This window comes from Medicago truncatula, chromosome 8 (assembly GCF_003473485.1).
Source record: "Medicago truncatula cultivar Jemalong A17 chromosome 8, MtrunA17r5.0-ANR, whole genome shotgun sequence".
In the NCBI taxonomy this organism is placed as follows: Eukaryota; Viridiplantae; Streptophyta; class Magnoliopsida; order Fabales; family Fabaceae; genus Medicago; species Medicago truncatula.
The window spans coordinates 21,700,459-21,772,547 of NC_053049.1; the positions used below are offsets into that span (position 1 = coordinate 21,700,459).

Consider the following 72,089-nt stretch of genomic DNA (forward strand, 5'->3'; position numbering starts at 1 on the left):
TGAGATTTATCTTTGGGATATGATTTATTTGTTCATGGCATGTATATATTTGATCACTCTGATTTATATTCCGCTGTAACTGTTGAGGTTTACATACATGTCTATCGATTTTTGAATTTTGAATAAGACGTAATCTCTATTTCTTGAATAAATGTATTATTCGCATGTTTAATTGCTTTAATAGAAATAGGAGCGTTACATGAGCCCTCCCGGATTTGAATGGTTAAAGCATTCATCAGGGCATAAGCCCTCACCGCTTTGAACAACAAGGTGTTCCGGGACATGAGTCCTCCCGCTTTGAACGACAAGGCGTTCCAGGGCATGAGCCCTCACCGCATTGGACAACAAGGTGTTCCAGGACATGAGTCCTCCCGCTTTAAACGACAAGGTGTTCCATTCCAGGGCATGAGCCCTCACCGCTTTATGTTTATGCAATGAACTCCACATTTGTGTATATCAACATACAACTCAACGACAACAACAACTGCTACAAAGTAATGCATATATGAATATGACTTATCATCACCAAGGTCAACTATGACACAACAACCTTTGACAATGAATTCCAACCACTTGTATAATTTGTTTGAGTGAAATTATACATAAATCAACAATCATAATCAATCATGCTCTTGGTAAGGTAATATAATCATTAGTACAACCCAAAGAATCAATCTAACAACATGGGTTAATACTCTTAAACACCTTAATTGAACTCATAGTACTTCTAGTTTTGAGGGTTGGAATTATCCCATAAGTTTTGGATTAACTTAGAAACGGTTATGTTGAATTTTCATAAAATTTCACTAAGACCTACTTGGAGTATTTTCATCATATCTCAAAAACCAAATATCATTTTCAAGTCAAATCAAAGCCATTGAAAAGCTAACAAAATTATCTACAACTTTTATGTTTACACCAAAGGCCAATTCAAAACAGAAACGTGTGTAAAAGACGCAAGAACACGAAACAGGGCAGTCTGCCACTGAACATTTCGCCAGGTGGACTAATGGCGAGCTCAAGGCGAGTGGCTACTGTGATGTTTCGCCAGGCGAACTACTGGCGAGGAAATGGCGAAAATATCCGCCAGGAGAAATATCTCTCCGCCATGGCGAATCGCGACAGACCAGACTACGTGAATTCTGCAGTTTTTCACCAAAAGTCCTAATTTTCCCCAATTCAATCCCCAAAACTGATTACAGCATTTCTATATGATTATACTATTGATCTGTACGAAATCTCTCATCATTTTCATGGTTTCTACACTTTCAATTCAACAATCTATAATCAAAACCTAAACCCAAAATCCCAATTTAACCAACACCCTTATGTTAAATCAAAATCAGAAGTTATATAATTTATAATTATTGAGAGTTAGTCTCACCCTTACCTTTGATTGAAGAACAAAACTCTACAGAAAATCTGATTCTCCTCACTTGGCTCTTCTCCTAGCTTTCTCTTGGTTTTCTCCCAAAAACTGTTTGTACGTGAAACTGTAATGCCCTATTTTAATATTTAATTATTTTATTGAGTTTAGAGTCTATTTTTATGACTTATGTGATTTATATGATTTTTGTGAGGTGTTGTTAATTTATTAAGAGGCTTATTTTATTATTTAATAGAATAAGATTTGAAAATAAAATAAGATTAAGTTGTGGGGGCTGTTTTGGAAACTAGAAGAGTTTAGTGGAATAAGTAGAAATATATGTTATTTGGTGAAGAAATATTATGTTATTTGTTGTAGAAATATATGTTATTTGGTGTAGAAATATATATATATGTTATAGAAATATATTTGTTATAGATATATAATTGTTATTTGTTATAGAAATATTATATATATATATATATATATATATTAGAATAGAATATTGAGATTTTTGGGGGTAGATTTGGATATAAGAGAAAAATAAGTAGGTTAAGGATTTTTATAAAAGGGGAGAGCTAGAATGTTTTGCAACACAATCTGAAATATTTTGGTAGGCAATCTAATATATTTTAGTGCATGCTTAGAAATATATTTTGATACTCAATAATATATTTCTGTACTGAATAATATATTTTTGTATTTAATATAATATATTTTGGTACTCAATTGAGATATTTAAGTGCTAGATCTAATAGGTGCATTACTTGTTTCCAAAGTTTCTTACTTATTAGTTGTAAACTATCTCTATAAATAGAGAACTCACACAGTGCATTCTACAAACCGAAATTCACAGTTGATGCTTCCTGTGCTTTTCTTCTCTTCTCCCTCTTTTGACTTGTGTTGATGAGTCTTTCTTCTTTTTCTACTCCCTTTTGTCCCTTCGGAATTAAGAGTGTTCTTAAGACCATAATCCCTCTTCGGTTTAATATCCTTTTAGAGAAGAGAAAACGGTAGAGTCCTTCGTCGATCAATCCAAGGTAAGGGTGGGACTAATATTCAATAACCTTAAGTCATTGATTCTGAAAATTGGATTTAACATGTTGTAGGTTTTAGTTTTTGAGAATTTGGGAATTAGGGTTAAAAGTGATTATTTGATGATTTTCTAAAATAATGTTTCGGGTCAAGTTTTATATGGTTTTGAGTCTCTTTTGATGTATATAAATGTTTAGACAAACTTTGGGATCAAATTTGGGCATAGGGAAGTTAAAATTGGAATTTTGGGGTGAAAAATGGGTTTTTCCCGAGTTGCTATCTGACAGCATGTCCTGTTTCATGTTCTTGCGTATTTTTCACACGTTTTTGTTTTGAATTAGCCTTTGGTGTAAACATGAAAGTTGTAGATAATTGTGTTAGCTTTCCACTGGCGTCGGTTTGACTTGAAAATGATTTTTGGTTTAGGAGTTATGATGAAAATAATCCAAGGAGGTCTTAGTGAAATTTTATGAAAATTCAGCATAACCGTTTCTAAGTTAATCCAAAACTTAGGGAATAATTCCAAATCTCAAAACTAGAAGTACTAGGAGTTTAATTAAGGGGTTTAACAGTATTTAACATGTGTTGTGATGGATCTAATTTGGTTGGACGTGAATATCTTTGTTGAATAATTTGAGATACATATATTATGTGAATATTGTATGATATAGAAATAATGTTGTTCATGATTGATGATTTATTATATGAATGTATATGTTGATGAATATGATTTGATGTTGATGGTAATGTAATATATTTGTATATGCATTATGTGAATTATATAAGATATTTAAGTTGTTGTGAATTATATAAGATATTTAAGTTGTTGTTGATTATCATTGTTGTTATATATGAAAAGAGAAAAAGGCCAATACTATTAAAACTCTAGATTTTATTTAGCTCTGCCGACATGATTTTTTTTCTTTCATTATTGTAGATGCAGCAAATATTAAAAGTGTGTAACCTATAAGTGACAATAAAATTTTATAGTATGAAACCTATTTAAGAATGGAATATTAATTAATTCTGAGACAACTACTAGGCAGTTTAGGAAATCATTTGTAGGAAAGTAGCATGCGTGACTAAATAAATACTATCTTTTGTTGCATACATGTGAGAGTTATATGTCTCACATCAAATACAAAAGTAAAGGTTAAATATGTTGTAATTTTTGTATATTTTAAAAGTTTTATAATATTTAGTTAATAGAAAATTATTATTATTTTAATTGTGATTAATACTGATATTTGACTTGGTCTAATTCTTTTGGCTGCATCTTTTTAACTTGATTAAGTCTAAGCCTTTATACTCATTTGAAACGGTAATTTAGTCACATGACCTTTTATTTTGCAACGGAAACAAAGTTAAGAAGGAGTTAATGCCTAGTTTTTCTCTACCAACATTTTCTTCTATTTTTTCTTTGACGATGTGTTAATTACTTCCTCATTATAAGGAAACTAACAAGCCTGCACACAAGAAGAAAAAACTCACGGTCCTTTATTTTGTACACTAGGAAAAAGCATACTTGAAAAATATATAGATGAACCTGCACATAGTATACATTCGTATAATCTCTCACTTCATATTTTTCTGTATACAATTATTTTCTCTCATCCAAAGTATTGAGTTTGTGGGTTACATCTCCGGTTGTCTTTGAGATTATTTTCAGTTGTTCCGTCACCTTCATTTATGATTCATAACGTGAAAGAACAGTTGTATCTTGGGAGGATATGTGCTTATGAGGCGGATAAAATCAGTGACTATATCACGCCTCAGGTTACTTAACAGTTTGCAGTTTTGCAGGTTTCCTTTAATTTGATTTGTGAAGATTTTGATAGAGCTGTGTCGACAACCAAATTTGATAAATTTCTTGTGTTTGATTTTACTTTATTAATCATATTTATTTGTTACCATAATTATCTTTAATTTGTTTTTCCATGTCTAAATATACAACAATATTTTATAAGTGAGAGGCAGGGCCCCCGATCCTAACATTTTTGGTACCATGGGCCAAACAATAAAATTGTGGTCTTTTAATTATTTCGATTTTTTTTTTTGTATTTTTGATTGCACAAGATTCATTTATAATCAAATTTATTTAAAAATATATTTTCAATAGAATTAATCAAAGGAAATATATATATATATATATATATATATAGGGGCATATCACATGAGAATAGGTATCTTATGTGAGAATGGTGAGAATAAATTACAGCCGTCAGATTAAAAATAATGGGTGAGATTAAAGCATCACTTAAATGACTCATGTAGCATGTGACCAATTCTCTCCATCTTTTCAATCGTTCACGCACGCGCATTTCATATCCTCATACCGCTTGAACTTTCTTTTTCCTTCATCAGTACTGCTTCACGTTTTTTCTTTTTCCTTTCCTCAAACATTGATAACATGTAACAATTGTTTGTTTGTTTTTGACAAGGTTATTATTATTTATTCCTTCTTCAAAAGTTTTAAATTGTTAATTTCTTTCTGTCTTTCTTCCGGTCTTCAAATGGTGATAGGGTTATTATAATTGGTCATAGGGTTATTGTCTACTTGCAACAGAACCATCAAAATCAAAATCGAGATTGCGGCAGATTGATTGCAGATGAAATTGAAACACAGGACATATTGAAATTGAAATAGAAAAAAAATCCAATCCCTAAATTCTAAAAAGTAAAATTAGAAGAAATTAGATGGAAACTATCAAAAGGAGATGAAAGATGGTATACGAAGGATCGGTGGAAGATGGAACCACAAACCCAGAAGAGGGAGAAGAAAACCAGTGACACACATGAATGAAGCTTGAATGATGGAAAAGAGGGAGAGAACTGGTCACATGCTTGGCACATGAGTCATTCAGGTGATGCTTTAATCTCACCCATTATTTTTAATCTGACGGCTGTAATTTATTCTCACCATTCTCACATAAGATACCCATTCTCATGTGATATGCCCCCATATATATATATATATATATATATATATATATATATATATATATATAATACTAACTACTAAGTAAAAATAAGAATTTCTTTGTCAAAAAAAAAAAAAAGAAGTAAAAATAAGAATTTTAGTGCCCCTACAAAAATGGTGCCCTGGGCTGCCGCCCCTTCCACACACCCTCAAGGTCACCTATAGTGAGAGGACCCATAAACACATTGCCTTAAAGATTTTTGGGTGAGTCTGATATCTCTTGCCATTGCGTGGGCCTCGATGTGGACAGTCCTCCAAACTCCTTGTGACCCAACATCTTTGTCCTTAATTGTGAAACCATAGCTTTTTTTTTAGGAAGCTTTTTTCCATAATTGACATATCATTTCACTTATGAACTTGTCTAGGCAAATGAAATTGTGGAATCCCTCGTTAAAATAAAGTATGAAAGTTTTGACATTAGGCGCTATGAGATACAAATAACAATATGGAAAAAACCTTCGTTTCAGTGTCACATTAAAGAATCAAAATACAAGATGTATAATTATTTAATTTCAAAATTTCAAAATTGAGATCTCGAATTTCAAAATTGCTTTGTACCTACTTCTTCATCTCCGTCGGAATCCGTCATGATTTTTGTTTTCTTTCCCAACAGTTTTTTGTAATTGTTGTTAGTTTTTTTTTCCGATCACAAATCGGCGGAGGGTGGTTTCCGCCCGCAAACAGGTACAAATAGGTGGAGACGGAGGGATTCCGATCACAAACCGGCGGAGGGTGGTGGTGGCGGCGACGGCGTGCTGCACGCTGGGAGTGTTCGGGTTGCCGGAATAGATCAGTGGGGAAGAAGAAACATCAGTTGTTGATGGAAGAAGAAGAACATTTAACAGAGAGAAGGTATTGGGTGAGATTGGTTGACGCATGTGGTTAAATGACGCTTTTTAATCTTAGCCAATCAATTTTAATCTAAGGGCTCATAATGTATTCTCACATTCTCACATAAAGAAATCATTCTCATTAGATATGTCCAGACGTACACTCCCGTGCCCGTCTGTCCGCTCTTTCTACTGCGCTAATGCACGTATTTAAATAAAAGTGATAGATTCAAAAAGAAAATGTTACTTTCAAATGGTAGCTATTAAATGAATAAAAATATACAAATAGATACTAAGAGAATAAGAAAGGATTAGAATGCAACTTGATTGCTATTTATAATACAAATAGTTTTGAACATAAGATAATAGACATTTCTCACTTAACACACTTCGTATCATCTAAAGACGCTCACAATAAAATAGAAATATAGGTGAAACATAAGAAATTTATAATATCAACCCGTTATATCTTAAACATTTCGCTGTGATTTCAAATACACCATTAATCTATTTAGCCCTTTGCCCTTGAAAAAATAATTTCTTTAAAACTTTGCATTTAAGAAGTCTAAAATAAAATTTGTTACATAGTCACTTCATCAAAATATATATTCCAGAACATGTATATTTACCTCAGCTTTCTCCCACTCCTTATGGTTCTTTGAGGTTGGAATTAGTTTAGCGGTTGAACTTGGGTAACACAAAGCAAATAGTTAATAAGTCCAAAAGTAGAAAGCACAAATCCAAATTGGGTCTTTACTTATTTATATTTGAAAATATAACCAAAACCAAATTATTTTCTTTGAAATCAAAATATAAGACATGTACATCATCTCTATTTACATCACACTCTCATTGTCAACAAAAGAAATGGAAAGAATATAATTAATTTTAGAAACAAAATAAGAAAATAAAACCTCTCTCTCTTCCTCTCTCCCTCCCTCCCTCCCTCCAAAAACCTTATGCCCCCTTCCTCTATCATTTTGTGCGAGTGCTATGAAGATTTGCATTTAGGCTATAGTCAAAGGGTGACCTCGATGGCACCCTATTTCCCTTACGTGTTAAAAATTGTTTCATATATACTTTGATCAAATGGAAGTTCAATACTAATCTAATTGAAGTTGTAGTCGAATATGAGAAGTCTTGATCTTGCTTATATTGTGTTCTCATTTTTGTCTAACTTCACACATTTTCCTCTCTGCTATCACTACTAAAAAAACAAAAATTAGTGAGGGAAATTTAGTGAGGAAAAACGTAAAATCCATCTCTAATTCCGTCACTAAATTTTGCGACCAAGGAATTTGTGAGGAATTTCATTTTTTCCGTCACTAATTTCCCTTGCTTATTTTGCTTTTTCTAGTAGTGTATACTCACATAATTGATTGTTACAATAAAGGAATAATATTTACCTTTTAAAAAAAAATCATAATACAAATATCTTCCTTAAAAAAAAGAAGTAATTTACACTTGCGATGGAATAAGGATCAGATGTTCTTTTGATGGTAAACTGATATGCATAGGAAAAAAATTCCATAAAGAACTTGAAGGCAATATGAAAAACAGGTTGGAACTAATCTCAAGATCACATAGAAAATAATAATATAATATATGTATGATTTAAAAAATAACAACTAACTTATTAACAAAGATTTTGTTACATGACAATCACGACTAAATTTATATTTGGCAGGAAATGGAGCGGCGTTCTTGCATAATGGTCGTGTTACATCTAGAAGCATATAAAATGCATATATCAGACATGAGTATATTTCTTTCTCATCCTCATGACAATGTTGTGCAACATACTGAAATTAGAGACACTTTAAATTATATTCTACGTAAAACGTTGTGATCGTGATCCATACTTGTCATTGGCACATAAGAATAAACAAATACAGATAATAAAAGTTAATAAAGTTATAAAAATAGAATTCATTACTGGAAAATGAATAGTGTAGAAAACTCCTCCTATGAATGTTATGCTTCCTCTCTGAATCAAGTTTCCACATTTGTCCTGTTAAGTAAATAAAGTACAAAGTTCGTGAAAACAGAGTTAGACACTACAATCAGGGGTGGTTGCTATAAGTATCATGCCGTGGAAAAGAACCTAAGAAATGAAAATTATTTATAAAGAAAAGGACATTTGAAAAATTATGTTACCAATTAGCAGTTGATAATTGGGATTTTGGGAAGCACTTTTTCTTGATTTAAACTTGAGAAATTATGTTACCAATTAGCAGTTGATAATTGAAATTATGTTACCAATTAGCATTGCATTTCAGACATTGATTTCCATGTCCTAACCAATAACAAAGCAAAGCATAGATTGTCATGAAGAGACTTTATAAAACCAAATAGATCTCTAGTAGCCTGTTGTTGGATCATAAATAAATGAATAAAAAAGAGAGAGATCCGTTAAAAATAAAACATGTATGAAAGAAAGAGAGAAGATTGATTCAAAGAGAAATCCTGCAGTTATGTTTTATTAGTGGGTAAGGCAGATTTTTTCTACATTGTGTGTGATTATTAGTGGTTAAGGTTGATTTTTTTTTGTTAATAACTACCATTAAGTAAGGGCATTTTGGAATTAAAAAAAAAAAGGCTACACCAAAAATTAGTATTGCCTTTATTATTAATAGGTATATATATATATCGGAGTGTTTTAGCAAGCTACACTTTAACTCTTTGACAACATGAAAAAACCAAAACCTCTGTCCCCATCCCTTGAATAGCTAGGAAGGGCAGAGGCCTTTGGTGTCCTCTTCAGTCAAGAATTAGGACCTGACATTGACTAGTTAATATGCTTTTATCTCATGCCTTTACTTCGTTCATGGTTCGATATTCTGGTGTCCTAGGCGTAGAGGAACCACACCAATCCATCCCGAACTTGGTGGTTAAACTCTACTGCGGTGACGATACTGTAGGGGAGGTCCTACGAGAAAATAGCTCGGCGCCGAGATCATAAAAAGCTTAACACTTTTCATTCTTATTCCCTTTTTCAATGTGTGTACTTAACTATTTTTTAATTATCATTTGTTAAAATACCCCTTCTAAAAAATAAGTGGGTGTATTATAGCATATGCTTACAGAAGTTGCTAACGTATACCCACTTTTTTTTATTTTTTGAAGGAACTCGCTTTTTTTTTTAGAATGTGTGTTATAACAACATACACCTTAATGTGTATTTATCGAATTTTTAGTTATAACTTGTTAAAACACTCATATACAAAAATTAGTGAGTGTGTTATAGAAAATCCATATATATATATATATATATATAAAACTTGTTAAAACATATATATAAAAATTTTAAAAATTCATTTGTCATGAAATAATCGAGTTTAAATAATTAAGATGAGATTAATTCAGCAAGCCAATCAACAAGTGCCACATGGCAGCTCTTATCCACCACCACATTCTCTCTCTGCGTCTGAAAAAAGATCAGTCGCGCCTGTCAGACGTGTGTAGTGCACTCTCCCTACAAACCACTTGTTTTGCGCAACATCATCTTCAGCTTGGTCCACCATTCTCCCATTCAACATATTGAATGCATTCAACATCTCTCTCCTCCACATCATCATTCAATACACTATTGGAGCACTTTCACCTCTTGAAGGTTGCTTTCAACATCATTGAACATGGTCTAAGCTCATATTACTTTGGCAACATATATAAGCTTACAGAATTTTTGTTTTCATCCACAAGTTGTATCACGGACTATAACTATGACGCACACGTGAATAAAAACGACATTATTGGTAACATGTAAAAAACAAAAAAAGAGATGATTTTATCTATAACACGAGCCGGTCGTCCTGCCAGAACTTTTGCCACCAATTTATACAAAATTCACTCAATTGTGCATGTGAATTTTCAAATTGCTGTCCATTAAAAAAAAAATAGAAAAATGTTAACGTGTGTCCTAAATTGTGTTAATATACTAAAAATGAAAAATTTATATCGAAAATTGCGTCAATTTATTTTCCAAAATGTTTAATACTTCATATAAATTAATTGTTCTCAATAAATATTTGCTATTTTATAAAATTTATACTCCTAGGACACATATAAGCAAGACCAAAAAATTATTCAATACAATCAAGTTGGATTAGAGAGATTGAATTCTTACTTGATATTACTATTAAAAAATTATAGAAAAGTGATGTGTAGACGTGATACTCATTTAAGAACTTAAAAATAGATCTCTTTATTATGGATGCTCTAAGAAATGAATTATTTTTTTTATTAACCAGGGAATGAATATTTATTTATCTTCACTTTTTTTTTTGAGAGATTTATTTATCTTCACTAAACACGTGATCTTTGCTTCTCAATATTAATATAATTATTTTTGCATCGTGGCAAGCATTATTGTCGTTACTACCATGATACCTCTACATACTGTTGCATCCAAGAATGAAGTAAAGTAACTCAGAGCTATTCTTTCGTAGCAATGGCTTATGTTAAGCTTGCATTGGCTGTCGTCTTTCTTGCCACAATCTGTGTGTATTTTACAATTTTTCTCACCTTACCATAAATTTATTTTTATATTTAAGCTTGCTTTTTATGTCATCTTTCTTGCCACAATCTCTGTGTAGTTTATTATTTGTCTCACCAATATATACCACGCATTTCTTTTTATGTTAGAAATTATGAGAAATCAATCAGCATCAACTCCCAATTATTGGAGTAAACTTTAGTGATAAATTATTAAGTACCTACTAATTAACCACTGTTTTAAATTTACTATTACTACTACTGTTAATAATGTCACTAACGTGTCTGTCTTTTCATTGTTATTAATAAATAACGATAGATTGGTAAAAAAATAATTAAATAAGTGGTGAAATTGTAATAATATACTGTTATATATTATTATTATTATTATTATGAAGCCATATCTCATGTGTTTATGCGACTGTATTTATTGGAATTTTAACTCGGTTGGTATGGACAATGTATGTTATATGCAAAGTCCTGGGTTCAAACTCCGGCAAAAAAAAAATTATTATTATGAAGCCATATCTGTCATGTGTTAATGTGGCTGTATTTGTTTTTCGATTTTCAGTAATGTTCCCGATGAAGAAGGCAGAAGCATTGCCAGAATGTGACAAAAAAGAGTGTAACAGATGGAAAGAACATTGTAGCAAAGAGTGTCTTTGTATCGAGCTATTTATGGGTATTGGTTATTGCTATCCCATACCAACTGCGATGAAGAAGTTGAAAGAACATCCTAACTTATGTCAATCTCACATGGACTGCATCAACAAGGGAAGTGGGAGCTTCTGCAGTTATTATCCTAATTCTGAAATCCAACATGGCTTGTGTTTTACATCTAAGGTTGAAGCAGAACGCCGCTACTTTGAGTTCGAGGTTCTCGCCAACGCAACGGCAAAGGATATGCCTATGGTGGTTGCCGCCGCTTAATCTTCTTGATATGTTCAAGAAACAAATTATAATCAACCATGCATGCATGCATGCATTATATATTACTAATTTTAATAAACGATATCTTTCTTTTCAACTAATCAGTTGGCTTTTAGATATGGGTGTTCCACTTGGGTTGGCTTCAATCTGAATTTCAATAAATGTAGCATGTATGTGCATGGGTGTATCACTTTTTTTTTTTTTTTTTAAGAAAAATTTTAAGGTGAGGGGTGCCCCAGTCCAAGGCAGGGAAGACCTTCGGGTTCAAAGAGCACTTACAAAGGTAATTACATTTACCTCCCTCCAAAGGCACGGGTGTATCACTTCAATATAAAGTAATGTTTTGATTCTCATTTCTCTTTTTATAATTCTTCTTGTGTATATTTAGTGGCCAATTAAAGTAATGTTTTAATTCTTCTTTCTCATATTGTGTGTGTTGTATTGTATGTAAGGTAGGAATCAATTAGAAGGAACCAATTAGAGTATGTGAACAATTAGTGTATATAGGGTACCATTCATTTGCAATTTACATAAGGTTCACACAACAGTAGATGATTGATGGGGCATTTATTTTCCTTGCTTAGTAGTGTAGCCTCTTTGTTATATTCGTTTATCACCTATTTATCATACCATTATATTATTTTATCATAAAAAAAATTATTAAAAATATGTTGCAAGAACCTCTCATAAAAAATATGTTGTAAGAAATTAAAAAAAAGTTTACTCTAATAAAAATTATCACTAAGCCGTGTAATTTACTGTTAATTCATTTGAGATCCACATATGTTCGATTTTTTTAATACGGAAATTATACAATGACATTGTTGGTCCCATTTTATCAAATTTTATCAGTTCTAATTTTATAGTTTTAAACAAGAATTAAAAGAAAACAATTCATGACAAATCATGAATTATACAAGAATGCGATTGATATTTGATTGATATTTGATAATGTACTTCCTTGTATTTTTGTTCTACTTCCGGATTAAGGATCAATACTTTAAAGTCCAAAGCTACGTGTTCCAGGATGATTCAAGGGAAAAGAAAGAGTGAGATACAAGATATTTCAACTATTAAATTTGTGACGGATTTAGGACATCACCTTGATTTTCTTCTTGTCAAGGGTCGCGTTTCTCGAAATGTATATAATAATGTCGTTGACAAAGTATCAAAAAGACTAACTTCTTGAAAAGAACATCACGAGTTTGCTCAGTGAAGTCTAATACTCTCTAACACATACTCCGTCCGGTCTCAAATGTAAGAAACAAAAAAATAAAATTGATGGTCTCAAATATAAGAAAAAGTATAGTAAAATAAATCTATTAAATGCCACAATTTCAAATTTACCCTCATTAAACTCACCTCAATAATGTCTTTACTACTCCAAGACAAGGGTAAATTTAGAAAAATTTCACATTTTATAATGACTTAAATATGGTCAATCCACTTTCTTAATATGTGTGCATTTTTTTTTCCTTACATTTGAGATCAAAAGGAATAACTATTTACTTTTCGTCCAAAACTTGGTTTGATTTTAAGAGATAATCCAATTAGCTTTGCATTACTTTGAAAATGTTTACACTGAACTTTACATCAAACATAAACCAATTCAATTAAAGGTAAGTTCCAAATTAATAAACTTTACAAATCCAAATCATTTTAAACCACGTTTGACAAATGTTCACCATGGCAGACACTGAAAGACCCTTTCAATATCCTTGGTTAGATTCATGTTATTTCTCCTCTTTTGGTTTTTAAGACTAGAAAACTAGAATATAACTAAAATGAGTATTATCAAAAACAACTTACAAACTTATATTAAACTGGAAGGTCAAATGCATCTAAAGGTCCAAAAACAACTTACAAACTTATATTAAACTGAAACGATTCAAAAACTGAAAGAACTTGTTTGAGACTTTTTAAACTTAAAGGACCACTTTGGGAAAAACGAAAAAACTTAAAAACCTTTAGATACATTTGACCAAACCGGAACCAATGGTAAGTTCGTAATGCTACGCAAATACTTAAAACTTCATTATATAGGGTATTGTACAGTAATCAACAAGTTTTCACATTTTATAAAAATTTGGATACACTATCAGGACGGGACAGTTTCTTTCTTCAAGTAAAGAAAAACAGAAAAAAGTATACGATATACTGATCCATTTACAAATTTTTCAGTTACCATTTGAATATTAAACCATCTACATTTGAGTGACAAGTATTTGATCATCTTACTTCCTTGGTTTGAGTTTAAGGGAAGCACTGCAGAAATTCCAAAACAAACATAAACTTCTAGACAAATGTGAGCTTATACAGGTGCTAAGGAAACCCAATTCAACGAGTGATTATTTACCTGTTGATACAGTAACGCTTTCCTGTGGGTGGAGGGCCATCATCAAAAATGTGTCCGAGATGAGCATCACAAACAGCACAGAGAACTTCTTGGCGAGGCATGAATATAATTGACAAATCTAGCTTTGATTTCACATTTTTACCAATTGGCTGGTAATAAGATGGCCAACCAGTTCCACTATTAAACTTGGTAGATGATCTGGAAAACACAAGAGAAGTTAATAAGTTCAAGATGATTCGGGCCATATATATTTGGTTAAATAACTACCACAATATATCAGGTACTTACTCAAACAAAGTACAAGCGAATAGGTGTATCATACATACATGCATACATAAAGTACTTACTCAAATAAGGGTGTGTCACAACATATGCAATGGTAAGTCCCTTCAGTTTTGGTATTCCAGTACTCCCTAAATTGAATTAAAAAAACAGTTAAATACAATAGATAGTAGCACAGAATTATTGAAATGCTATCACAAAATCTAACCAGCAATCATACCACAATATCACTATAATATATCACTTTAGAGTACCAACATGTTACAGAAGTAAACTTTAGTCACAAGATATGGTATTCTTCCTTACCTTGCCCTGAATCATATATGGACACCAAGTATTAAAGCCAAGTGCACACTAAACTGACTCAGCATTGTGTATCAAGTTTTTTATATCGGGTCTAACTCGTCCTTACAAAACCGACTTGAAAGGCGACAGGTCTCTCTTTATAAACTCTTTTCAAGACCTTTCCTTTTTTTTTTTAAGGGAAAAAAAAAACCTTTCCTCTTTTAAATATATAACATGGGTTTCTTTTCAATAATGTGAAACATTCAGAACATCACAAGACTTTTAGACAATACTTTATGCAACCGACATCCCTGTATCTTTCATTTCAGGTATTAACCACAATTGAAATACAATGAACAACTTTTGAATGTGACATCTTCAACTAATTATGTAATAATATGATATAAGCAATCTGTGTGATGTCCAATGGCCAATGGCCAATGGTGAGAACTAGAAAACTGTTATAAACCAGAAGTAGCTACTTTACTGAGTATGCTACATTTGTGAACAAAACTGCAATAAATGATGTGCATTCAAACTTCCATCTTTTAAATGTGGCATCAACTAAATGATATGTTTTCAACAAGCGAATAAAATTCTTTAACCAGCTATGCAGCACCATGTGCTTTAATGTAAAATAAATTTGGTGAACTGAATTAACACAATCGATAAATTTCAATTAAATAGGCATAAAAATTAAGGAAAGTTAGTAGCTGAAAGTAACAAGCAAGTTAAAAGGCCATGGTAACACGACTTTGGCACCAACACAGACAACGGACATAACACCAAGGTCTATAATAATTTGAGAAAATAAAAACGATTGAAAGTATGTGTCTGTGCCGTATGAGTGTCAGACAAAATGTGCTAGACACTCAAAGAAATGTTGCTGCTACATAGCATTGAATGAATCTTGAAAAAGAAATTGCAAATGACATGCACGACTAGTAAGCCTAATCTTAAACTCACCCGGTGAAAGCTCTCTCAGTTCCCTTTTTCCGAGTAACATAAAATTGTTCATCGGTTAGCTGCTTCTTCCATTCTGCATCACTTAAAGATTTATAATCAACAGGACTAGATCCTGCAAAGCACATAAAGAAGTTGTTGGATTGGAGGACCAATGCATATATATATATCTATCTCTTTATTACTTTTATTTCTACAATTTACGCACATTTCAATAATACACACAAAAAGTAAGTGATTGACAGTACACTAGACCAAGCACAAGAGATGCTAAGGACTACAAACATGTCATACACCTTGCTACTACCATCACTGAAAATAGCATAGACACGTCTAAAATAAAAACTAGCACCACCCCTCTAAACATTACATGTATGTCGGTTTCAATACTTCTACTCCCCATTCAATTTTCAACAGCAAGCATTACATGACACCCCACACCTATTAACTCCACTCCAGTCTTACGACGGGAACACACTTTTACATAAAATTTAGCTATATCTATCTTCACCAGCCTTATAACCAACATACAACTTTTCAGGTTCATGATGCTTAAGCTACATGCTCAACATCAAGCCTTTAAGAGGTGCACTAATCAGCACAGATCCAGGTGATGACTTAAGCTTAGAAACCCTCCAAAACCATCCGCCAAAACAATTTACCACTCCAATTAAGCCCCTTCACCATCTCATGCGAAGCCATAGTTTGGGATAGCTTCCCACACTTCTGCAGCAGATTTGGGATATCATTGTTTTCGAGAGAAACATCAACGCCATCTGCTGCAAAGTGTCGTCATCTTTCCTGCTGCCCACCCTGCGAATACACACTACACGGCAAAACCTTCTTACTCGAACTCTTCAGACACAACATTAAGGGCTGTTTGTTTACTTCCAATTTCTCCTATTTTCATTTTCACTTCAGCTATTAAGCTTAAGAGAATATAATTTCAACACTTCTCTCACCATTTCCTTGTACAATTTTGTTCAATTACTCTTCCTCCACTCCACAAAGCCAGCAAATTGAATAATCAATTTCTGAATTTGCAAGAGCAGTAGTCATACTCATACCCAAGCAAGCAACCCACTACATCAAAATATAGTTTATTCTATACTAAACTAAATTGATTGAAATAAAAAAAAAAAAAAAAAAAAAAAAAACTGAGGAAAACCCAAGAGAATAATATGAATACCTGATTGAATTTCTGTGGTGTTTGGGTTGTTGGAGTTAGAAGAAGCTGAAGAGCCCATTGCCCGAATTGAAGAAGAAAGTTTTGTTGTGGGTTTAGTATGCAAACGTGATGGCCACAACAAAAGTTTGGAATCAAATTTCTGAATTTGGGTATTGGGAAGAATTTGTGCAGCAGCTGATAGGCTCAAACTCAAACTATGAGATGCCATTCTCCAAATGAGGGGTTTCATCATAAAATAAAAATAAATAAAAACGTGTTGTTGGAATGTTCGCGGTTTTATTTGGTGCCACGTAACTAAATATGAAACATGATATTTTCTCCTTAATAACTCTATCTAAAGAAAGTTCATTTAACTCTCTCAATCCATTTTCTACCATCTCCATTTCTTCTATCTCAGATGTAGACTCAATAAAATTTGAAAAAAATAAAAAGTAATTAATAATGGTGGGGTCCACTTAATGGTATGATCTATTATCTATATTATGTGTTTATCTCTCTCCAAATTATGTATGTACTTCATTTATTTTATCAAATGGAGAGGATCCTAACCCCTTCTTCAAAGCCCTTTCTTTGGATATCATTTCCTTTATTTACTATTTTATATCGTTTCTTTTGGGTGGGTGTAAGGATCATAGAAAAATCTTTTGGGTTAATTGGGATTATGTTACATGAGAAAGGAGGAGGGAGGTTTGGGGGAGACGTGCTTGAGGAAGTTTAATGTTGCTATATTAGATAAATGGTGTTAAAGGATGTCAGTGGATCGTGGTGGGTTGTGGTATCGTGTGCTAGTAGCAAGGTATGGTGTGACTCATAAGGTGGGTAATGGGGCAACATATACTTTATTATGGGTGCACAAGTGGCTAAGAGATATTCCGCTGTGTAATAGATTTATACTCGTAAGGTGGGTGTCGTTTGTTGGCGTGGGAGAATGAGTTGGCTGAGGAGTGCTCAGTTTTTCTTTCTAATGTGCATTTGCAAGTTGAAAATGATGATAAGTGGATGTGGCAGTTGGACTGGAACGATGTTTACTCTGTCCGCAATGCTTACGTAAACACTAGCTCGCAAGTGCAACGTTCTTCCACAGTTTCATATTTGATTTGGCATAAAGACGTTCCTCAGAAGGTTTCAATTTTTGCTTGGTCAGACATGTTGATGTTACTAATGACAACCATCTTTATGTGAGTGTGTGTTGTGAGGTGGAAATGACAAACCATTTGTTCTTAAATTGTAATTTTTATTTGCTCTCTTTGGAATCTGGTTCGTGATTGGTTGGGTTTCTCATCAATTGACCATGTTCTATTACTGAACACTTTGTTCAGTATGCTAATTTGACAGGTAGCTCCAAAGTACGGCGCTCTTTTATGCACTTAATTTTGTTTACTTATGTTTGGGTCATTTAGAATGAAAGAAATGACAAGATGTTTACTCATATGGGAAAAACTATCTCAAACTGATAGATAATGTTTACCATATGTCTCTTTCGTGGGTGAAGACAATGGTTGCTAGCTTAGCTTTTAAGCTTTTAATGTTGATGACTGCGTCCTTTTGATTGTTTGAGTGCTCGTTAATTTTAACTTGTATTGTGTCCTTTTATATTGAACTTTAAAGCTTCTTTTTAGCAAACATTGTGATGAGATTAAGAGTTCACTAAGCATGTGGAAGGAAAACTATAAGAAATTCACATGACAAGAAGTTTTAGTGGGCCGATTAGTACTAAATAAAACAACCATTAAAAGTCCAATTTTCTCCATTTTATTAAGTAATTTTTGTTTTTGTTTTTGGGTGGATTTTTAGATGGTCTTTGGTTTTCTCCTAGCCTCTCCAAATGCTTCAAAGTAGTGCTCTAAGTTATTATAGTGGCTAATGGGATTTTAACCATGTTAGTGCCATTTTCTCGGTAATAAACATGCATTTATCAATGTATTTGGTAAATGCATGGTAGTGAGAATTTATTTCTAGTATTACAAGTCTAAGCTATAAATAAGAACCTCATGTACTTCTCAAATAACAATTTGAAGATTAATATATTTGAGCTTTCTTTATTGTGAGAACTTTTCCTTTGTTCTTGGATCAAGAAATTTTATAGTGTTGAATTCTACCGGCATGTCGCGGTTATGGTCACACTTTGTTTGATAACTTTGGTTCTACCGGCAGGTCGCGGTTAAGGTCAAGTTCCTTAGTTGATAATTGTGGTTCTACCGACAAGTCGCGGTTAGAGTCTAGTTCCTTACCTATTTTCAAGGCGGTCTAATCGGTCACATATCACCTTGTGCTAAGGGGAATGTTTATTGGTTTTAATTTAATTCCATTTTGCTTTGTTAAAAAACATGGGAGTTGAATTCTCTCAAAAGAGAAGAGGGTAATTATTTCTAATATGATTTTACTTAAGAGGGAGGTGAGTGTATATTTTAAGATAAGAGAGGAAGATTGTGTAATTGAAACATAGAAGGGTAATTTACTCTAATAAATTTAATAAATGTAATTTTGTAAATAAAACCATTATTGTAAATAAAACCATTAATGTATGTGAAGTTTGAAAACAAATATAGAAAGTGAGTTTATAATGAATGAAGGAAGAAGTGAGAGAATACTACAAACTCAACAACCACCATGAGCATGAAACGAAAATATCAAAATCTGTCGGTATTAAAACAACTAATATTATATTTTTCAGGTACAAAGAAAAAACCATAGCCACAGAAATAAACAACTTTTCAAATTATTAGAAAAACAAAACAAAACAAAACAATAATCCGACAAAATTCTCTGTCACCTTCTTCGGTTCACAAATCTCTTTCCATTTCATTTCATATCTCTCTATCGTCGCTTCTGGTTTCTCTCTCCTCTAGGGTTTCATCATCATCATCATCGGAGGAGAAGGACCAATCTCCAAGCTTCGAATTCGTTTCGATATTCGTCAATTCGAAGCTTAAATTTTGGTTCTTCTCCGTTTAATTTGGGTCTCTCTTCAATGTAAAAAGCTTTTATCTGCTTTTTGAAAAAAGAGGAGAACAATGACGCAGAAAATTCAGCAGCTCAAGGTCTTATTCTCTCTCTAATTTAAGAAATGTTACGTTATAATGAAAATTTGAACATGGGGTGGCACAAAATGATGAATTTTTTAATATTTAACCGTTGAAAATTAATGGTTTTGAAGTTTTTTGTTTTCTTCTGATTTAATTTTTTCATTAGATTTTATCAATCATTAGGGTCTGTTTTGTGAACGTGTGTAATAATTATCATTTGGCAGAATAATTATTTTAACTGTAAATAATAAAGATATTTATAGTTATATGCAGTAAAAAAAAACTTTGATTAATTATTTTTTTGTGCTAAGGATAATATTTGACTCATACATCAAACTTAATCATTTGAATGTTTACATGTTATTAAGGCTATTCATTTGTTTAGAATATTTATTTACTGGTTTTTATACTTTAGAATTCAAATAAACATTTTAAGAAACTATGATATCTTTCTACAAAGGTTTTGGTTAGTCCGTCAGGATGGTAATGCCGAAATTGTTAGGGACACCTTTATCCGGGTTTGAAACCGGAACTCGCAGTTGTGTGAGTTTTAGTGGTGTTTGCCACTTTGTTTACAAACAAAAAAAGAAAGGTTTTGGTTAGTAGATTTTGATTTGTTTTTGTCTTCTTGGAACATTGTTCTGAGCTGACTGAATTGTACAGTACATGAAATTTTAGAGTTAATAACTTGCAGAACTCAAAAGAGTTGGAGTTTTTCACTGAGTATGGGGAAGCTAACAGATACAAGATTATTGAGATTATTGGAAAGGGTAGCTATGGAGTTGTTTGTGCAGCAATTGACACACACACTGGCGAAAAGGTTGCAATTAAGAAGATTCAGGATGCCTTTGAACATATTTCTGATGCCGTTAGAATCCTCCGTGAAGTTAAGTTGCTGAGGCTTTTAAGACACCCTGATATTGTTGATATTAAGAGGATCATGTTGCCGCCGTCAAAGAGAGAGTTTAAAGATATTTATGTGGTCTTTGAGCTTATGGAGTCTGATCTCCATCAAGTCATTAAAGCCAATGATGACTTGACCCGCGAACACCATCAGTTTTTTCTTTATCAGATGCTACGTGCGTTGAAGTATATGCATTCAGGTATATGCCCGTCTTTCTTTTCATTGTTTGAACTTGATATGCATTCTTTGTGATTTTTATTATTGATGTAAAATTTGGCTTTAAACGACTTCTAAGTAACTTTATGTTTGATTGCAGCTAATGTGTACCACAGAGATCTTAAACCCAAGAATATATTGGCAAATGCAAATTGTAAACTCAAAGTTTGCGATTTTGGACTTGCAAGAGTTGCATTTAATGATGCCCCAACATCAATATTTTGGACGGTATGTAGTTTCATTTATAATTGCAATAGTATGACTGTTTTAATGGTTATGCAATCAGTTGCAAGAAGGTTTATCATCTCTTTCTTTTGGTGCTTCTTGCAGGATTATGTTGCTACAAGATGGTATAGAGCCCCAGAGCTTTGTGGATCATTCGCTTCTAAGGTATGAGCCTAGCTAGGAGATGTATATCTCTAATTCTTCAATGACATGATATGGATATTGTTTTTTCTTGACCTATTTGGTATGGGTCCATCAACACTATAACAGAGAAACAATCAGCTTCTTGATATTGTAATCAAGACATGAAATACTACAAATACCAGTTTAATCTGTGTAGCTACTTTGTCTTGGTAGGATTCTAATGATTTGAGTGTTCCTTTGACAATGTGCTTTATCCCTAGCATTCTTAAATTTTATGTTGCCCTGTCCACTGTACCTTTCGGAGAACTAGATAATGTCATTTCCATCTGGTTTCGAGACTCTGAAAGACTTACTATTGCTTAAAAGTACAAACTTCTAGGTTTGACTTATGTTTGATGGAATGGAACTGTGTTTTCTGTTTTATTCTACTTGGTTCTACCCTTCCAATAATACCAATATTTGATATACACTAGTTGATGGTTATAAACATATGATTTTTATTTAAAGGAGAGATTTTAAAATGGTATTGTGGTTTTAAGTTGGAGCTATGGAGTTGAGACTTGAGAGTGACATGCCCATGTTTGAGGCTGAGCCATGCAATATAAAAATATTGTATATTTTTTACTCAATCAAGTAGCATTTAGTAAAATGTTGATTAAAGTATGTTGAACGTATATCTGAACAAAAAATATCTGAACAAAAATCATAAACCAAATATATTCTATCTAAACAGGCAATCATAGTATGTTGAACGTTCAATGGTGGAAATATGTCTTGCTGTTGCATTTATTTCTTGTATGACATGTCTTCTGTGTGCTCTATTATAGTAAGACTATTGATTTCTCCTGGATATTGAATTATCTGTTCTACAGGTAAATGTACTGGTTTATTCGTCTGTTTCCCTTTGAATGGTATGGTTGGATGTGTGATTTTCTTTTAAATTTCTGATATTGTTGGCATGCTGTTTGCAGTACACACCAGCAATTGATTTATGGAGCATTGGATGCATTTTTGCTGAGGTGCTATTGGGAAAGCCACTGTTTCCTGGTAAAAGTGTCGTGCATCAGTTAGATTTGATTACCGACCTTCTTGGGACACCATCTTTTGAAACTATTGCAGGAGTATGAACTTCTCTTACCTTATTTATCTATTTCATTGGATTTAATTTGTAGGTAGTTCTTAATGTTTTCTTTCATGAAACTAAGTTTCTCTATAACTAGTATTTGACAATTCCTTTGTAAATTTTGCAGGTTAGAAATGATAATGCAAGGAAGTACTTGATGGGAATGCGGAAGAAACCTCCTGTGCCATTTGAACAGAAATTTCCAGATGCTGATCCATCGGCACTTCGCCTTTTGCAAAGGCTTCTAGCATTTGATCCAAAGAATCGGCCAACTGCAGAAGAGGTATATGTTCATCTATAGTGTAACGTGTTAGCTCTAGACCCATCTAGGAAATACTCCCTCCGGAATCATATATAAGAAAATACACGCCTATTAAGAATGCTAGAAAACATCATTTAATTTTTTTTAATGCAAAAGAAAATATAATTTTATTCTCTAAACCACCCTTTCTCTTCATTTACTTTTCTTTGGGAACTTGTTCCATGATAAAATTAAGTAAAGGATATTTTTAGAATAATAACATTAAATAAGGTACAATAAGTTGGTTTTTGCTAATATTTGATTGCACCAAATATGACCTGTTTTTTGCTTTTAATTAAATCCAAATGGAGTATCTATTTGAGTGTATTTCAAGAACCATCATGAAAAGTTGTCTTTTTGTTCATTATATACCTGATAGAATCCATTCTGCATGTTCTGTTGGCAGGCACTGGCTGATCCTTACTTCAAGGGCTTGGCAAAAGTTGAGAGAGAACCTTCATGCAAGCCAATCTCAAAATTGGAATTTGAGTTTGAGAGGAGACGGTTAACAAAGGATGATGTTAGAGAATTAGTATATCGGGAAATACTAGAATATCATCCTCAACTACTCAAAGATTACATGAATGGAACTGAAGGCGCCAATTTCCTCTATCCTAGGTCAATATACACTTCTATTGATTATACTCTATCCCCATTGCTCTTTTTGCTGATGTTGTTATTGATGCATGTGTAATGAATGTTTATGTGCAATGCATATTATTTATGCATTTATGCCCCTTGCAGTGCAATTGATCAATTGAGGAAGCAATTTGTTTATCTTGAGGAAAATGATGGAAAAAGTGGGCCAGTGCTTGCTCCTGAAAGAAAGCATGTCTCCCTTCCAAGGTAAGATCAATAAGAACCAAACATGGCAGCCTTTCCCCTTGATGTATTTAAGTTGCTGGTTATTGAAGTTTTGATTACATGTTGAGTTTGTCTGAGTTTTGTAGCTCAATATTTCTCGTGGTATGTTAATATAATCATTCCTCTTTTGCAGGTCCACTGTTCACTCTAGTGCAGTTCTTCCAAGTAACCAGTCAACTTTTGCTTTGTGTGAGAACAAGAAAATGGTAGAAGATACATCTAAGGGTTTGAGAGCAGCCGCAGAAAATTCTGGAAATCAAATAAGGGGTGTACAGCCTCCTCCACGGGTGCCAGGTATACGAGTTGAAACTATAATATGCACAATTATGTAAAAAAAGTACACTTAGGCTCTATTTGGTAAAAACTAGCTGATAGATGATAAGCTAATTTATAGAGGATGACTTATAATCTAGCTTATAGCTGATAATGGATAAGCTAACTGATTGATTTGTAGTGTTTGGTAAAATTAGCGATTGAAGTAGCATGAAATGACATAAAAAATGGTACATTTAATTAGTATTAATTTTTTCCAATTAAGATTGCAGGAGTAAAGTTGAGTTGAAAGATGATAAGTTATAAGCTACTTAATTAGCTTAACAAAAAACGCTATAAGCTCATGCGAAAGTGACATTACCAAACAGTTTTGTTTTTAATCATACGAGCTTATAAGACATCAGCTATAAGCTCAAAAAAAGTGTCTTGCCAAACAAACCCTTAGAAAGGTCCTGACATTCCTTTTACCTTCCAAAAACAAGTGGATGGTAAGATGTTCTTAATCTGATCTGAAGAGGATGAAGCTAATTACTAAGAAACACCACAAAGCAAATTCTAGATCTTCTAAGAAACCCCACAATGTAAAATAATTTGATTGAGCTATGAAACGTGTAGCATATTAGGAGAAAGAGCCATCCCAATATTACATTTTGCAGCATATCAACAAGAAGCCTTATCCCACTAATTGAGTTTGTTTTGAAGAAAACTACCTGCCTCACTATGCATTTTTCTGACATGTGTATATGCATGTTGTAGCCTTGGAGGATGGAGGATAACTTCCTTTTACTATTATTATCCATAGATATGATGTAGTGGTAATTTATCTTGGATTGATTGATATTCCAGTATATTCATGATTTGTTATTAATCCTCACTTAACATCAAACGTTTGTTCATCAACATATAAGTTACTAACTTAGAATCTGGAACGGTAAACCAGATTGCGCAGTGAATAATAGTACTTCTATTAATAATTCTGAATTCCAAGAGAACTACTGTTTCAACTGAGATAAGTTACAAGTAGAGAGGAAGTTGTAACTTCTGAATTATTCAGTTTAGAGTTAGACTAATCAATTAATGTAGTGGTTCTGCAACATGAAGTTCAATATGATACTACAATGTTATTTATATTGCTGTTATCTGTCTATATTTAACATTGCTGAACAGTTTTTCTTTTGTTGCCACAGCTAGGCCAGGGAGAGTAGTAGGCCCAGTTCTACACTATGAAGATGCAAGAATCACATACTCTTCTATCGACCCAAGGATGGTTTACCAAAATACTACTCAAGCAGTCTCGAGTCACTTTAGAACCCAGCAGTCCAACTTACAGGCCACACCGACCTCTGATTTGAACAATAACCCATACCGTCGGCGAGGCAGTAACAATAACCTAAATGATCATGTAACTATTGATACAAAACTGCTGCACGCACAGTCTCATATTGGTGTAGTCGGTGCTGCAGCAGTAGCTGTTGCCACTCACAGTCACAGGTATTCAAGGGGCATTCAGTACAGTTTGTCCTAGGCTTGAAGTTCATGAGATTGAAACCTACTATGCTAGCCCAGAATTGAAGGGAGTGACGGTTATTAACTTTAGATGGGTTTAGGTTTTCATTTTTAACTTTTTGATCACTATCCTTGTAATTATATGCACGACATTCAATTGTTAATAAAGAAAGTTGATTGTGTATATGTACAACATCAATATTCGGATTGTTTTTTAATCTCTATAAATTCGATTTATTGTTCTCAAAGGTTTGTTTGAGGTTTGTTCGGAGTCGCGACTTACTAATTGTGTCAATGCATGTAATTTAGATACCACTTTTTCACATTTAGAAAATCCCAGGCAAACTATTGCAGGTAAAAGTAAATGCAATTACATTCTCCTCAGTTATGTCCTTTTTTTCTGTATATTTGTCCATTTTACCTTTCTCTTTAATTTCAAGTTACAATGCATTGTTGAAATATGTGAATTGAGATGTTGAGATTTTAGATTGGTGGCATGCTTATCTCATATGACAAGGGGTTTTTACTTTTTGTTACATTGGCTATAATTCTGTTCAAGTCACACTTGAGTGGAGTCTAATAAATGTGGGAGCGATTCTAATCAGAATTAGAATCGTTCTCCGTAATATGAGAAATTAAACCCTTATGTTGGACTCAATCCTTGTTGGTATATCGTAAAAACTTCAGTAGAGGAGAAAACCTGCATTCGATATGGCAGGCATACTATAGTAGTGATGATCATTTGTTATAGAAAATTAAATGCTAGAGTTAAAGATGGATACATAAAAAACTTTTGAAGGCATAAAACTTATCAGAAGTTTAAAATAGTAATTTTGCATTGAAATTTATGCATTTTATTAATTGTTTTAACATGTGTAAAATTGCACATGTTAGAGAAACTTAACTTATACATAGAATGCATTATTAAATATAACATGAGAACCATTTTATTAAATTACACCTTGTACAAATTGCATCAATAAAAGATTGAATTTTTCTTTCATACTTTAATCATCTTTCCTTTAAAAATAGAATTTAAAACTTTTGAGAAATATGCCAATTATTTTATTAGCAATATGTTTATTTAAAAAGTAAAATAACATATTTTCTCAATAGTGCTTGCATTTTAGAATGATCGATGATTTACAACACACCAAACGTCTAAAAAGTAACATAAAAACATGTATAATTGAAAGCATTATTTCATGTTACATTACCTACAAGATCAATGATTCTTAATTTCCTTACAATCAATTTTTATGGTGATAAAACTGGTTGGGAAGGAACCATAAAAAAATTCCAAGAGTAGACAATTTGATATACCCCACCCTCTCTATTGATGTGTCATATACTCATATTAAGGAATGATTTTATTTTATCATATTATCAATTAATTTGATGTTTTTATTTATGGAAAAAAAATTACACTTTCACTTATACTCAGAATATATTTGATTGTTGTGTTGTTAAAGAGTCTCGGATCGAATAAGAGATGATCAAATAATGTGTTTATAAACGAGGGTAATCTTCACATCATAAACCGATTTTATTGGATTATGTTAAACTTAACCACAATTTTTAAGATGGTATCATAATCTCTCCACGATCTTTCCATACTATCAATGATTTGGTATAATTGCAAAATAATTGCTATCAAACCGTTGCCTCCGTCTCCTTCTTTTCTTCTCTTTTTTGAGGCTAAATACTATCCACTTCTTCAATCTAAAAATCAATTGATAAATTTTAATTAAAGAGGGGATAAAGATAGGATGATCCGTAATTTATTTTTTGTGACAACAACTTCTCTACAATCTTAAAGATAGCATACACAATTTTCATTGTAAAATACACATAACCATTCGAAGCTTTTTTCTATGATAAAATACATGTAATTAAAGTGAAGGATGGCTCCCATATTTATCGGTAAACAAGAAAAACAACAAGAAAACATAAACACACCATTAAAATTAAAGTTCATCATCCTTCAGATTATTCTTTCTGGAACACAATGGGAAGGGGAGTGCCATCAAGAGCCAACAAAATCTTACCATTCTCACGAACAATACCAACAGTCCCACATTCAAACTTACAATTGGGACACACTTCTGTAGGGCACCATTGAATGTTATAGATATTTCTAACTGCAGTTTCTACAATCTTAAAGAAGTTACCAAAGGATCCAACTGTACCACTATCTCTTCCAATGATAACGAATCTCCTTCCAGTTGTTGCGTCCCTCTCACCCAATTTCCATTCTGTTGATTGTCCACAAGCCGTGGAAGCTTGGAATATCACTTTTAAGTCTCTGTTAAGCCTCACCTCGTCGTCATCGTGATGGGGAGCAAAAGGAGAGAATACCAGAGCCAAACCAGGTGACAAGTCCGCGTTCTCAAGACCTACATGCAAAAGACACGCGTCATTTATAGGGACCAATGTGAAACGTCCTCCATTGCCAGTGATAGCAGGCCTGATGAAGTATTCCTCGTCGTCCTCAACTGGTTCGCCACTTGTGTCGATGACAAACTGAGCTATTGATGTCGTTGTCATCAAAAGACACACATTAGCAAGGATGAATATGGTGAGGGATTTAGTTGACATGGTTGTTATTTAATTATGGATTAATATGAAAACCTTGCTAGCTTAGAGGATTTAGGGGTTTGTGTTTTTGTTGTTGGTTGCTTGCCAAGCAAGGTATTTATAGGACTGATTATGATACAATGCAATATTGTATAGAATGATTGATTGATGAATGAACAAAAGTCCAATTAATAAATGACATGAAATTTCTAATTGCTAGTTAGCTTTGTAAATCATATTACGACAAATTAACTAATAAATCTTCCGCGGGAATGGATGAATAAAATCATTATATTACTTTGTTTAGATCGCGAGATTTTGATAGGCTGTAAATGGTGAACTTTTTCCTAGTTTGAACCGTCTAATCAACAAGATAAACATAGTTGTATATAGAGACCAAACTTCACAAGCTGGTTAAAACACTTTTGTCTCTTTAATTTAAAAAGAAATATATGAAAAGGGGGAATTTTTATTGATTACGGTACCACTGATGATAATATATATATTTTTTTTTACCAAAACAAAGTTAACTATTATCACTTTTAAGTCTCGACTTTCTGAACAACTTATGTCAAAAATAAAATCTGCCAAACTGCTCTCAGTTCCAACTCGCGTTTGCAGCACAGTCGAAAGTCCTGCCCAATACCAACTCTCACGCGCCACTGTACAACCTACAAAAGCATGCCAATCATCCTCAACAGTTGTATTACACCAGGGACAGATCACCTCACATTGTACATGTTGTGATTGTAGTCGGAGACACATTGGGACACCCCCCGACAAATCCTCCATAACAAATTACATGCTTTATGAGGGAAATTCACCTTCCAGATTCTATGCCACTCTCCTTCATCATGGAACCGATCAGTGTGTACCAACTTCATCATAGCCAGTTTATAACTAATCTTAACAGTATACCTTCCGTTACGTTGCATCATCCACGCAGGGAATTTGAACTTTGCATTACTATGAAGTTATAAGAGTAAACTCTTACAAATGAGCTAGCATCTCAAGTCTATTTTATTTTTATTTTTATTTTTATAAATTAATATATTTTTTATAAAGTAATAATTAAAAAATCAATAAGTTAAATTAAAAGATTAAAGTAAAAAAATGATGTGACTAATGTTTTGGATAAAAGTTATATTGTTGATTTAGACGTAGAATGATAAAACAAAACTATCGATAAATTAAGCGTGGAATGTCTTAGATATTAAGAAGTTGTTTTATCAAAGACCAAAATGTTATGGATATCAATTATATGGTTAATTTAGAGGCATAATGATAAAACAATATTAATGATTAATTAAGGACTTGAATGTTATGGATTCATATAAACATTAAGTAGTTATATTTAATTAGGACTAAAATATTATGGATAAGTTATTAATTGTAATTATGATAGTGATAGTGTGTGAGTAATGTTTTAAAAACAAATACTAATTTGTGCCCTCAAGGGAATATGTTAAGGAACTTATTATAGAAATATACGCATAAAAAGTCGTGTATTCAACTTTTTAAAAGTTAAAGTGTTATGTTTTCCAATGCAAATTTACTCTTTTCAGGTTTCTTAACATGTTCCCTAAGGGCGCAAGTTAACATGATCCATAATAAAAGGATAAAGGTAAGAAGATCACACAAGAAATTTATATTGGTTCACACAAAGCAGCTACTTCTAGTACCTCAGACTTCATGTGAGAATGTCCACTATAATATCTAACTATCAGAAGCTTATGAGTAGCACTATATTTTCTTAATCACATCAAATCAGTCTCTTACACTGTATATTATCAACCTTAGAAGGCTTTTACAATTCTTTGTTTCACACAAGAAATGTTGGTAAAATTTTTTCTCAATCTATTGTAACAAATAGACTTGAGAACTATATACAATCCGTATGATGAGATAATTTTAGATCACAGACGTTTCTCAATCATGTTTGAGATTCTAATGAACAAATTCAAATGATTATGATATAAAGATATATTGAGAGAGCTTAGAGTTTATTGTTTGTGAAGAGTTTATGTGTAGTGATGATTTCACTTATTTAAAAATATTTTGGCTTTTCAAACTCTCGCATTGATGCTTCATTTTCTCTTGTATATATAGATGTAGAGATGCTTCATGATCAAGTGTAAGTAAAGAGTTGTCGGGAGTGTTTTCCAGTTGCCGTAGGCTGCCCTTGAATTTTCTTTTCTTTTCTTCTCACGAAACAATTCTCACAAATCAAATTAGTAGATAACAATATGAGACAATTTTCCTCCATCATGATACCCCACGAAAGATCTTCTCAACCTCCTCAAGATGGACGTAGCTGGAACTTTTTTATCTAGAGAATAGTTTTCTTGTTTACCTTAAAAAATCTGACACATTGCTAATTTTCACTGATCTTTGTGAGGACTTAAGCCCATGTGAATAGTCCTACCCAAAAGGCTACTCCATTAGGTGGAAGAGCCGCATGGATTAAGTACCATGTTGAGCACTTTTATCTACTCGATGTAGAAATCCTAACACTGCCAAGCCCTTTAAAATCCAACATCTGTAACGCCCATTTCGAATTAATTAATTATTTAATTGAGTCTAGAGTTATTTTAGATGGGTTTATATTATATTTATATAATATATAAGTGATTTATGCGATTTTTATGATTGAGGTGGTATATATGACTTTTATGAGGAGTTGTGACTTATCTTATTGTTTAATAAAATAAGATTTGAAAATAAAATAAATATTGAGTTTAGGGGCTGTTTTGATATTTTAGAGAGTTTTGGGGGAGAAAGAGAGATAAGATAATAGGAGGAGTTATAAAAGGGAAACCTAGTTTTAGAAAAAAAAACAGTACGTACGATCAGTTTTTGAAGAAAAAGGGAGAAAAAGCCAAGAGAAGAGGGAGAAGACCTAGGGCTGCTATTTTCATCAAACAACGTAAGGGTGAGACTAACTTTACAATTCTATTAAGTCTATGAATCAATGGTTGTATTTAGTGTAGCACCCCGTTTTCCCAACATAAAAATTCCATTTATTAATCAAAGTTATTCACGTAAACGGAATGCTACACTTCTTTTCTTAAAATCATAAACTGAATAAATAACTATTTATCCTTTAAAATTAAATAACAAAATCTTTAATACTTCGCAACGGAATTTATTGAATAACTAAAACAGTCTTTGGCACGAAGGCCTCTTCATAAATTTCTCATATAATCCAATCTAAAACCATAGTCATAATTCTTCTTAAAACAATACGTAAGGAATAGAAAGACAACAATAAAATTCTCATCCCGTTACGTATCAGAGCACCTAAAGACACACATGAGAGCTAATCCAGACACAACAGCAATCTAACAGCAACTTAAACTCGATCACCTGCAAGTTACTCATACGAATAGCAACATTTCCAAGCAGAAGGGGTGAGATTTCACAAAACAATAATATCAAGCATATAATTCAATAATTATATTTAACAACACAAATAACTTCATCTATTAGTAATAATAATTCTTCATGTATAATTCTTAATAGTCCAACCAACTTCTAATTATCATTTACTTCATATTCATCACATTATAACATCATCATATAACACGTATTACCCAAACCATAGCAACATAGATCATCACATCTTACTCATAGTTCATATTCAACATAACAACATCTTAATCTTAATTCATATACGTCATAACACCATCTTAACTCGTAATAACATTTCTCCACCAAGCATCTCATGAATAGAAGACAACTTATCAACTTAACATAACCATCATCAAGTACATTTAACAACTCCTAGATAACATCATGTAATCATCATCACTAATAACTTAAACTACACAATATAATCATCACTTAATAATAATAATAATTATATACATCATAACATAAACATCATTTTATAATAATATAACAACAACAATATATTCATCATTTTATAATAATATAACAACAACATAACATAATATTCACTTAATAATAATTAATCATATATAGTACAACATATTCATCACTTAATAATAACAATTATATACATCACAACATAAGCATCATCTTACAACAACATAACATAACATTCACTTAATAATAATTAATCATATATAGTACAACATATTCATCACTTAATAATAACAATTATATACATCACAACATAAGCATCATCTTACAACAACATAACATAATATTCACTTAATAATAATTAATCATATATAGTACAACATATTCATCACTTAATAGTAACAATTATATACAACATCATAACAACATAACAATATCATAATCAATATCTTAAACAACATAGCAACATAACAATATCATAATCAATATCTTAAACAACATCATAACATTATAATCAGTATCATATAATTCACATCATAAACATCGTATAATCTTTATAGGTACTTCTTTAACAACACATGGGTAGAAGACAACTCGACAACTCATAGATGATAATTTATCAACAACTTAACAACTCATGGATGATAATTCATCAACAACGACTTTGACTCGACAAATGCGACAATGCAACTTAGACACTTATATGCATGTGGTACCAATCGTCATCATAAGTATTAATATACTTTCATCGTGCGGAGGACAAAGTTCCTAATCGTGCGGAGGACTGATGAGTCATTTATATGCTATTTTAATATGCTTTTTAGTTTAGTTTTATTTAGATTTTATATAATTTTATATTAGTATTATTTCCTTTTTAGGATAGTTTACTTTAAATTGCAATTTATTATATTTCAGGGAAGAATATTGGATGGATTGAGTCTTGGAGCAAAAGAAAGGGATTTGGAGCAGATTGGACACGAAAATACGAAGATTGGGAAACAAAATATATCTCCCACAAGTCAGAAGCCTGGCACGGCCGTGCCACCCTCCAGAGACCTTTTGCTGCTTTTGCTTGGACTCCAAGCTATTCTATTTTGGCGCACAATCTACCGAGGAATATTCTTAGAATATACTTGCTTAGATTTTAAGTCAATTGTGTACTATAAATAGAGTAGCTAGCCATCACAAATATTCATCTTTACTTGGAATACAATAAGTGACAATTGCTTTTCAATAAAGTTCTTTTCCTTTCCTTTATTTTCCTGTCTTTTACTTTCATGCTTTCTCTCTTCTCCCCCATGTCTACGATGAACATGAGTGAGTAGACTTCTTCTTGTCTTGGGATTGTTGGATAAGTCTAAATGACATAATCCTAATCAAACCAAGCCCTAAGCCTTAATCTTATGTAACCCTAGTTTCTTATCTGAATTCACCGTCTTAACATGGATTAACCATTATCAAACTGTGGAAACGAAAGTGGAGGGTTTGATAATTGTTCGTCCATTATTCCAAATATCAATTCATAAAACGAAAGTGGAGCTTTGATATTCGAACAAGTGAATTCAGACAAGGATTGCAAAGTCAGCGAAATAGGCTTTGCAATCTTTGAGACATATAGTTTCGATCTTCAAGGGAACTAATAACAATCAAGTCAGCGAAATAGGCTTGGTTGTTAGAGGAACCAAAATCCAATAGTAATCAAGTCAGCGAAATAGGCTTGGTTGCTAGAGGAACTTAAGAGAAACTGTCTTGAGAAATTAGGTCTAACATAACATTATAAGCTTATGGTTTCGGTTTGAGAAGGACTTGTTATTTAGATGAAACCAACGATCCCAAGGCTCTTTTATTATATTGCTTTCAACCGTTTAAAAACCCCCAATCTACAATCTCTTCTCTCTTCTAATCATCTCTAAAGGTTAATTAAATTGAACTACTCCCTGTCGGAACGATACTCTTTTATACTACTTCGGTAAGACCGTGCACTTGCGGTTTTATCTCATCAAGTTTTTGGCGCCGCTGCCGGGGAGTAAACTAATTTAATTAACTCTTTCTTTGTGATTAGAACTCTCTTCTCTTTTCTCTTCCTCTTCTCTTCTACTTTTCTTTCTTTTGTCTTTACCACTAACTTCTTGGGTTCTCGGTTTCTTATGCGAAGAAGTAAAAGTCTCGGAGAATTTATTCCTGAGATCGAAAGATTTTTGCATAAGAAAAAGAGAGAGGCACAAAATAATACCGCTATGGCTGAACGTACTCTCAAAGAGTATGCTACTCCTTCAACGGAAGAGCCACAAGCTATTATCGTGTACCCAACGGTTGCGGGTAATAACTTCGAAATCAAGCCTGCACTACTCAATTTAGTACAGCAAAACCAGTTTTCTGGATCACCCACTGAGGATCCAAATCTCCATATTTCTTCCTTCCTTAGACTCAGTGGCACCATAAAAGAGAACCAAGAAGCCGTAAGACTTCATCTCTTTCCCTTTTCCTTAAGGGATAGAGCTAGCGCTTGGTTCCATTCCCTAGAAGTCGGTTCCATTACTTCATGGGACGATATGAGGCGAGCATTCCTCGCCCGATTCTTTCCCCCATCTAAAACAGCTAAGCTTAGAGACCAAATTACGCGTTTCAATCATAAAGATGGGGAGTCTCTCTATGAGGCGTGGGAGCGTTTCAAGGAAATGCTTAGACTTTGTCCCCACCATGGCCTAGAGAAGTGGCTTATAGTCCACACGTTTTATAATGGCTTGTCATATACCACTAAGATGTCTGTTGATGCAGCTGCAGGTGGAGCTCTAATGAACAAAAACTACACGGAGGCTTATGCTTTGATTGAGGACATGGCTCAGAATCACTACCAATGGACCAACGAAAGAGCCGTCACCACTCCTACTCCCTCTAAGAAAGAGGCAGGTATACACGAAGTCTCTGAATATAACCACCTTGCTGCTAAGGTTGAGGCATTAACACAAAAAATTGAAAAACTTAATGTTAATGCTGTCCCACCTTCTTCCGCATCCCCTCCTTGTGAAATCTGTGGTATAACTGGTCATATAGGTGTTGATTGTCAGTTAGGTAGTGATGCCAACATTGAGCAACTGAATTACGCTCAATACAACCAAGGAATGAGGCCAAATCAAAATTTTTCACAAAAATCCTCAAGGTTCCTATGGACAAGCAGCACCACCTGGCTATACAAACAACCAGAGAGTGGCTCAGAAATCAAGTTTGGAGATTTTACTGGAAAATTGCATTGCAAATCAAAATAAAAATCTTCAAGAATTGAAAAACCAAATAGGATTTCTGAACGACTCTCTCTCCAAACTCAATACCAAAGTTGATTCCATCGCCAAGCACACCAAAATGCTTGAGACCCAAATCTCCCAAGTGGCCCAACAAGTGGCCACCTCTTCTCAAACACCAGGAGTCTTTCCTGGTCAGCCTGAAACAAACTCCAAAGCCCATGTCAACGCTATTTTTCTAGGGGGTAGTAAGATAGAAGAGACTGTTACTAAGGCCAAAAGTGTCAAGAAGGAGAGTGTCAGGTGTCTAGGTAAGAATGGTGTGATAAAAAGTGAGAAACCGCTTGATAAAAACAAAGCCCTAACACCTTTAAGGCTTACTAAGCTCAACTTGGAGGCTCAATTCACTAAACTCTTTAACATAATTCGAAAGATTTGCGTTAAAATCCCCTATGCTGAAGCTTTGTCTCGTATGCCTCTATACGCCAAGTTTTTAAAAGAAATTTTTGTTGAGGCAAAATCCCTAATTAATTTTAAAGATAATAAACAAATATGATTAAAGAATTAATGGACTTTGATTAATTCCTTGGTATTTAACTTGTGCTCTTGAGTGCTTTCACTAAGACAGGAACAAGGTTTGAATCATACCAAGATGCATAAAATCAAAGGACATTGAATCCATGAACTAATTCTAAAGTTCAGAAAGTTAGTTCAGAATGTTGATCAGAAAGTTGATCAGAACGTTCTGATGAGAGCTCAGAAGCAACCCTGTTCAGAAGCAACCTTGCTCAGAAGCAACCCTGTTCAGAAGCAACCTTGTTCAGAAGCAACTCTGTTCAGAAGCAACCCAGTTCAGAAGGTTGTTCAGAACCCAGTTCAGAAGGTTGTTCAGAAGCAACCAGTTCAGAAGCAACCCAGTTCAGAAGGTTGTTCAGAACCCAGTTCAGAAGGTTGTTCAGAAGCAACCAGTTCAGAAGCAACCTAGTTCAGAAGGTTGTTCAGAAGCAACCAGTTCAGAAGCAACCTAGTTCAGAAGGTGGTTCAGAAGCAACCTAGTTCAGAAGGTTGTTCTTATACAAGCCAAGAATCTCAAGAACTGTGATCAAGGTCATGCAAGGCACATGTACATGAATATATGTCCAGGAAAGTACATTTGCATGGATCAATCAAGCAATAAAGGCATATACAAGAGTTATGTCAAAGAAGGCATTCAATGTTCATTTAAGACTATGAACATTGATGTACTAGGAATATTTCACAAAGGAATATCATCCTAGATGTTATCATCACTGCTCTTCATTATTGTTTCACTATTAGGATTTGATTACATCAAATGATAGTCTTACAAATCATCCTAAGTGAAACAGATGGAACATTCTGATGATCAGAATGTTCAAGCTCAGCTCATGCTTACTTTATGAACAGTATAGTAGGTGAAAAGCAAAAAGCAAAAGCAAAGCAAATCTGTCATCTCCAATAAGAGATAGACACGTCTGAGAGTTGGTACTGATCAAGGACAACACAATCTCTCAAAGCATGGGCATGAAGATGCAGAATCCCACTAAATCCTCCTGCACCGGTTCCAAGACAAAATCTGGGAAAGGAACATTCTGATGTATGAAGAAAAGTCCATACATTGGTTATTGTCCAGAAATTCATATGAAAAGCATATGCATAACCCAGAACTTCATGTGTTCATTCATACATGATGAACCCAGATGAAGAACATGATGAACCCAGATGAAGATCATCATGAACACAACAACATTCTGATGTTCATCAGAGATCAGAATGTTTGCCCAGAATTTCAAGTTAAAGCTTGTGGGACCCAGGACACATGGCATAACACCATTGGACACCCTACAACGGCTATATGAGCCCAAAGACTCTATAAATAGAGGGCTTGGCCTTAGCAAAACACGCACCATTGCAAAGCATACAAGAAAACAACTCTGATTTTGTTTGAAGCTTTTGCAAACTGAAATTGATCAATCTCTAAGTCTTTCATCAACTTAGTGCAAATCAATACTCTTGTTATCTGTAGGATAACCTCTTCTTCTTCTTTCATTGTTTGTTTTACAAACACCCAACTTCCATACAAATTGTAACAAAGTCTCATCTAGCTTTTAGAGGTCCTAAAGTGTTAGGTTGAGCAAAGGTTGTAAAAGTCTAAGTGGTTAACTTAGCAAGAAGGTGCAAGCCTGCTGAGGCTTAGAGAATACAGGAGTGTAATTGTTCAGGTGAACAAGATTGTAAGGTGCAGGACTTGAGAGGTTATCTCAAGCATCTTAGTGGAAACTCTCACAGGATTGTGGGGAGTGGACTAGCCCACATTGGGTGAACCACTATAACTCTTTGTGTGTTCTTTCTTTCTTCTCTATACTTTTTTATTTACAGTATACACAACACACACTTACACTTATACTTTATTAAGCAATTTTGTTTATGAACTTCAGAACATTCTGAAGTCAGAAAGTTAACATAATTCCAAGTAAACAACTTGAGAATCACTTTTAAGTTTCAGGATAATTTTTAAAGGGTCACAATTCAAACCCCCCCTTCCTTGTGACTATTTTATCTACTTCAATTGGTATCAGAGCTAGGCTCTAAGGGTTTGAACACTTAAACAAGTGTTAGAGAAAAGATTCAGGAAGTATGTCTAAAGTCAAGTACATAGCTGAAGGAGGATCTTCAAATAGACCACCACTCTTTGATGGATCAAACTACTACTTCTGGAAAGGCAAGATGGAACTCTTTCTCAGATCTCAAGACAATGATATGTGGGCAGTCATCACAAATGGAGACTTTGTTCCAACAAACAAAGAAGGAGCTGTCAAAGCAAAAAGTGCATGGTCAACAGATGAAAAAGCTCAGGTATTACTAAACTCTAAAGCTAGACTCTTTCTATCATGTGCACTAACCATGGAAGAAAGTGAAAGAGTTGATGAATGTACAAATGCTAAAGGAGTATGGGATACTCTGAAAATACATCATGAGGGTACATCTCATGTCAAAGAAACTAGAATTGACATTGGAGTCAGAAAATTTGAAGTCTTTGAAATGAGTGAAAATGAAACCATTGATGAGATGTATGCAAGATTTACTACAATAGTAAATGAAATGAGATCTCTTGGAAAGGCATATTCCACTCATGATAGAATTAGAAAAATTCTGAGATGTCTTCCAAGTATGTGGAGACCTATGGTCACTGCAATCACTCAGGCCAAAGATTTAAAATCTATGAACCTGGAAGATCTCATTGGTTCACTAAGAGCTCATGAAGTTGTACTTCAAGGAGACAAACCAGTGAAGAAGGTAAGAACACTTGCCTTGAAAGCATCTCAGCAAACCTCATCAGTTGCTGATGAAGATGTGCAAGAACCACAAGAATTAGAAGAAGTTCATGAAGAAGAAGCTGAAGATGAACTTGCACTAATCTCTAAAAGAATTCAAAGGATGATGTTGAGAAGAAATCAGATCAGAAAGAAGTTTCCAAAGACCAACATCAGCATCAAAACTGAAGCTGACAAAAGTCAAGTCACTTGCTATGGATGCAACAAAACTGGACATTTCAAAAATGAATGTCCTGACATCAAAAAGGTTCAGAGAAAACCTCCCTTCAAGAAGAAAGCAATGATCACATGGGATGACATGGAAGAATCAGATTCTCAAGAAGATGCAGATACAGACATGGGACTGATGGCTCAGTCAGATGATGAGGAAGAGGTAATTATCTATAAAACTGATTCTTTATATAAAGATCTTGAAAACAAAATTGATAGTCTCTTATATGATTCAAACTTCTTAACTAATAGATGTCACTCTTTAATCAAAGAACTTTCTGAGATAAAAAAAAAGAAAAAGAAATACTTCAGAACAAGTATGATGAGTCCAGAAAGACCATAAAAATTCTGCAAGATTCTCATTTTGACATGTCAGAAAAACAAAGAGAGATAAACAGAAAACAAAAAGGCATTATGTCTGTACCTTCTGAAGTACAAAAGGAAAACATACTTTTGAAAAAGGAAGTTGAAACATTGAAAAAGGATCTGACAGGGTTTATAAAATCTACAGAAACTTTTCAAAACATAGTAGGATCTCAAAATAAAAGTACTAAGAAATCTGGCTTAGGCTTTAAGGATCCAAGCAAAATTATTGGAAGTTTTGTACCTAAAGCTAAAATAAGAGTTAAATGTTGTTTTTGTGATAAGTATGGACATAATGAATCAGTATGTCATGTTAAGAAAAAATTTATCAAACAAAATAATTTAAATCTTAGTTCAGAACGTTCTCATCTCAATAGATCAGAAAGTTCACAAAAGGCTGAAAAGGCTAAGAAGACATGTTTCTACTGTAACAAATCTGATCATAAAAGACAGAATGTTACTTTCAGAAAAGATCTCTTAGAAGAACTAACCCTCAAGGACCCAACATTACATGGGTACCTAAAATTTTTATCTTGTCAAATGTAGGTCTTGCCTCAGGGTGCAAGAACAAAACCATGGTACCTGGATAGTGGTTGTTCTAGGCACATGACAGGTGACAGGGATTGTTTTCTAACTTTTGAAAAGAAGGATGGAGGACTAGTGACATTTGGAAACAATGACAAAGGTAAAATCAGAGGTAAAGGTACTATAGGTAATCTTAACTCTGCTAGAATAGAAAATGTTCAGTATGTGGAAGGTTTAAAACATAATCTACTTAGCATAAGTCAATTGTGTGATAGTGGATTTGAAGTTATCTTTAAACCTAATATATGTGAAGTCAGACAAACCTCCTCTAACAAATTGTTTTTCTCTGGTTCAAGAAGAAAGAACTTATATGTTTTAGAACTAAATGATATGCCTGCTGAATCTTGTTTTATGTCTCTTGAAAAAGACAAATGGATCTGGCACAAAAGGGCTGGTCATATAAGCATGAAAACCATTGCTAAACTTTCTCAACTTGATCTAGTTAGAGGTTTGCCTAAGATTAGCTTTGAAAAGGACAGAATCTGTGAAGCATGTGTTAAAGGTAAACAAGTAAAAAGTAGTTTTAAAACTATTGAGTTTATCTCAACTCAGAAACCTTTAGAGCTTCTTCACATTGATCTGTTTGGTCATGTTCAAACTGCAAGTCTAACTGGCAAAAGATATGGATTTGTTATTGTTGATGATTTCTCCAGATTTACATGGGTGCTATTTTTAAAACATAAAGATGAATCTTTTGAAGCATTTCAAAACTTTTGCAAAAGAGTTCAAAATGAAAAAGGTTATAATATCATCACAGTTAGGAGTGATCATGGAGGAGAATTTGAAAATGCATCCTTCAAAACATTCTTTGATGAAAATGGTATTAAACATAATTTTTCTTGTGCAAGAACTCCACAACAAAATGGAGTTGTTGAAAGAAAAAATAGAACCTTGCAAGAAATGGCAAGAACAATGTTAAATGAATCAAATGTTGAAAATTACTTTTGGGCAGAAGCCATTAACACATCTTGTTACATTTTGAATAGAGTTTCTATAAGAAAGGTTCTTAACAAAACCCCATATGAACTCTGGAAAAATATTAAACCTAGCATATCTTACTTTCACATTTTCGGCTGCTATTGTTACATACTGAACAATAAAGAAAAATTGGGTAAGTTTGATCCTAAATCAGATAAAGCTATCTTTTTAGGATACTCTACAACTTCTAAAGGTTATAGAGTGTACAATCTAAAAACCCAGACAGTTGAAATTAGTATGCATATCATATTTGATGAATATGATGAACATTCTAAACCTAAAGAGAATGAAGACACTGAAGTACCAACACTTTAGAATGTTCCAGTTCAAAATACTGAGAACACAGTAGAGAAAGAAGATGATCAGAATGCTCAGGATCAATCTTTTCAAAGTCCACCTAGAAGCTGGAGAATGGTAGGGGATCATCCTACTGATCAAATCATTGGAAGCACAACTGATGGTGTAAGAACCAGATTGTCCTTTCAAGATAACAACATGGCAATGATTTCTCAAATGGAACCCAAGTCAATCAATGAAGCCATTATTGATGACTCTTGGATTAAGGCCATGAAGGAAGAACTTTCTCAGTTTGAAAGAAACAAAGTTTGGAACTTGGTTCCAAATAATCAAGATAAAACCATCATTGGAACAAGATGGGTTTTTAGAAACAAGCTTGATGAAGAAGGTAAAGTTGTCAGAAACAAAGCAAGGTTAGTTGCTCAAGGTTACAACCAACAAGAAGGTATTGACTATGATGAGACCTTTGCACCAGTTGCAAGATTAGAAGCCATCAGAATTCTTCTTGCTTATGCTGCACATAAAAGCATTAAACTTTTTCAAATGGATGTGAAAAGTGCATTTTTAAATGGTTTTCTAAATGAAGAAGTTTATGTAAGTCAACCACCTGGATTCATAAACAAAGAAAAACCAAATCATGTTTTCAAATTAACAAAAGCTCTTTATGGTCTTAAACAAGCTCCTAGAGCTTGGTATGACAGACTTAGTACATTTTTAATTGAAAATGGTTTTTCAAGAGGAAAAATTGATACCACACTTTTTAGAAAAACACATAATACTGACTTGCTTATTGTTCAAGTATATGTGGATGACATCATTTTTGGTGCTACTAAAATAAAAATGTGTGAAGAATTTTCCAACCTTATGCAAAGTGAATTTGAGATGAGCATGATGGGTGAACTTGGTTTTTTCCTTGGTTTACAAATCAAACAACATTCAAATGGAATTTTCATAAGTCAAGAAAAGTATGTCAAAGACATTCTTAAGAAATATAAAATGAATGAGGCAAAAATCATGAGCACCCCTATGCATCCATCTTCAAGTTTAGATAAGAATGAGAGTGGAAAATCTATTTCTGAAAAAGAATATAGAGGCATGATAGGTTCATTATTATATTTGACTGCTAGCAGACCTGATATAGTGTTTGCAGTAGGATTATGTGCTAGATTTCAAACATGTGCAAAAGAATCTCACTTAACTGCAGTTAAAAGAATCTTTAGATATCTAGTAGGTACTACTGATCTTGGCCTTTGGTATAGAAAAGGTTCTAGTTTTGATCTTGTAGCCTATTGTGATGCTGATTATGCTGGAGACAAAGTTGAGAGGAAGAGCACAAGTGGATCCTGTCAATTCTTAGGACAAGCATTGATTGGATGGTCTTGCAGAAAGCAAAACACTATTGCACTCTCCACAACTGAAGCTGAGTATGTATCTGCAGCTAGTTGCTGCTCTCAAATTTTATGGGTAAGAAATCAGCTGGAAGATTACTCTCTAAGGTACACAAGTGTTCCTATTTATTGTGACAATACAAGTGCAATTAATCTTTCTAAGAATCCTATTCAGCATTCTAGGTCTAAACATATTGAAATAAAACATCATTTCATTAGAGACCATGTTCAGAAAAAGAATATTGCATTAAGCTTTGTTGATACTGAAAATCAATTGGCTGACATTTTCACAAAACCCCTTGTTGAGGATAGATTCAATTTTCTTAAAGAAAAATTGTTAATCATGAAAAATCCTAATAAAGATTGATTACTGATCACTAAGGGCCTTAAACTAAACCCCTTGATGTCATCTGATACAAATCAAATAGATCCATCTTTATCTCACTCTCATCAGAATGTTCCTGAGTTCAGAACGTTCATCAGGTCAGAATGTTCAAATGATCAGAATGTTCATTGCAATATTCATACGATCAGAACAATCAAGTATGTTCATCTGAGTTTATCCATTCATGACGTTCTTGAAACTTATTTTTTGTTCTGAACCCAAATTCTGGGTCAAACAATCTCATGCGTGAGATCTTGTTTTGACTTGTTCAAAAAATCCATCCATAATCTTAAGCATTTAATGCTTGGTTATAAGAAGTCATGTTTAAGGTTTAACCACCATGTAATGGCTTAACCATCAAATCATCCAAAATCCATTCATCTTCCCAAACGGCTACTTTTTCCTTTCTCTCTCCTAGGCGTCGCTTTTTGACAGTTTTTCATCCTTCCCAATGCTAACTGTCATCATATCACTACTATTCTTTTTCTCTTGCACGTTTTGTCTATATAATCAGTTACCAACTCTGATTATTTCACTTCCATCTCATTTCCCAAAAATTCAAACTGCTCTGTTCTTCATTTTCTGAAAAAATGGCTAGAACCAAAACTACCCCAAGACTTTCCGAAGAACATTTTCAACCACCACCATCCAACACCGCTGCTGATCAAAACTCTGATCAACAACTTTTGAGTGAAACCCCTGTACGCACCATTCTTCAGGACGTAATCATTCCTGCTTCTGAAAATCCCAAATCTTCCAAAACCAGATCCTCTAAGAAACCCATCATCAAACCCAGACCAATACCTACCAGACGATCAACAAGGATGAAGAAACCTTTGAAGAAACCAAAGGTATCTCACGTGAATCTAGATTCTGACGAAGAAAAAGAAGATGATGAAGACTCTGAGGATGAAACAGAGGAAGATCCAGAAGAAGAGGATGAAGACTCTGAACAAACTCTTTCTGACGCAATGAAATCAGTAAAAGCTTCCTCAAAAAGGGATAAGGAACTTACAAAGATAATACTTCAAAGGAGGAAGGAGATTGCTGCTGAAGCTATGCCCTTATCTGAGGAAAAGACCTCTGAAGATGAAGAAGCAAGTGAAGAGGAAGAATCTGAAGAAAAGGCTGAAAAAGAAGAAGAGAAAGGCTCTTCTAAGAAGCATGGGAAAGGTAAAGATATTACCAAACTTGCTGCTACCTTAAAAGCTTCAAGGGCAGAAAAGATTGCTCTCAGACCAATGTGTAGAACCAAGTATTTCAACCTTGAAAGTCTGGAAACCAAGGCATGGAATATGAAGGAGTTCACTGAACCTCAAGGATGGACCAACTTCATAACTCTTCAAGAACACACCTATGAAGACTTGGTCAGAGAGTTCTACACCAACCTATCAGTTCAGGAAAAGAAGAATGGAAATGAGAAGTTTCTCATATCATCAGTCAAAGGTGTAAAGATCAAGATGACTCAGGAATTTGTCTCTGAAGCATTCAAAATTCCAAATGAAGGTAATCAGCTATACTCTAGCTTCTGGTTTGATGAGTCTAGAGTTAACCGTAACAAACTCATAGTTAAATACACCAAAGAAAATCACACCTTTAACTCCACAAACCTGGAAGATACTCCCAAAATTCTTCACAACATGATTAGGCATTGTCTTTTACCTAGATGTGGATCTTTTGAACTTGTCTCTGACATAGATCTTTGTTTCATCTACCATCTCATGAAAAAGATTAAGTTAAATCTGTGTTTTATCATTATTCAACACATGATTGATTCATGTCTAGCCATAAAACAAACATCTGCTGGACTACCCTATGGAATGCATCTCACTTCCATTTTTCAAAAGGCAAAAGTGCCCCTTGAAGGAGAGAAACGCAAGCTGGATTTTATGACCTTTTCTTCCAAGACCTTAGGTCAACTCCATATTACTTCATCCAACATGCCAGCCTCCAAAACTTCTGGACCCTCTGGATCTGGTAAAAGAAATTCTGATCAGAATGTTCAGAAAGCTGTGAAGAAAAGAAGGGTTGAAGAGATTACAGATACCAAAACTCCCTCTCCACCAGCAGAAAATTTGTTCTCTGAAGTCTCCAAGCTTGCAAAGGAGATTGTTGATGGAGAAACTCAGGAAGTGGCTGAGCTCTTAGCTTCAAATATGAACATTGAAGAAGAAGCTCAAGATGTGGAGTTCTCAACTGGATTTGATCTCAATATTGAAGATATCAACATTGACTTCAATAGTGAGTTGTTTCAAGATGGACAAGAAACAACTCAGCAAGCTCAAGAAGGTCAGAATGTTGATATTCCTGCTGTTCAGAATGTTCAGAAGGTTGAAACTTCTGCCGGTCAGAATGTTGCAGTGTCTAAAGCCCAGAATGATGAAGATATTCATGTCATGGCTGATCGAGACAATCAAGAGCTTGATGATCAGCATGCCTCAAATGAACTTCCTCCAGATGGCCAGCTGTCAGTTGATCCCATCCCTTTGGCATCAGGATCTCTGCCCTCTGAGGAGGTACAGCTCATGGCCCAAAATGGTCAGAATGTTAACCCATCATCCTCCACCATGGGTTCTGTTGCAGGTGCTACCAACTTCTTGGTCTCTGACCTTCCTACTCCACCTTTCATTCCTTCATCCACTCCACCACCACCACAAATGAAGACCACCACAAGAAGCAAACTTCCAAACATGGCTGCTTTATTTGACTCTCTCAACACCTTTGTGTCTGCAAACAGAGTGCAAGCTGTAGCCTCTGGTCCTGCTGAACCTGCTAAGCCTTCAAGAGCAGAGAAGATAGCCTCAAGGGCACTTAGAGTCTCCACCAAGACCCACAAAATTGCTTGTGTGCTGGCTGACTGGACTGTCAAAGTCCATGCTCCTGGTTTGGCCATTCCACCTCCAGTATTTGATGACCCCTCCATCTTTGAAGCAGAACCCTCGTCTGATTCTGGAGACTCCACTCCATGAATCTTTTCAGAAATCCTCCCTATCCTTTTTGCAGATGACAAAAGGGGGAGAAGCTTTAGGATTCAAAGTCTTTAAGTTTTTTTTAGTTATAGGCCCTAAGTAGGTCTAGGTGATCAATTGATATTGGAATTTATAAATTCCATCTTTTGCTTTTCTTGATCACATGCACTTTGATTTTCTTTTTTGTTTTTGAACCATCTTTTCATGTAATGTACTTCATGTTATATCAAATGAATGAATATTGAATTTGGTTCAGTCTTGCATATTTTTACTTTATGCAAAAGATTATGAAATTGAGGGGGAGCTTTTTAAAGTTCTTAAAAACTCTGCATAATGGATTATAAAAATGAGGGGGAGCATTAAAATAAATTTTTTAGCTCTGTTATATAATCAAAATCCTTAATCCTAAATCATAAGTTTATCATCTTCAAAAAGGGGGAGATTGTTGAGGCAAAATCCCTAATTAATTTTAAAGATAATAAACAAATATGATTAAAGAATTAATGGACTTTGATTAATTCCTTGGTATTTAACTTGTGCTCTTGAGTGCTTTCACTAAGACAGGAACAAGGTTTGAATCATACCAAGATGCATAAAATCAAAGGACATTGAATCCATGAACTAATTCTAAAGTTCAGAAAGTTAGTTCAGAATGTTGATTAGAAAGTTGATCAGAACGTTCTGATGAGAGCTCAGAAGCAACCCTGTTCAGAAGCAACCTTGCTCAGAAGCAACCCTGTTCAGAAGCAACCTTGCTCAGAAGCAACCTTGCTCAGAAGCAACCCTGTTCAGAAGCAACCTTGTTCAGAAGCAACCCTGTTCAGAAGCAACCCAGTTCAGAAGGTTGTTCAGAACCCAGTTCAGAAGGTTGTTCAGAAGCAACCAGTTCAGAAGCAACCCAGTTCAGAAGGTTGTTCAGAACCCAGTTCAGAAGGTTGTTCAGAAGCAACCAGTTCAGAAGCAACCTAGTTCAGAAGGTTGTTCAGAAGCAACCAGTTCAGAAGCAACCTAGTTCAGAAGGTGGTTCAGAAGCAACCTAGTTCAGAAGGTTGTTCTTATACAAGCCAAGAATCTCAAGAACTGTGATCAAGGTCATGCAAGGCACATGTGACATGAATATATGTCCAGGAAAGTACATTTGCATGGATCAATCAAGCAATAAAGGCATATACAAGAGTTATGTCAAAGAAGGCATTCAATGTTCATTTAAGACTATGAACATTGATGTACTAGGAATATTTCACAAAGGAATATCATCCTAGATGTTATCATCACTGCTCTTCATTATTGTTTCACTATTAGGATTTGATTACATCAAATGATAGTCTTACAAATCATCCTAAGTGAAACAGATGGAACATTCTGATGATCAGAATGTTCAAGCTCAGCTCATGCTTACTTTATGAACAGTATAGTAGGTGAAAAGCAAAAAGCAAAAGCAAAGCAAATCTGTCATCTCCAATAAGAGATAGACACGTCTGAGAGTTGGTACTGATCAAGGACAACACAATCTCTCAAAGCATGGGCATGAAGATGCAGAATCCCACTAAATCCTCCTGCACCGGTTCCAAGACAAAATCTGGGAAAGGAACATTCTGATGTATGAAGAAAAGTCCATACATTGGTTATTGTCCAGAAATTCATATGAAAAGCATATGCATAACCCAGAACTTCATGTGTTCATTCATACATGATGAACCCAGATGAAGAACATGATGAACCCAGATGAAGATCATCATGAACACAACAACATTCTGATGTTCATCAGAGATCAGAATGTTTGCCCAGAATTTCAAGTTAAAGCTTGTGGGACCCAGGACACATGGCATAACACCATTGGACACCCTACAACGGCTATATGAGCCCAAAGACTCTATAAATAGAGGGCTTGGCCTTAGCAAAACACGCACCATTGCAAAGCATACAAGAAAACAACTCTGATTTTGTTTGAAGCTTTTGCAAACTGAAATTGATCAATCTCTAAGTCTTTCATCAACTTAGTGCAAATCAATACTCTTGTTATCTGTAGGATAACCTCTTCTTCTTCTTTCATTGTTTGTTTTACAAACACCCAACTTCCATACAAATTGTAACAAAGTCTCATCTAGCTTTTAGAGGTCCTAAAGTGTTAGGTTGAGCAAAGGTTGTAAAAGTCTAAGTGGTTAACTTAGCAAGAAGGTGCAAGCCTGCTGAGGCTTAGAGAATACAGGAGTGTAATTGTTCAGGTGAACAAGATTGTAAGGTGCAGGACTTGAGAGGTTATCTCAAGCATCTTAGTGGAAACTCTCACAGGATTGTGGGGAGTGGACTAGCCCACATTGGGTGAACCACTATAACTCTTTGTGTGTTCTTTCTTTCTTCTCTATACTTTTTTATTTACAGTATACACAACACACACTTACACTTATACTTTATTAAGCAATTTTGTTTATGAACTTCAGAACATTCTGAAGTCAGAAAGTTAACATAATTCCAAGTAAACAACTTGAGAATCACTTTTAAGTTTCAGGATAATTTTTAAAGGGTCACAATTCAAACCCCCCCTTCCTTGTGACTATTTTATCTACTTCAATTTTTTCAAAAAAAAAGGCTATAGATCATAATGAAACAATAGCTTTGACAAAGGACAATAGTGCAATCATCAAGAAGCCACCTACAAAGCTTAGAGATCCAGGAAGTTTTGCCATCCCTTGTATGATAGGGAATGAAACCTTCAACCGAGCCTTGTGTGACTTAGGAGCTAGTTTTAGTCTGTTGCCCTTACCCCTCTTTACAAGGCTGAGGTTGGGCAAGCTAAAGCCTACCGAAACAACATTGAAGTTAGCCGATCATTCTGATATCCAACCTGTCGGATATGTCGAGGACATCCCCGTTAAGATAGAAGGGATAGACATCCCAACTGATTTCATGGTGCTTGACATAGATGAGGACAATGCGTGCCCTATAATCTTAGGACGACCCTTTCTCGCCACTGCGGGTGCTATAGTAGATGTTCAAAACGGTAGGATTGTTTTCCAAGTGAGTAATGAGTTGATAGGATTTGAGTTGGAGAATTATATGAAAGGTCCCGCCCTTTATTCTTGTAATATGATTAAAGGTCATAATGTGAAGGAACGCTTATTAGCGCCATCTACACAACATGACCTCTTTGATCCATTCTAAGGACACTTTCTTATAACGTCAAGCTAATGACTATAAAGAAGCGCTTCGTGGGAGGCAACCCACGTATTTAACTGCTTTCGTTTTTGTTTTTAAGTTCTTTTGTAGGTAATTGTCCGAAGGTGATTCAAGAAAACGAGAAAAATTTTGAGGCCCATGTCCAGAACCTTGGCACGGCCCGTGCTCACACTGGCACGGCCGTGCCAGACCTTGCCTATCCAAACCAGCATAAAATTCCAGAATGTTGGCACGACCCGTGCTAAGGTTGGCACGGCCGTACCCGACCACAGGTAAGGATAAACCCACCTTTTCAGCTTCTTCTTCCCTCATTCTCCACCACAAACTCTCTCTCCATTTACACTTCTCTCAAAAACCTCCATAACCATAGAATTTCAAAGCTTCCATATCTCCCCCAAAACCTAACCATTTCACATAATTTCTTCACCAAATCAATCACAAACCCATTTCAATCATAACCCATCAATCAAAAACAACTTTCCTCCATCCCTCCCAAATATCATCAAATTCGTAGCCCCCATTCACCTACCTAAAAACCCACAAATTCTTCATCCCTTCACCCAATCCAACTCCTACCACTTACTCAAACCCTCACCCAAAACACAAACGGTTGTTATCGCGATTTTCGGGTGTCAAGTCATTAATTAGGCTTGAACCTTTCAATCTTTGTTACCCTCTGTTTTTTCTTGGGAAGGGCAAAATGGAGAAAACCCTTAGAGTTTCTAAGTTCGGGGGTCGTTTTCGCTACGGGAAGGTGTTAGGCACCCGGAACGATTATGGTATTCCATAAGAACCGTTCTCCTAAGTTTATTTCTACGCTTTATTTTTATTGCCTACTTATTAAAAAAGAAGTTTTATTTGAGTGAAGAATGGGGGGAGAAAGTGTTTGAGGTTTTATTTTAGTGGACTTGGAGAGGTTTTGACCTCATGCCTACATACCCATTTAAGGGATCAAACTCCATGTAGTTCATTCTCAAAAAATGTTTTTATGTGTTTGGTTGATTTTAATTTTTGTTGGAAAATGGTTTTGGAGAAGAGAAAGAGGCCTTAAAGGCATAAGAGAAGAACATGGTGAATGGTTGGTTCAATTGTTATTAAAAAAAAGTCTAAGTAGGAATTAGGATTCATTTGGATTTGTTTAAGAAAATAAAGGGAAAAAGTTTCAATGGAGTTTTGACTCCAAGGTTTGTTTGGAAAAAAAAAAATTTGAGTGATGGAATTGGTTTATTATTCTTTTTTGAAAATTGGCATTTGTCTAAAAATCGCGTTTCCTAAGCATACATCTAAACGGTAATCATGCAACGTGTGTGCGTGTCGGTGCTTGTGTCGGTGTACATCACTTATAGTGTCCATAGTCCTTTACATTGAGTCCTAGATACATGCTATGGTCTTGCAAAGAATTCAAAAAGGAACTAATCTATCTAAAATTATTACAAACCCAATTGATATAGAAATGAATAGAAAAATGATGCCAAAACTATGGGATGAATGAAATGTGAGATGAAATGGTTAGTATCATAAAGCATAAAAAATAGTAGAAAGGTAAACAAAATTGAATAGAATAGCAAGCGAAGAAAAAAAGGTAATGAAATGAAATAAAGTGGCAAAATATACCTAAAATTGGCTATGAAACTTAGACATGCGTATGACCTATAATCCCCTCATTATAGCAATGTTAAAGGGGTTTGATTTTGAGCTATAATGTGGGAACAAATAGGACATATTCAAGCCAAGAATCATGACACATTTTCAAAGATATTTTGCACTTTATTTCTTGATAAAAACACACATTGCTTGCAAAACAAGAAAGACATGAAGATCTACATCCACAAGCAGCAAGATATGATCAGCAACATATTCATCATGAAATTACACACCAATCATCCACATCACATGCCAACATTTTATGAGAAAAATATACCACAAAAATACACAAACTTAGATCAAACACAAAATTAATCAAGAAGAAATAACACACACATTTTTATCATTTTTTAAACCACTGGAAAATATCACCAAAGTGTTAAAATGTATTAAGAAATATATAACAATTTTTTTGGAATTTTTAGAGAAAAAATTAAGCACACAGAGGTTCAATCAGCAAGAAAACAGGGTGTGAATAGCAAGAAAAAAACAAAAACGTAGGAAACTGCAGAGAAAAAGGCCCAAGCCCAAAACCTAAAAGCCTGGAAGCACAGGGAGCGTTGGATTGATCCAGGGAGGGAAACCCTAGATCCAACGCTCAGGATTGGAGGGATTGGACCGGTCTTGAACCGGTCCGGTTCAGTTGTCTATAAAAACACGTTAGCGCCGGTTCAAACATTTCTCTAAGCTCTTTCTCTCTCTTCTCTCAACCTAGTGAGAGAAGCTCTCACCTCTCTCTAGAATTTTCTGGAAAATCAGAAGATGATCTTCATCTTCTCCGGCGAGCTTCACCGCTCCGGTGTGGTGGTTTGCCGGCCCAACAGGGCGGCGCCGCCGCACCGGAGATGAGAAACCTCTCCGTTTTCAAAAACTTTTACAGATTAAGATATCCTTTTTCATTTTAAACACGAATCTGAACCTATTTTTTACAGACAAAGCTTGAAACAACGTAGATCTAAGATTTTTCATACGATTTTGAAAAGTTATTCTTTAGGTTTTCTGAACGTTTGAATCCTAGGGATTTACATTGTTTCGTCTTTGTTGATACTTTGAAAGGAAAATGATGAAGTTTGAGTGTTTTTACCTCTGGTTTGATTGGAGATTCAAGCGAAAATCTTCGGAAAACCTTGGTTTGATTCTGTTTCGTTGCTGTTGTTCTTGAATCCGAAAATAAATCGGTGATGCTCTTCTTCTTCTTTACCGGTTCGAATCTGCTTCTTTCTCTGTGATTATGTGCTTGAGCTTGCTTCTTGCTTCTTAGATCTACGCGAGAGATTCCCTGTGATCGGTGCTTGAGCTTGCTTCGATGTGAGCTCGCACTTAGAATTGTAGGGAAATCTTCAATTCAGTGATGAAGATTCATACGAATCTCTGAGAATTGATACGAAATTCGTTGATTTCTGATGAACTTCTATGATTTCTGAAGAAAATTAGGGTTTGGTGTTCTTCATGTTCTTGAGAATTTTTGATTTTTGATCTTAACAGAAAGGAGAGAGAAAATTTGATTGTGTTTGTTGAGTTGGCGTGTGATTAATGGATCCTTTTGAATTTCTGACACTGTGTGTTATTTATAGCCTGCCACTTGTGTTCTTGGACCAATGAGGACGGAACACCTGTAATTGGACTTATGGACATTGCTGCAAAAAGGAAAAATTAAAAGGACTAATCTGCAATTATGAAAAAAAGACTTAAAAATGCAATTTGGAAAAGTATTGGACTAAAAATGCAATTAAAATAAAATTGAATTAAAATTGGTAAATTGAACAAAACGTAAAGTGAAACCAAAAATAAAATCAACAAAAGAACTAAAATGAACCAGTTACAAAAATGAGGTATTTTAAAATACCTCTCTGCCGAAATTTTGACAGGAAAAGACCAAAATGCCCCTAGGGACTAAACTGACTCAAACGCAATTTTTGAAATGATTTTTTTTTTAAACAAAGACTCAACAATGATTTGTACAGACAAATTGAAAAGACTCAGAGGCAAACACAGGGACTAAAATGGGTTCCACTGCAGGAAATGACCAAAATACCCTTTTGTATGATTTTTGAAATAAAATGCAAGAAAATGTAATACGATGTTTCAGAGAGTTCTTCGAATGAATTTGTTATGCAAGAAAAAAAACAGGCAGAGGCAGTAAGATACGTTTAAAAGGAGAGTAAAGATTCAGAGTAAAATAACAGAGAATTGACAAGTATCAGTGTTAGAAAAGAAGTTTGAACGAGTATTTTTAGGTCCAAAATCAGGGTATAACAGCTGCCCCTATTTAAGTTTCTTTGTCTGGAGGGTCAAGAGACGGAGTCTTTGGCTTGACGGGACGAAGATACTTAAATATTAACATTTGCACTGTGTTTGGACGTAAAAATACGCTTGTACATTTTCGAATATCATGAATGCCATGCAACATTTGGATTATGAGTGCAAGACAAACGAAACTGGAATTAACAAAAGATGTCGTATCCATTGCGGGATTGGTAGACATTGACAAGATAACAGATAACAGGGTAGATAGGAGACTAGGAACAAATTGACGGGTACAAGCTGCTCTTGGATTGAGCTGGGCACTTGACCGGGAATAAAAGCAGACAAACAGGTACGAGTTGTTCTTGGATTCGAACTGGTCACTCGACCGGGGACATGGAAAAGGTAGACAGGTACGAGTTGTTCTTGATTCGAACTGGTCACTCGACTGAAAGCAAGGCAAATAGACAGGTGCGAGCTTGTTCTTGGATTCGAACTGGTAACTCCACCGGAGACAAAGACAAAATAGACAGGCGCAAGCTGCTCTTGGATCGAGCTAGCCACTTGAGCAAACAGAAACAGATAGACGGGTACAAGCTGTTCTTGGACTTGAACTAGCCACTTGACCAAAATCATAGACACATAGACAGGTACGAGCTGCTCTTGGATTCGAACTGGTAACTCGACCGATAACATTGAAAAGTAAACGGGTACAAGCTGTTCTTGGATGTGAACTGGTAACTTGACCAAACAGAAACATATTGACAGGTACAAGCTGCTCTTGGATTGAGCTGGGCACTCGACCGATAACATAAGCAAATTGATAGGTACAAGCTGTTCTTTGGACTTGAACTAGCCACTTGACCAAAATCATAGACACATAGACAGGTACGAGCTGTTCTTGGATTCGAACTGGTAACTCGACCGATAACATAAGCAAATTGATAGATACAAGCTGTTCTTGGACTTGAACTAGCCACTTGACCAAACAGAAACATATTGATAGGTACAAGCTGCTCTTGGATTGAGCTGGGCACTCGACCGATAACATAAGCAAATTGATAGGTACAAGCTGCTCTTGGATTGAGCTGGGCACTTGACCAAAATCATAGACACATAGACAGGTACGAGCTGTTCTTGGATTCGAACTGGTAACTCGACCGATAACATAAGCAAATTGATAGGTACAAGCTGTTCTTGGACTTGAACTAGCCACTTGACCAAACAGAAACATATTGATAGGTACAAGCTGCTCTTGGATTGAGCTGGGCACTCGACCGATAATATAAGCAAATAGGTAGGTTCAAGCTGCTCTTGGATTGCGCTAGCCACTTGACCGAACAGAAACAAATTCACAGGGGATTAGTTTTTTGACAAAATATAGGTTGAAATTGACTTGACGTCGATTTGATTTGAAAGGTAGAAATTGACCGATATTATTGGCTCACAAGGTTTTGACAGAGAACCTGACATGAGTACTGAATTGAGACTGATGTTGACATTGGAAATGCAATATGCATGGATGATATAACAGTTTTATTAAATGCATGGGCACGTAATATGCATGATTATGCATGTATGAATGCTTGTAATGCATGACTGTTGGCAGTTTGTAGACACAGTTTCGCAGAGACAGACAAGACATTGGAGTATTGGGCACGTAGTGGCTCGTGCTATATTACACATTCCTGGAAATCCTCTTTGGAGATGACGTCGTTGGGAGACGTGTCGGAACCATGGCTGAGGGCAGGTAGCTATGCAACTTGCTTGAGGATAGAATCTCGGAAGACTCTACTGGGAATAATGCTGGATGTACCGTGGATGTCGCATCTGTGGTCAATGCTTTTTGCATGCTATTATTTTTTCAATCTTCATTCATTCATTTTTGCATCCCATTTTTGCCTGGATCGCCCTTTCGGGTTTTCGATCCATCGGGGAAATAAATTCTTTTCAATGCCCCATTTTTGCCTGAACTGCCCTTTCGGGTTGTCAATCCAGCGGGGTGCTCATTTTTGCCTAAGCCGCCCTTTCGGGTTTTCAACTCAGCGAGCCTATTCATTCTCATGCATTTTCATTCTGTTTTTTCATTCTTGCCATTGACCACAGACTATTCTGGAGGAGAACCTGCTTGTAACACATATTGAAATAGACATCAACATACTCTCGCTCATGCATGTTTCATTTGAATGTACCCTGTTGCTCAGGTTTGCTTTTCAAAATAGACAAAAAGTTTTCAATTTTCAAAAATGCTTGTTTCAAGCATTGTCATTATCAAAATAGAAGGAAAATGTTTTGTATATAGCTTTGAAAGTAAAAAGAAAGCAGAGTTTCAAACAGAAGCACAGGCTCAAATCGATGTATAAGAGTGGTGGTCAGCCGAAGGCGTGACTCCACGGATTTACAAAGCTTGGAAAATGGTAATTTTTATTGGTTGGTGGTACATTGAACACAGTAATCATTACATTTCCTAGAAACTTTGAATTTGCAAGCATAGGAGCTTTTGATGAAGATAGTCATTAACAGCTGCAGATGCCCCAAGGGGGACGGTGGTTAGCCAGATATAGTCACTTGCCTTTTGTTTCAATCTCATTTTTGCATGAACCGCCCTTCCGGGTTTTCGATTCATCGAGACGCTCATTCTTGCCTGAGTTGCGTGCAATCTCAGCGAGCTTTTTCATATATATTTTTTTGTCCCTTATTTTTGCCTGGACCGCCCTTTCGGGTTTTCGATCCACCGGGAAGCGCATTTTTGCCTAGGCCGCCCTTTCGGGTTTTCGACCTACCACGCTGTTCTTTTCACATTTCTAGGCAAAGTATTTCTTGACTATATCGGCATTCACTGGATTTGGAAGTTCTACACCATCCATGTGTGTAAGGATTAAAGCACCACCGGAGAAGGCCTTCTTGACAACATAAGGACCTTCATAGTTAGGCGTCCACTTGCCCCTTGGGTCGGGTTGCTGGCTTACCCTCCTTTTCAATACAAGTTCCCCTACCTTGAATTCTCGAGGATGGACTTTCTTGTCAAAAGCAGTCTTCATTCTTGCTTGATATGACTATCCACGAGCCATGGCATCCATACATTTTTCCTCAATCAAATTCAACTGATCATACCGGCTTTGGCACCATTCAGCCTCAAATAACTTTGCTTCCATGATCACACGGAGAGATGGGATCTCCACTTCCAAAGGAAGAACTGCTTCCATACCATATACAAGAGAGAAAGGGGTTGCCCCGGTTGAACTGCGCATGGTAGTACGGTAGCCATGCAGAGCATAGGGTAACATCTCATGCCAGTCCTTGTAAGTGGTTACCATCTTCTGGACAATTCTCTTGATATTCTTGTTGGCGGCCTCAACTGCACCATTCATCTGAGGTCTATAAGGAGAAGAGTTATGATGTTCAATTTTGAATTCTTCACAAAGAGCTTGCACCACATTGTTGTTCAGGTTGGTACCATTGTCGGTAATAATCTTGCTGGGAACACCATATCGACATATGATGTTGTTCTTGATGAACTTAGCTACCACTTGCTTGGTCACATTGGTATAAGATGCTGCTTCAACCCACTTGGTGAAGTAGTCAATTGCCACTAAGATGAAACGATGACCATTTGAAGCCTTCGGTTCAATTCTCCCAATCATGTCGATGCCCCACATTGAGAACGGCCATGGGGATGAAATAACATTGAGAGCGTGCGGAGGCACATGAATCTTATCAGCATAGATTTGACATTTGTGGCACTTTCTGGCGTGCCGGTAGCAATCATGCTCCATGGCCATCCAGTAGTAACCTGCTCGTAACAACTTCCTTGACATAGTATGCCCTGTAGCATGGGTCCCGAAGGTACCGTCATGTACATCATGCATTAACTGCTCCGCCTCATGTTCATCAACACATCTTAAAAATACCATGTCATAGTTTCTCTTGTACAGAATATCTCCATCTAACAGGAATCTACTGGCCAATCTTCTCAAGGTCTTCTTGTCTTGTTTGGAAGCACCCGGCGGATACTCACGGCTCAGCAAGAACTGTTTGATGTCGTAATACCAGGGTTTATAGTCAACCACATTTTCACCAGCCTGATCGATCACATTCTCAATAGCAAGCACATGTGAAGGTCTTTCAAGGCGTTGCACTTTGATTATTGGCACATCATTCCAATGGTTTACTCGAAACATGGAGGATAGAGTAGCAAGAGCATCAGCCATTTGGTTCTCATCACGAGGAATATGGTGCAGCTCAACCTTTGTAAAATATGTCAGCAAACGTCTCGCATAATCACGATAAGGAATCAACTTGGCATGGTGGGTCTCCCATTCACCCTTTATCTGATTGATCACGAGCGCAGAATCTCCATAGATGTCGAGGTGTTTGATTCTCATGTCAATTGCTTCCTCGATCCCGAAGATACATGCTTCATACTCAGCCATATTGTTTGTACATTCGAACAGAATTCGGGCGGTAAAAGGAATGTGATACCCCTGCGGGGATACAATGACTGCCCCAATTCCTTTACCATAAGCATTGACAGCACCATCAAAGACTTAACCCCACTTGCTATTGGGATCTGGACCTTCATCAATCAACGGTTCTTCGCAGTCTTTTGATTTTAAATACATGATCTCTTCATCGGGGAAATCGAATTCAATTGGTTGGTAATCATCAAGAGGTTGGTAAGCAAGGTGATCGGCAAGAATGCTACCTTTGATTGCCTTTTGAGTTTTGAACACAATATCATATTCAGACAAAAGCATCTGTCAGCGTGCAATCTTCCCAGTAACAACAGCTTTCTCAAAGATATACTTTATCTGATCCATTCTGGATATCAACCAAGTTGTATGATTCACCAAATAATGACGCAGGCGTTTAGCGGCCTAGGCCAAAGCACAACAAGTCTTCTCAAGCATTGTATACCGAGTTTCACAGTCGGTGAACTTCTTGCTCAGATAGTAGATAGCATGTTCTTTCTTTCCAGTCTCATCTTGTTGACCAAGCACGCATCCCATGGATTCATCAAACACTGACAAATACAAAATCAAAGGCCTTCCTTCCACGGGTGGGACAAGGATAGGTGGTTCCAGCAGGTAATTCTTGATGCTATCAAAAGCTTCTTGACATTCATCATTCCATACAATAGGCTAATTCTTGCTCAAGCAGTCGAGTGATCTCATACAGTATATCATCATCCTCTTCATCTTCGGCTTCATACACAGGGAATTCAAAATTTGGAGGAACCGTAGGATTACTGTGTTCAACGGGTTTATTATGGTTCAAACTGCATAGAATGGTTGGATGATTTTAAAAAGAGGGTTTTTTTCTTTTATGCAGATCTTTGAAATTGATAAGGAAAATAAAGATGTTTTGGTTTTTTCTGGCATTACCATTATTTCCAAGAAAAAAGAAAAAAAAAAATCACTAAAAAAATAAAAGTCGTGAAAGAAACGACGATTTTTATTGATAACGGCGATGCCGAAACAAACACGCCTTTCCAGAAATATCACTTTCGCTTCGGGCAGAGCGAGAGGATGGTTATTTTGAAAAAGAAAACACTTAAGCAACAAGACACATTATTCGGAAACATGCATGATTGAATGAATGTTGATGGCATCCCAATTTCTCGCAATGCCTCCTGGTATAACAAACATAGGCCTAGGACCAAATCCAGTCGCCTCTTCAGTAGTTGCATTGACAAACCCAGCACTGTAGAAAGTTCCTGTGGAGACTCCTGAAGTTGGGGAATATACGAGACCCTCTTTGTGCTTATTCTCAAGGAAGGGAGTTCCCTGATAGCTCAATTGATCAAGAGTAGCCGTTGTCTGAGGCAAGGTGGTATTGACAGAGACAGGGTTCGTCCCAGGAATCTGGCCATTATTGACAGTACCAGAAACGCCAGCTGCAATATTAGGAGTGAAAAACGGTGGAAGTCCATAAGGAAACCCAGTTGGCATAGCAAATTGAGCATCAGTGGATGCAGTTGGAATCACACTTGTAGCTATAGGGATAGCTGTGGCTGATTGTTCCTGGGCGGCTAGCAGAGCAGTCATGACATCATTAGCTTTAGCCAATTCTTCCCTTAGAGTGGCTAACTCGGTACGGAGCTGAGCGTTCTCTTCTTCCATGGCTGCCGAATTCTTCTTTCTGTAGAGTCTTGTCCGGTGTATTCTGTCTGGTTCGTAAACTTTCCGAGCACGAGCCACCTTTCAATCTCTGTGGCAGAAGAACCAGGAGGCAATGAGCACTTGGAAACCTTTTGTGACCGATGAATGATGCATATGATGCATGATATGTACAAATGCAGATGCAAAAATGGCTCGTTTTTGTCATCGAAGGGTTTTAGACAAATTAGAAATTTTGTAAACATTATTTAACAAGGTCTCAATAGCGTTCATATCCACAAAGTTGTCGAGATTCGGAAAGAGAATGAGCCCGTAGATAAGCAGTGCAAGAATAGCCTCGAGCGTGTCCTGACAAGTAGTTTTGAGATTGGCTTGCTCAAGTAGGTACTTTGAAGTGAACCCCCGGATGTGAGACTTGGTGACAAGATTCTTAGAGACATCGGAAGTCTTGAGATAGAGGTCCTTAGCAATGATCAGAGGAGTAAGAGAAGTCCCGGGACCAATGAAAGGTGTCTTCTCAGCCATAGGCAAATCTAGCAAGTGGGAGTAAGCTTCAAGAGTAGGGACCAACTGGAAGTCCGGGAAAGTGAAGCAACGGAAGCTCGGGTCATAGAATTGCACTAGAGTGTGCACGAGTTTCTCTTCAACATTAGTCCGGAGAATAGTAAGCAAACCACCATACCGGAGTCGGAAACCTGTTTGATTCTTCACCTTGAGTGCCAACTCTCTCAAACTAACGAAATCAACCTCCTTGAACTTGTAGGATTTAGTCTTCTTCATACCTGTAATGTTTACAAAGTTTTTAATTTGTCCAATCCTTTGATGAATGCATGAGAAGAATTTATGCATGAATGCATGTATGCATGATTGTTTTTCAATTACAGAGAAAACATGGAGGGTTGAGATTAAAGTCGAGGAGCCACGGGCGGACACGGTGCCCGGTAAACTAAGGCTTAGGATAATAGTAACCAAGGTTCTAATCAAGTTCCCAAACTGCAACCTCTCTTACGTATATCATGGTAGCACGGGACAACGTCCGTTCCATGTTTATTCGCAAGAAGGTCTAGTTTGAGTGTAGTATCGCGTGACGACTAAAACTCGAGGCAACACTCGGTTTAGCCACCGCACTACGTCCTAAAAAGGCCAGGGATGGGTTTGGTAACTACGGTCCATAGCATCGTCGAACAATTGAAAGAAAAGTGCCTAAGCATGACAACACACGCCGACAATATTACTTCCAAAATGCCTCAGCTATGTGAGATTGATCGCATAACCCAATACACGAGGCAACCCTCGGATCGAATTGTCGATTATATCTCTACCTATTCATAAGTTCACTCAGCCCGGGTATAGGACTTTTGATATTCTCACCCCACACGTCAAATGAAAATAAACAAGTATTCACATATGTAAGCAATAAAACAAAGCGTAAATATAAACTAAGGAAAACTAGGCGCGACCCGCTAAAAAAAGTCCCCAGTGAAGTCGCCATTTCTGTTATCGCGATTTTCGGGTGTCAAGTCATTAATTAGGCTTGAACCTTTCAATCTTTGATATCCTCTGTTTTTTCTTGGGAAGGGCAAAATGGAGAAAACCCTTAGAGTTTCTAAGTTCGGGGGTCGTTTTCGCTACGGGAAGGTGTTAGGCACCCGGAACGATTATGGTATTCCATAAGAACCGTTCTCCTAAGTTTATTTCTACGCTTTATTTTTATTGCCTACTTATTGAAAAAGAAGTTTTATTTGAGTGAAGAATGGGGGAGAAAGTGTTTGAGGTTTTATTTTAGTGGACTTGGAGAGGTTTTGACCTCATGCCTACATACCCATTTAAGGGATCAAACTCCATGTAGTTCATTCTCAAAAAATGTTTTTATGTGTTTGGTTGATTTTAATTTTTGTTGGAAAATGGTTTTGGAGAAGAGAAAGAGGCCTTAAAGGCATAAGAGAAGAACATGGTGAATGGTTGGTTCAATTGTTATTAAAAAAAAGTCTAAGTAGGAATTAGGATTCATTTGGATTTGTTTAAGAAAATAAAGGGAAAAAGTTTCAATGGAGTTTTGACTCCAAGGTTTGTTTGGAAAAATAAAAATTTGAGTGATGGAATTGGTTTATTATTCTTTTTTGAAAATTGGCATTTGTCTAAAAATCGCGTTTCCTAAGCATACATCTAAACGGTAATCATGCAACGTGTGTGCGTGTCGGTGCTTGTGTCGGTGTACATCACTTATAGTGTCCATAGTCCTTTACATTGAGTCCTAGATACATGCTATGGTCTTGCAAAGAATTCAAAAAGGAACTAATCTATCTAAAATTATTACAAACCCAATTGATATAGAAATGAATAGAAAAATGATGCCAAAACTATGGGATGAATGAAATGTGAGATGAAATGGTTAGTATCATAAAGCATAAAAAATAGTAGAAAGGTAAACAAAATTGAATAGAATAGCAAGCGAAGAAAAAAAGGTAATGAAATGAAATAAAGTGGCAAAATATACCTAAAATTGGCTATGAAACTTAGACATGCCTATGACCTATAATCCCCTCATTATAGCAATGTTAAAGGGGTTTGATTTTGAGCTATAATGTGGGAACAAATAGGACATATTCAAGCCAAGAATCATGACACATTTTCAAAGATATTTTGCACTTTATTTCTTGATAAAAACACACATTGCTTGCAAAACAAGAAAGACATGAAGATCTACATCCACAATCAGCAAGATATGATCAGCAACATATTCATCATGAAATTACACACCAATCATCCACATCACATGCCAACATTTTATGAGAAAAATATACCACAAAAATACACAAACTTAGATCAAACACAAAATTAATCAAGAAGAAATAACACACACATTTTTATCATTTTTTAAACCACTGGAAAATATCACCAAAGTGTTAAAATGTATTAAGAAATATATAACAATCTTTTTGGAATTTTTAGAGAAAAAATTAAGCACACAGAGGTTCAATCAGCAAGAAAACAGGGTGTGAATAGCAAGAAAAAAACAAAAACGTAGGAAACTGCAGAGAAAAAGGCCCAAGCCCAAAACCTAAAAGCCTGGAAGCACAGGGAGCGTTGGATTGATCCAGGGAGGGAAACCCTAGATCCAACGCTCAGGATTAGAGGGATTGGACCGGTCTTGAACCGGTCCGGTTCAGTTGTCTATAAAAACACGTTAGCGCCGGTTCAAACATTTCTCTAAGCTCTTTCTCTCTCTTCTCTCAACCTAGTGAGAGAAGCTCTCACCTCTCTCTAGAATTTTCTGGAAAATCAGAAGATGATCTTCATCTTCTCCGGCGAGCTTCACCGCTCCGGTGTGGTGGTTTGCCGGCCCAACAGGGCGGCGCCGCCGCACCGGAGATGAGAAACCTCTCCGTTTTCAAAAACTTTTACAGATTAAGATATCCTTTTTCATTTTAAACACGAATCTGAACCTATTTTTTACAGACAAAGCTTGAAACAACGTAGATCTAAGATTTTTCATACGATTTTGAAAAGTTATTCTTTAGGTTTTCTGAACGTTTGAATCCTAGGGATTTACATTGTTTCGTCTTTGTTGATACTTTGAAAGGAAAATGATGAAGTTTGAGTGTTTTTACCTCTGGTTTGATTGGAGATTCAAGCGAAAATCTTCGGAAAACCTTGGTTTGATTCTGTTTCGTTGCTGTTGTTCTTGAATCCGAAAATAAATCGGTGATGCTCTTCTTCTTCTTTACCGGTTCGAATCTGCTTCTTTCTCTGTGATTATGTGCTTGAGCTTGCTTCTTGCTTCTTAGATCTACGCGAGAGATTCCCTGTGATCGGTGCTTGAGCTTGCTTCGATGTGAGCTCGCACTTAGAATTGTAGGGAAATCTTCAATTCAGTGATGAAGATTCATACGAATCTCTGAGAATTGATACGAAATTCGTTGATTTCTGATGAACTTCTATGATTTCTGAAGAAAATTAGGGTTTGGTGTTCTTCATGTTCTTGAGAATTTTTGATTTTTGATCTTAACAGAAAGGAGAGAGAAAATTTGATTGTGTTTGTTGAGTTGGCGTGTGATTAATGGATCCTTTTGAATTTCTGACACTGTGTGTTATTTATAGCCTGCCACTTGTGTTCTTGGACCAATGAGGACGGAACACCTGTAATTGGACTTATGGACATTGCTGCAAAAAGGAAAAATTAAAAGGACTAATCTGCAATTATGAAAAAAAGACTTAAAAATGCAATTTGGAAAAGTATTGGACTAAAAATGCAATTAAAATAAAATTGAATTAAAATTGGTAAATCGAACAAAACGTAAAGTGAAACCAAAAATAAAATCAACAAAAGAACTAAAATGAACCAGTTACAAAAATGAGGTATTTTAAAATACCTCTCTGCCGAAATTTTGACAGGAAAAGACCAAAATGCCCCTAGGGACTAAACTGACTCAAACTGACTCAGATGCAATTTTTGAAATGATTTTTTTTTTAAACAAAGACTCAACAATGATTTGTACAGACAAATTGAAAAGACTCAGAGGCAAACACAGGGACTAAAATGGGTTCCACTGCAGGAAATGACCAAAATACCCTTTTGTATGATTTTTGAAATAAAATGCAAGAAAATGTAATACGATGTTTCAGAGAGTTCTTCGAATGAATTTGTTATGCAAGAAAAAAAACAGGCAGAGGCAGTAAGATACGTTTAAAAGGAGAGTAAAGATTCAGAGTAAAATAACAGAGAATTGACAAGTATCAGTGTTAGAAAAGAAGTTTGAACGAGTATTTTTAGGTCCAAAATCAGGGTATAACAACGGTCAACCAAGGTTCCGGATAAATGGCATCTAGGAAAGGTGGAGCAAGCTCTTCCGGTGGACAACAACAAAAGAAGAAGACTCAAGCCAAGAATCATGGCATAATCTTCAAGGACACCAAGCAAAGGGACAGGTATAAAATTCTTATCTCTAAACCTTTGCATCCTTGTCGATATCCAGATCCTTATACTTTGAGTGTGCTAGGACTAAGGGATAATGTGTTCAGCTTACTAGGAAATTTAGGATGGGTTGATATGCTTAGACCTATGAAGGGCTTCGAAAATTTCACTTATGAATTCTTAAGTTCTATTGAATTTACGAAGGATAAGGTGAATTTTGACAACCCCGATCATAGAGTCTCTTTCCGACTTTTGAATATGGATTACGAGATGTCTCTTGAAAATTTCTGCTTAGAGATGGACTTTGCAAATGCGGGGTTCATCCATGACTCTTGGAATCCAAATTTAAAGTCGGAAAACTATGACCCCGCTCTCTTTTGGAAACGCATTACCGGGTTAAGGCATTATAATCCTCGCAACAATAAGGCTAGTAACATTCACAACCCAGTACTTAGATACCTCCAGAGAGTCATGGCTTGTACCATTTGGGGTAGAAAAGAGGTAGGAACAACTAGGACGGATGAACTTTTTATGCTTTGGGCAATGCTTAGTAACAATCCCGTTAATACTTGTTTCTACCTACTTGATTACCTTTCCTCCATAGGAGCTAGACTTGATAATAGAGCTGAGATAGTAGTCGGTAGTATCATTACCTTCATCGCTAGGAAGTTTGGAGTGGGTGAGGAAGATGGGATAAATCCAATTGAGGGCAACAATAGGCTTAATATTGAAACCCTTGTTGCTATGAACTTCATTAAGATTCACCCACCCATGACTTATGCACTTCAACTTCGCATACCTCTTTTATTTCTACTTCCTAACCCTTCTCGGACTAACCCCGAGGTGGAGGAAAATTTGTTGTATGTTGGTGATGGATTACAGGTACATGAAGAGCATAATCAAGGTGACGAAGAAGGTGCACACATGCACCATGAAGAGGAGCCCCATAACCATAACGACAACAATGAAAGATGGGCATGGATGCAAACCGAGGTACAAAGGATAAGCACCGAGCAACAAAGGCAAGGTGTCGAATTATCTGGGCTAAGAAATGATGTCCTACGAGGCAACCGCATATCCGAAGAAAATAACCAAATGCTTCGGAACATGATGCAACACTTCAACCTCCAAGGCCCTCCCTATGGACCTCAATAAAAATGTGAGCTTTCCTCTTCCTCTTTTTCACCTTATCTCTTCAATCTCTATCTCACTCTTCTTCCTCTCCTCCTCTTCTATTTTTCTTTTATCTTGAATCATTGAGGACAATGCTTCTCCTAAGTGTGGGGGGAGCCTAATAAAGTGTCTTTAGTCGTAGTGTTTCCAAACTCCCTTGAACTTTATTCTTTTGTTTTGTTTTATTGTAAAAGGCATGGTTAAGTAGCTAATTTTTATTGAAAATATCATGACACAAAAATTTTCATTGTCTCCTCTTATTTTGTTGATTCTTGTACATGAAAGCAAACTCTTGTGTTTTAAGTCTTCTTGATATACCCACATCTTGTTTTAAAGTGAATAAAATTCTCCAATGAGAAAAACACAAAGTTGCTTCCCTTGAGTAAATGTATGAATAGGTATTTTAAGGAAACGCGTTTTAATCTTAGTGGTGCATTAACCTTTAAAGATTCTCAAAGTGCCAGTAGTATAAGTTAGTATAAGGGAGCTCATAAAAAGCCAAAAAGCCAAATAAATTCCAAGATCTCATCATTGAATCTAGATTGGGGAAGGAGGTAGGCCCTCCGACTTCCTACGTGAAGATGATTGTTATCTTAAGGAAAAACTTTAAAAAAGCATCATTGAATCTAGATTGGGGAAGGGGGTAGGCCCTCCGACTTCCTACGTGAAGATGATGTTTTAAGGGATACCATTGAATCTAGATTGGGGAAGGGGGTAGGCCCTCCGACCTCCTACGTGAAGATGTTGTTCCTTAAATAAAGAACTTAAAATGTGCAAATGGCAAAGAACAAAGATCCTCAAATACTCCCATCTCTCTTATATGAATTATAGAAGGAATCTTTCTTGGTTGGTTTAGTGCTAGGATTAGACCATGTTTCCTCATAATGCCTATCTTATACAGGAGCAAGAAAAGGGTTGGACTTCACACACACACTCACTTGAAACTTGATCGTTGGGTTGAATAAAAATTACAAGAAATGCTTGAGTTTGTGATTAGTGTACATTTGGGATTTAAGCCCTTGAGGAGACATGTGCTTTAATTGAAATTGTCATTTGATATAACTGTTAGTGCTACTATGTTTATGCCTTTTGCTTGAGGACAAGCAAAGATTCAAGTATGGGGGAGTTTGATGAGTCATTTATATGCTATTTTAATATGCTTTTTAGTTTAGTTTTATTTAGATTTTATATAATTTTATATTAGTATTATTTCCTTTTTAGGATAGTTTACTTTAAATTGCAATTTATTATATTTCAGGGAAGAATATTGGATGGATTGAGTCTTGGAGCAAAAGAAAGGGATTTGGAGCAGATTGGACACGAAAATACGAAGATTGGGAAACAAAATATATCTCCCACAAGTCAGAAGCCTGGCACGGCCCGTGCTAGCCTTGGCACGGCCGTGCCACCCTCCAGAGACCTTTTGCTGCTTTTGCTTGGACTCCAAGCTATTCTATTTTGGCGCACAATCTACCGAGGAATATTCTTAGAATATACTTGCTTAGATTTTAAGTCAATTGTGTACTATAAATAGAGTAGCTAGCCATCACAAATATTCATCTTTACTTGGAATACAATAAGTGACAATTGCTTTTCAATAAAGTTCTTTTCCTTTCCTTTATTTTCCTGTCTTTTACTTTCATGCTTTCTCTCTTCTCCCCCATGTCTACGATGAACATGAGTGAGTAGACTTCTTCTTGTCTTGGGATTGTTGGATAAGTCTAAATGACATAATCCTAATCAAACCAAGCCCTAAGCCTTAATCTTATGTAACCCTAGTTTCTTATCTGAATTCACCGTCTTAACATGGATTAACCATTATCAAACTGTGGAAACGAAAGTGGAGGGTTTGATAATTGTTCGTCCATTATTCCAAATATCAATTCATAAAACGAAAGTGGAGCTTTGATATTCGAACAAGTGAATTCAGACAAGGATTGCAAAGTCAGCGAAATAGGCTTTGCAATCTTTGAGACATATAGTTTCGATCTTCAAGGGAACTAATAACAATCAAGTCAGCAAAATAGGCTTGGTTGTTAGAGAAACCAAAATCCAATAGTAATCAAGTCAGCGAAATAGGCTTGGTTGCTAGAGGAACTTAAGAGAAACTGTCTTGAGAAATTAGGTCTAACATAACATTATAAGCTTATGGTTTCGGTTTGAGAAGGACTTGTTATTTAGATGAAACCAACGATCCCAAGGCTCTTTTATTATATTGCTTTCAACCGTTTAAAAACCCCCAATCTACAATCTCTTCTCTCTTCTAATCATCTCTAAAGGTTAATTAAATTGAACTACTCCCTGTCGGAACGATACTCTTTTATACTACTTCGGTAAGACCGTGCACTTGCGGTTTTATCTCATCAAGGACAAAACTCCTAATCGTGGTGAGGACAAAGCTCAATGAATGCTAATGCATGAACTCTATCAACAAGACACCTTAATCAACTTATCACTTATACATCCAATAATTTGGAGTTCATCATCAACTTATTCATACTCATGCAACTTAGTTAAATAACAATTGCAACATAATCAAATCACATCAAGCTTAATAACAATTCATTTCAACAACATCTTAATCATTCAATACTATTTCGAGCAATGCATTTAATCATTAAATCATAGTATATAATATTCTCTCATTAATCATATCATCAAAGTAAATCATATTCATCACAACAACAAATTAGCATCAATCAATAATGATAATCATCATATATAACAATTACAAATGCACGTCATCAACATCTCAAATATCAAACATAATTCATGCAATATATATCTAATTATATAACATTATAAATATCATCAAATCATCTTAATCATTATCTAAGGTATAAGGACAGTTTCTACATCTTTTTAACAAGTTTCCACCGTTTATTCATTAATTCTACAATTTTAACCTACTTTTCAATTCCTCAAAAACTCATCCTACATCATGTTAAACCTAACCATTGATTCACATACTTAATAGAATTGCAAAGTTAGTCTCACCATTACCTTTGGATTGATCGATGAAGGACTCTACCGCTTTCTCTTCTCTAAAAGGATATTAAACCGAAGAGGGATTATGGTCTTAAGAACACTTTTAATTCCGACGGGACAGAAAGGAGTAGAAAAAGAAGAAAGACTCGTCAACACAAGTCAAAAGAGGGAGAAGAGAAGAAAAGCACAGGAAGCATCAACTGTGAATTTCGGTGTGTATAATGCACTGTGTGAGTTCTCTATTTATAGAGATAGTTTACAACTAATAAGTGAGAAACTTTGGAAACAAGTAATGCACCTATTAGATCTAGTAATTAAATATATCAATTGAGTACCAAAATATATTATATTAGGTACAAAAATATATTATTCAGTACAAAATATATTAGATTGCCTACCAAAATCTCAATATTCTATTCTAATATATATATATATATATATATATATATATATATATATAATATTTATACAACAAATAACAATTATATCTCTATAACAAATATATTTCTATAACATATATATATTTCTACACCAAATAAGAAATATATTTCTACACCAGATAACATATATTTCTACACAAAATAACATATATATCTACACAAATCACATTTATTTCTGCAACAAATCATATGTATTTCTATAACAAATAACATTTATATTTCTAAACCAAATAACATATATATATATATATATATTTCTAAATCAAATAACATTTATATTTCTAATTCAAATAACATATATATTTCTAAATCAAATAACATATATATATTTCTAAATCAAATAACATTTATATTTCTAAATCAAATAACATATATATATTTCTAAATCAAATAGCATATATATTAGACTAATAAATACCAACATATATCATAACAAAATATCACTCATCAAAATAAATCATATAAATCATACAAATCATATAAGTATATTCTAAACTCATTAAAAATAATCAAATAATTAGAGAGAGCGTTACAACTCTCCCCCCCTTTAAAGAATTTTGTCCTCGAAATTCAAAGCACAAAAGTAATGAATTCAATTATTGTTTAAATATCTTAAACTATATTTAGCCAAATAGAAACTTCAACAAAACATGTAAACCACATCAAAGTTAGTCAATCGAACATGATCACATACTAAACATAACTATTAATCAGAAACACAACAACAATCAATCAAACAACATAAAGACAGTAATACAACTGTTACTAAACTCGACACGACTCAACTACTTGGACGGACCGACCTGCTCTGATACCAATTGTAACACCCCGTTTTCCCAACATAAAAATTCCATTTAATAATCAAAGTTATTCACGTAAACGGAATGCTACACTTCTTTTCTTAAAATCATAAACTGAATAAATAACTATTTATCCTTTAAAATTAAATAACAAAATCTTTAATACTTCGCAGCGGAATTTATTCAATAACTAAAACAGTCTTTGGTACGAAGGCCTCTTCATAAATTTCTCATATAATCAAATCTAAAACCATAGTCAAAATTCTTCTTAAAACAATACGTAAGGAATAGAAAGACAACAATAAAATTTTCATCCTGTTACGTATCAGAGCACCTAAAGACACACATGAGAGCTAATCCACACACAACAGCAATCTAACAACAACTTAAACTCGATCACCTGCAAGTTACTCATATGAAGAGCAACATTTTCAAGCAGAAGGGGTGAGATTTCACAAAACAATAATATCCTATAATTCAATAATTATATTTAACAACACAAATAACTTCATCTATTAGTAATAATAATTCTTCATGTATAATTCTTAATAGTCCAACCAACTTCTAATTATCATTTACTTCATATTCATCACATTATAACATCATCATATAACACGTATTACCCAAACCATAACAACATAGATCATCACATCTTACTCATAGTTCATATTCAACATAACAACATCTTAATCTTAATTCATATACGACATAACAACATCTTAACTCGTAATAACATTTCTCCACCAAGCATCTCATGAATAGAAGACAACTTATCAACTTAACATAACCATCATCAAGTACATTTAACAACTCCTAGATAACATCATGTAATCATCATCACTAATAACTTAAACTACACAATATAATCATCACTTAATAATAATAATAATTATATACATCATAACATAAACATCATTTTATAATAATATAACAACAACAACATATTCATCACTTAATAATAACAATTATATACATCACAACATAAGCATCATCTTACAACAACATAACATAACATTCACTTAATAATAATTAATCATATATAGTACAACATATTCATCACTTAATAATAACAATTATATACATCACAACATAAGCATCATCTTACAACAACATAACATAATATTCACTTAATAATAATTAATCATATATAGTACAACATATTCATCACTTAATAGTAACAATTATATACAACATCATAACAACATAGCAATATCATAATCAATATCTTAAACAACATAGCAACATAACAATATCATAATCAATATCTTAAACAACATCATAACATTATAATCAGTATCATATAATTCACATCATAAACATCGTATAATCTTTATAAGTACTTCTTTAACAACACATGGGTAGAAGACAACTCGACAACTCAAAGATGATAATTTATCAACAACTTAACAACTCATGGATGATAATTCATCAACAACGACTTTGACTCGACAAATGCGACAATGCAACTTAGACACTTATATGCATGTGGTACCAATCGTCATCATAAGTATTAATATACTTTCATTGTGCGGAGGACAAAGTTCCTAAACGTGCGGATGGCAAAGCTCCTAATCGTGGTGAGGACAAAGCTCAATGAATGCTAATGCATGGACTCTATCAACAAGACACCTTAATCAACTTATCACTTATACATCCAATAATTTGAAGTTCATCATCAACTTATTCATACTCATGCAACTTAGTTAAATAACAATTGCAGCATAATCAAATCACATCAAGCTTAATAACAATTCATTTCAACAACATCTTGATCATTCGATACTATTTCGAACAATGCATTTAATCATTAAATCACAGTATATAATATTCTCTCATTAATCATATCATCAAAGTAAATCATATTCATCACAGCAACAAATTAGCATCAATCAATAATGATAATCATCATATATAACAATTACAAATGCACGTCATCAACATCTCAATCATCAAACATAATTCATGCAATATATATCTAATTATATAACATTATAAATATCATCAAATCATCTTAATCATTATCTAAGGTATAAGGACAGTTTCTACATCTTTTTAACAAGTTTCCACCGTTTATTCATCAATTCTACAATTTTAACCTACTTTTCAATTCCTCAAAAACTCATCCTACATCATGTTAAACCTAACCATTGATTCACATACTTAATAGAATTGCAAAGTTAGTCTCACCCTTACCTTTGGATTGATCGACGAAGGAATCTACCGCTTTCTCTTCTCTAAAAGGATATTAAACCGAAGAGGGATTATGGTCTTAAGAACACTTTTAATTCCGAAGGGACAGAAAGGAGTAGAAAAAGAAGAAAGACTCGTCAACACAAGTCAAAAGAGGGAGAAGAGAAGAAAAGCACAGGAAGCATCAACTGTGAATTTCGGTGTGTATAATGCACTGTGTGAGTTCTCTATTTATAGAGATAGTTTACAACTAATAAGTGAGAAACTTTGGAAACAAGTAATGCACCTATTAGATCTAGTAATTAAATATATCAATTGAGTACCAAAATATATTATATTAGGTACAAAAATATATTATTCAGTACAAAATATATTAGATTGCCTACCAAAATCTCAATATTCTATTCTAATATATATATATATATATATATATATATATATATATATATATATAATATTTATACAACAAATAACAATTATATCTCTATAACAAATATATTTCTATAACATATATATATTTCTACACCAAATAAGAAATATATTTCTACACCAGATAACATATATTTCTACACAAAATAACATATATATCTACACAAATTAACATATATTTCTACAACAAATCATGTGTATTTCTACAACAAATTATATATACTTCTACAACAAATAACATTTATTTCTATAACAAATCACATTTATTACTGCAACAAATCATATGTATTTCTATAACAAATAACATTTATATTTCTAAACCAAATAACATATATATATATATTTCTAAATCAAATAACATATATATTTCTAAATCAAATAACATTCATATTTCTAAACCAAATAACATATATATTTCTAAATCAAATAACATATATATATATATATATATATATATATATATATATATATATATATTTCTAAATCAAATAACATTTATATTTCTAAAT

The 72,089-nt window shown here is 34.8% G+C and overlaps 4 protein-coding genes and 1 non-coding gene across 6 annotated transcripts; 2 read left to right on the forward strand and 3 right to left on the reverse strand.

Moving 5' to 3' along the window:
* Positions 1-10,555: 10,555 nt before the first annotated feature.
* On the forward strand, positions 10,556-12,060 carry LOC25502458 (albumin-1). Its single transcript, XM_013589989.3, has 2 exons — positions 10,556-10,710; positions 11,277-12,060. Exons 1-2 carry the CDS (start codon positions 10,662-10,664, stop codon positions 11,633-11,635), a joined length of 408 nt encoding a protein of 135 aa, XP_013445443.2. The 5' UTR covers positions 10,556-10,661; the 3' UTR covers positions 11,636-12,060.
* A 1,587-nt stretch (positions 12,061-13,647) lies between these two features.
* LOC25502459 (peptide methionine sulfoxide reductase MsrB) lies at positions 13,648-16,964 on the reverse strand. The gene is made up of 5 exons (XM_013589990.3): positions 16,711-16,964; positions 15,525-15,636; positions 14,339-14,404; positions 13,992-14,189; positions 13,648-13,900 (listed from the first exon to the last, which is right to left on the reverse strand). The coding sequence occupies exons 1-5, from the start codon at positions 16,940-16,942 to the stop codon at positions 13,870-13,872; spliced, it is 639 nt and encodes a 212-aa protein (XP_013445444.2). The 5' UTR covers positions 16,943-16,964; the 3' UTR covers positions 13,648-13,869.
* Positions 16,965-19,433: 2,469 nt separating this feature from the next.
* On the forward strand, positions 19,434-25,540 carry LOC25502460 (mitogen-activated protein kinase 19). Of its 2 annotated transcripts, none has more exons than XM_039828442.1 (10): positions 19,434-19,751; positions 20,431-20,839; positions 20,957-21,084; positions 21,187-21,246; positions 22,197-22,346; positions 22,476-22,631; positions 23,056-23,267; positions 23,394-23,495; positions 23,647-23,830; positions 24,158-24,897. In XM_039828442.1, exons 1-10 carry the CDS (start codon positions 19,725-19,727, stop codon positions 24,164-24,166), a joined length of 1,437 nt encoding a protein of 478 aa, XP_039684376.1. In that variant the 5' UTR covers positions 19,434-19,724; the 3' UTR covers positions 24,167-24,897. The 2 variants fall into 2 exon arrangements, with proteins under 2 accessions (XP_039684376.1, XP_013445445.1); XM_013589991.3 differs by lacking the exon at positions 24,158-24,897 and adding an exon at positions 24,974-25,540 and having other exon boundaries at positions 19,438-19,751; positions 23,647-23,807.
* Positions 25,541-27,281: 1,741 nt separating this feature from the next.
* LOC25502461 (kunitz type trypsin inhibitor 111-like) lies at positions 27,282-27,890 on the reverse strand. Its single transcript, XM_013589992.3, has one exon. It carries the CDS (start codon positions 27,888-27,890, stop codon positions 27,282-27,284), a length of 609 nt encoding a protein of 202 aa, XP_013445446.1.
* Positions 27,891-34,294: 6,404 nt separating this feature from the next.
* On the reverse strand, positions 34,295-34,401 carry LOC120577768 (small nucleolar RNA R71). The gene has a single exon (XR_005643750.1). It is a non-coding gene; the product is annotated as a small nucleolar RNA R71 (small nucleolar RNA).
* Positions 34,402-72,089: the final 37,688 nt, after the last annotated feature.

Bases quoted from the DNA above. Each gene is read 5' to 3' on its own strand.
- LOC25502458 (XM_013589989.3), top strand. From the start codon at position 10,662: ATGGCTTATGTTAAGCTTGCATTGGCTGTCGTCTTTCTTGCCACAATC. The intron at 10,711-11,276 runs GTGTGTATTTTA...TTCGATTTTCAG, and splicing joins CGTCTTTCTTGCCACAATCT to TAATGTTCCCGATGAAGAAG.
- LOC25502459 (XM_013589990.3), bottom strand. From the start codon at position 16,942: ATGATGAAACCCCTCATTTGGAGAATGGCATCTCATAGTTTGAGTTTG. The intron at 15,637-16,710 runs GTATTCATATTA...TGTGCTTTGCAG, and splicing joins CACCACAGAAATTCAATCAG to GATCTAGTCCTGTTGATTAT. The intron at 14,405-15,524 runs GTGAGTTTAAGA...AATTCAATTTAG, and splicing joins ACTGAGAGAGCTTTCACCGG to GGAGTACTGGAATACCAAAA.
- LOC25502460 (XM_013589991.3), top strand. From the start codon at position 19,725: ATGACGCAGAAAATTCAGCAGCTCAAG. The intron at 19,752-20,430 runs GTCTTATTCTCT...AATAACTTGCAG, and splicing joins AGAAAATTCAGCAGCTCAAG to AACTCAAAAGAGTTGGAGTT. The intron at 20,840-20,956 runs GTATATGCCCGT...GTTTGATTGCAG, and splicing joins GTTGAAGTATATGCATTCAG to CTAATGTGTACCACAGAGAT.
- LOC25502461 (XM_013589992.3), bottom strand. From the start codon at position 27,890: ATGTCAACTAAATCCCTCACCATATTCATCCTTGCTAATGTGTGTCTT.